Consider the following 62,938-nt stretch of genomic DNA (forward strand, 5'->3'; position numbering starts at 1 on the left):
TTATTTGACTTTATTTTATCCCTTTTATTTTATTCTATTTTACTTATTTTATATTTATCTTAAATGTGTATTTTGGTCTTTTCAATGTTTTCTTGCTTGTATTGTTGTCTTTTGGGTATTGTATTGTTGTCTTTGCACTTGTTGAAGCACTTTGTAACTTGTTTTTGAAAGGTGCTCTACAAATAAAGATTATTATTATTATTATTATTATTATTATTATTATTATTATTATTATTACTTACAAGTAGATACCAAATGACCAGGCTGTTGATCAAATGAAAGGGTCAAGACATGTTTTAGTTTTGGTGATACCTATTGCATGAGACACTAAATGTTGCTTTGTGGAAGTTGTTTTCAGTGATGAACTGTTGTGGATCTAATTCTTAGAATACTGAGAAATGGTAAACACAACAAAGTCCCCACAGTTGGAGATTTTAATCAAAGGGTTCTGCATTGAGTTCCCAGAACTGAAAACTGCCAGGAGAGCTAGTTATGCTGCCTTCACGTGCTCCTCCTAAACACAGACATCTGAGATTTGGTAAAGTTGCCTGTTTAGGCCATAAGGCTGGTTGGAAACCTTAAACGTGGGGCTTCTTGATGCAAGCTATTAGACATGCAGAAAAATAATGCATCTAAAATAAATCATACACTATGCACAGTATTATCTAAAGAATTTCTACATTTGACAACAACAATCCTTACTTTAACAGTGTGATGGAACCAGTGATGGAAAATAAAAAATTAAAATGAAAGTACATTTACTGAAGTACTGTGCTGTGTAAGTACAGTTTTGAGGTGCTTTACTTTAGTATTTTCATTTTATAATATTTTATACCTCTACTGCACTACATATCAGAGAGATATCTATCCAACAGCAGTTACTACTCAACACAAACTATGACAAATAAATGACAATGCATTAGAGCTACAGTAGCCTATATAAAGTAGCTAAAATTAGCTTCACCTTTACAAGCAACAGCAGTAAAATGCTGCTTACTTGCTTGATTCATCAGATTCACAGTACTCATGTAATGTATAATAATATCAGTTAGAGTACATCAATTAATTCAGGGGTCATTTCTATCAAGATCAAGTATTATTTTACATGTAGGACTTTGATTTGGGGTATTTTATTTTTACATGTATTGGTACTGTTGCTTAAACAAAGTTCAATGCATTGTAATTTGTACCACCAAATGACAACATCACCTTTATTGTCTAATATTGTGCCCATGTCTTTTAGAGAGGCCCGAGTTTTAAGTAGTTTAGTTTACATTGTGCTCACATGTTACATAGTCCTAAATAATCAAATTACAACAAACTAAGTGACACACAGAAAACCTGGAGCCAGGGTATAGCCTACTGTTCCAGCATAAGAATACAGGTTGGTCTGGTCTGGGTTTCTGGGTTTAGTAGCTACACAGAGGGTGGTAGGTGGACAGCGCCAGCACTGTGAGGTCAGTTCATTACATTTAAGTGGTAGTGATTATTAATTACTGGAATCCACTGGTGGATTGAGGTTCTTGTACTTTACTTGAGTATTTTTATTTTATGTTACTTTATAACATAAAATTACTTTATATGAACACATACAGGTAAATATTGTACTTTTTACTCCACAACATTTATTTGACAACATTTGTTACTAGTTACTTTGCAGATTCAGATTATTGAAACAAAATACAACTAATAACTGATGATTTATTGTTATGAATTAAGATCCCAGACAGTATATAAAGTAGTTAAAATTAAGTACACCTTATCAGCCGCAACACAAGCAAAGCTTAATGCATGAATGCATTTAAAACCCAGTGATAGACTGTATACATATAAATATATTATTCTGAAATGGGCCATTCAGCATAGTGAGTACTTTTACTTTTTTGCTATTTTATGTAGGCTACATTACACTAAATACATCTATATATTATTTATATTATATAGCTACTGTTTATATTGTAAGATGTTACTTTTACTGGTAAGCCAGTATATTTACACTGTGGTAAAAGACCTAAGATCTTCTTCTTTCACCACTGCTGGGATCTGACAGAAAATATCTTGGGGCTGGCAGTTTTGATGTAGAAACAAAGTGACACTGATGGCAAAATTAGGAGGATAAGGTTGCATCAAACCTCAGTGCATATAAATGTCACATTTTAGGCCTCAGAAAACACAGGCTTTAATGACAACCTAAACGCAAATTTAGGCTATTGATATTTTTAATGTGTCTTTGCCAAGAGGGCAAACGTTAGATTAGGCGAGGGTAACTGCTAACAGGCGCTGAAATTGTCGGATTGTCATGAAAGCATCATTCTGCATTGTGTGTGTGTGTGTGCGTGTGTGTGTGTGTCCAGTTACAAGAATACTTGGTATTGCTTTAGACACTCAGTTTTGTGGTAAGTCAGGCGTTGTCATGTTTTTCATTAGCCTCACAAGGAAACCAGGTGCTAGTTAGCGATGTTAAGTCTTAACAAGCGGAAGAGGTAACAAACAGCAGCCACCACTTGGTGTCCAGAAAGAAGTTAGGAGGAAGAGGCAAATCCCGGAACTTGAAACGGTTGCAAACGAGCTAAGTTAACATTAGCTAGCTTTTTGTTGACAGTGAGTGTGCTTGCTGTCAACTCAGAACCAGACCCCTTTAACAGTAGCTGTAGTTAACTTGCTAACTAATTACGGACGTGTACCGGTGACTTCATTTAGCCGCTTGCCAGACTTGTATTTGGACGGAAATTTGATAGAAGTTTCCGTCACTTTGAACCACTTGTGGATCTAGAAGATGGCATCAAGAGGAGTCTTCACGTCTTCTTCGATGAATCCGAATATGCACCCCATGAATATTGGGCATGCTGCGGGCATGAGGATCCCAGGCATGCCCCAACCGTCGGCGGGATACCCCCGCAACATGAACAGCTCCCCCCAGTACCCCCAGGTTGGTTTACTGCTTAATTTCACCTTATTAAATAGGAAAGCTTAGGGCTGAACGGAAGGTGAGGGTAACGTGATCTGACTGGTGTAACTTCTAAATGTTACTGTGGCTTCTTAAAGTGTGTGCGAGCTACTTTTGAGAGTAAACACAGTCCTAGATGTGTGTTTAAACAAAAGTATCTAGTTGAAGACAGTCACCTCACAGATGTGAAGGTAAGAATAACATTAAAGCCCATTATTCTTAAATCAAGGTGTGGACACCACTTCCGTGTTTGAAAAGGGGTATGTAATTGCTTACTGCCGCGCCAATAAATTGAGTGTAACATTTCTAATATGCGTTTATGGTGTAATATCATTGTGTACCTTAATAATATGTTGATGTTTAATTAAAATTATAATCCAAGAACAATGTTTAGTGCATGTGTGAAAGAGAACATCACGTGGTTGCCCTTCACCCCCTGTCAGTAAACCTGAAAACAAAAGTACGTTTATTAACACCATCTGTCAGAGCTAAGCCCGCATATGTTATTCCAGTTTTGCCACCATCTGCAGCTTCATGTGGTCTTTAGTTAACATCATGCACTATCACAGTTGTCTTGTGTTTGTCAGGTAGAGACATATAGGTTCAGATATTTGCTTTTAAGAGACCAAACAAAAGTAAGTAGTAGTGTTAAGGTGGACAGTGTACATACATTGTTGATGAATCCATTCAGTGTGTTATTTCAGACTATAACTGCTTTATAAAACAAGATAAAGATTGAAACATGTGTATTTGATCATTCAACACCTGGTAGAACTCAGGGCTTTAAATCTGATCTCTGAAATTCAGCATCACATTGGGAGCATTAATCCATCTTTTGTGAAGCAGTACTGCAGGAAGTAAATATTACCAAAGCATTATTTTTTTAATAGCCACAATTTTATTTAAAAGGAAAAACTGCCCAGGTTTGGAGAAAGAAACTTGTTTAGTGCACAACAATGTTATTCTTATGAACCAGAAATCATAGCTGCAGCTTCCCTCCTTTTCTCTAGCGCTCAGGGATGCCACCCAACAGAGTGGGGGGCCCAATGGGGTCAATGGGGGGTCAGCTGCCTGGTCCTTCCTATGGTGGTGGGAACATGTCCATGCGGCCAGGCATGGGGCCTCCAAGCATGGACGCCTCGAGGAAGCGGTTCCTTCAGCAGCATCAACAACAGCAGCAGCAGCAACAGCAAGATGCACTGGGAGGCCTCAGACGAGGGTAAACTGTGGAGAAGGGAGAGTGTTTGTGGGAGGGGAGGAGAAGAGAGGGAGAGGAATTGTGCTAAGGCTGATTGACCAAGACCGCCCGGGGCCAAATTAGGGAAAGGCACTTTGACAAGAATCCAAAGCCAGTACATTCAATTTACAAAAGAAATGTACAGCATTTGATTTAATATTCAATTATTAAGGTTGTTACAGTGAGAGTCCAATTGAAATGACTCTTTACTCTTATGCACATCATATTCCCTGAAAAATTTGCTCCTTTTTTTCAAAACCTCATTTTCTGCCTTTGACTGACTAAAACAAGCTTTTTTATGATATGGTGTTGCCAGAAAAGGATGATGACATTTTTAAAATGACTACTGTTTATAAAAGGAATGTCTCTGAAAGTGGGTGATGGAAGTGGGTGTATTTCCTCCTTATTTGCTACACCGGTTTACAGCAAACATTTTTATTTTAAGGACCTTGCTAGTAACGTTTTCCTCAGCCAAGTCAAAATTAAATTGACTTTTTTTTTTAAGTTTATGTACTGTGTAAAGCAAAATGAACATAATTACATTCAGTGGGAAATGTAACACCATAACAACACCATATTAGTCATATAGTCATAAAAACGCAGGAGCTGATTAACACTACAACAACACCACTCTTCATCCAGGATGTGTTTTTCGCTCTGCTGGCCTGTTTGTAAAGTTACTGTACTTTTAAAAGCACAGCTCAGATCACACGGACACGAGGATAGGAGTATCCCATGACTGGCCTTTGCTTACACCAGTGGGTATTTTTGTCTTCAGACTGGTTGTTGATGCCACGCTCATAAATGCACAGTTTCTTCCTCAATGAACCTCTTGTCTTTAAAGGTTTGTCTCATAACAAAATTCTCAGTATGGGATGATTAGTGAGCCACAGGGCTGGGGGCAACATTCTAAATTCCCATTAAAGAGCTTGGGAGTTAAATTTAGTCATAATGAGTGAGAACTGTGTAATCTAATTAAAGACACAAAGTGTCTTTCATGAATTCAGTTGCAATGATAAGTGGGAGCCTGAGGTGCTCCTTCGGGGGAGTTAATGAAGAGATTGCACTGGCCATGATTTTGTTATCTCATTATCAAGTTTTCACACATACTTAATAATCAAAGGAAATGAGTTGGAAATGAGGCAACATACTGCAGTGTGTCCTTGTTTAAGTAATATTTTTAGCCAACTGGATCCTTTTATTTTTTTCAACAAAGCATATGGTTAACATGATGTTACTTTTTTGTTTTGTTTTTTGTCAAAATAAACACAAATACTTTGGAAATCATCTTAATAATCATCAGATATTATATTTTCTGTGTGATTTAGGGCAAAAAGACGTAAGATGGCCGACAAGGTTCTCCCACAGAGGGTAAGAACATTTTGACCACCTGAATAATAGTTCAGAAGGATCCAATTTGATTACAGTTGGCCATATTCCCTTAATGTTCATGTCCTGCTGTTGGGTCTTTAGATCCGAGACCTGGTCCCAGAGTCCCAGGCCTACATGGATCTCTTGGCCTTTGAGAGGAAACTGGATCAGACCATCGCCCGAAAGCGCATGGAGATTCAGGAAGCCATCAAGAAGCCCATTATGGTACCTCTTCATTATAGTGCAGAATTTTAGATAATGAAAGGATATTTTGAGATAACTCTCTGGCTGTATGAAGTGCTGCCTCATCACGAGTTTGACGTTATAATCCTTAAGATTTCAGTCCTGGTTGATTTGGCGATACCTGTGGAGGTTAACAGAAAAGTGCTACAAAATACTACAGCAAACACTCATTGAGCGACTGCTTGTGACTGTTTTTTTTGACGTATTTTTCACTTTTACTGTGAATACAACCCTTGATAAGGCAGGTCGGCTGACATGATATTAAAACAGTGTGCTGGACTCCATACATGCATCACTTCCTGTGAATTTCTCGTGCTTATGTAGGCAATCTGAAAACAGTGCGGAAATGGCGGACTCCGCCACTAACAATGATATCTAATATATAGAGAGGAAATTACAGAATATAAATACGCTGAATGGCTTTGGATAAAATAAAAACAAATATATACAATAAATAAATAAATAGTACAGAAAAGGAGAGACTGAGTTCATGAATATCTTGAGAATTATAACTTTAAATTGTCTTTATTTGCTGATTAATGTCTTCCATGTTTTGTCAAAGCTGTCTCCACCACTCACCAAATGCAGTTTAAAAAAAGTCTACTACTTTTTACTGGAATTCCTGATATACCAGCTTGTTCATCTCTGTGACGCAGCAAAAACGCAAGCTCAGGATCTACATTTCTAACACGTACACACCCAGCAAGCCTGAGGGTGAGGAGGCAGAGAAGGTGTCCTCGTGGGAACTGAGAGTGGAGGGCAAACTTCTGGAGGAAGTAAGTGAATAACACTCTCGTTGCTCTATTTCACCATCGTCCCAGTGTGGTCTGACTCCTGGTATTTCAGCCTCTGTTATTGTGTTTCTGAAAACTTCAGCCACTCTGCTCTGGTTGGCCTGTGTCCTTGGCTCAGACCACGCAACCAGATGTGTGTTTACAGCTCTCCCCACTCCACCCCACAATCCTAACACACACACACACACACACACACACACACACACACACACACACACAAGCTCATGTTCTCTTTTGAAAGGAGGAATTGAAACCACTGGCCGTTACATACCATGAGCTGACATGCTTCCCCTCCCTCCATCACTTCCAGCTCCACTCATTGTGTCATCTGGGGCCACATGAAGGAGCTGATTTTTCTTCCCCAGGCTCACTGATTTAGGCATGCGTAGGAGTTTTGCATGGAGTAACGGAAACAGAAAAGCGATGTGAGTGAAGGAATGAAATGGGTCATGTTGTGCAAACCGACTTTGTCAGGGCTTGGGAGAGGGAGGGGGTGCAGCAAGAGCTTTTTGTTGTAGACTACAGTTTCGTTCCTCACCACCCCCGATGTGGTCAGAGCTGAACAATGCAGCTGCACCGACTGACACAGCACAATAAGAAGACATAGATAGATAGCAATCATGTTGCTGTCTTTTCACACTCCTTTATGCACTCTTTCATTCATAGCCTGGCAAGCAGAAGAAGAAGTTCTCATCTTTCTTCAAAAGCCTGGTGATCGAGCTTGATAAGGAGCTCTATGGACCTGACAACCACTTAGTAGAGGTATGATGTCATTTTAAAGGCATTTGATGCAACCACCTCAGAACATTTTAGGCACACGAAAATGTCCTGAGACAGCTATTGGTTCACCAGCCCCGGTCATAAAGTGGAGTTTAGCTGGAATGATTAAATCTTTTGGAACCAATCCTGTCTGAGCTTGTCTGACAGTTAAGGGGGGGATTGTTAAGAGCTCTTGAATCTGGAAGTCATGCCCCCATGTTTAGTTTAACTATGTTTGACTTATCACCCCAAACATAGGGTTAAACCAGCCCTGTAATAAATATCAGTTTGATTGACATATTTTAAATTAACATCAGAAAACATGCTTTGGCACGGTAAAGAGTCCAATTTACATAACTGAGTGTCTCGCACACAAAAACAACAGTGCTGAAAGTTAGCATTTATTCTAATAGATACCTAATTATTGCACCATGCAAACTGGCACCGAACCAATATCGTCTTGGAGCATTTGCTTGTACGTATCTGATAGTAAGTCCGCTATCACAGATGCAAGCCACAAGCAAGGGGAGTAAACAAGGAGTAAATGGAGGGAGAGGGGGTTATTTGAATGTATGTATAACATACACATTTTTTATTATTATTTAGTTTTATCTCTAATTGGACTTGAGAGAAATCTGATCTTTTTACTTAATTTGATCTTTCAGTGGCATAGAATGCCCACCACTCAGGAGACCGACGGTTTCCAGGTCAAAAGGCCTGGCGATGTGAATGTTAAATGCACCCTTCTGCTCATGCTCGACCACCAGGTACCACCCATTTGCTGAGTTACCGCCTTGCAACTGTTTGCAAGATGGCTGCTGTTTCAGCCTACACTTTCTTTTTTTCCCAGCCCCCTCAGTACAAACTGGACCCGCGGTTGGCTCGTCTGCTGGGTGTGCACACACAGACGCGGGCCAGCATCATGCAAGCTCTTTGGCTCTACATCAAGAACAACAAGCTGCAGGATAGTCATGAGAAGGAGTACATCAACTGCAACCGCTATTTCAGACAGGTAATTGAATTGTTGCAACAAGCGTCAAAATGCTAGCTCACCACCTAACCATGCATTTCAAAGTCCTGCTTTGAGAAAATCATTTTGTATCGATATTTTATTAAATGTGCAGAGATTTATTTATTTTTGTATAATTCGTTCCCTCAAACTTGTTATTCATATGCCTGATAGAGAGAGAAGTGCCATAATTTGTGCCATTCATAGGACCTACCATGATTTGTGATTTTACGGCATGTATTATTATAACATATATTATATATGTATGCATACGATTACCTAATTTGTTCCTTAAATTTTAAAATTATGTAGTCAAATTAGTCATTAAGATATGTATTGACTGTGTGGGACTTCAGATGTGCAGCTAACATGTATTTTTCAGCTTTTTGATGTTTTAACGCTTGTGGGGAGATCAAGTGTTTTTTCTTTTTTAAACTTCTTCTGTTTTCTAACCAAATGTTGTTCAGATCTTTGCCTGTCCTCGCATGAGGTTCTCTGAGATTCCCGTGAAACTGGCCAGCCTGCTGCAACACCCTGACCCCATCATTATCAATCACATGATTAGGTAGGGGAGTGTGGATAATTCTTTCTCTGTGTTTGTTGCATCTGTTATGTGTGGGCTCTGAATGAATCATGCACTCATTTATCATTGTTGTTGATTTTTGCTTATATAATCCTTTATTTGCTTATATAATCCTTTATTTGCTCTTACATGTTTGCAGCTCTCTTCCTCCCTTATTACAATCCAACTTGAATTCTGTGTTGTTTTGTCTTCTCTGAGCAGTGTAGACCCCACAGATCAGAAGAAGACAGCATGCTATGACATTGATGTGGAGGTGGATGATCCACTGAAAGGCCAAATGAACAGTTTCCTCTCCTCTACAACCAACCAACAGGAAATTGCTGCACTGGAGATGAAGGTGAGGCCTGCCAGTCAATCAAAAAGCACCTCACTTACATCTAGGATACTGTAAATAAAAGGAAAAAACTGTCCTGTCAATTACTGTATTCACTGCAGATTCATGAGACAATTGAGTACATCAACCAGCTGAAGACTGAGAGAGACTTTATGCTGAGCTTCAGCAACAATCCACAGGACTTCATTCAAGACTGGCTCAAGTCTCAAAGCAGAGATCTGAAGGTAAACATTTGCCACTAACTTACTGTAACTGTTTCTCTCACTGTATAAAACATGGACGTATTGTCCGTAGGTTTCTTAAGAACCTTTTTGAATCTCAATGTGGGTGTCACACACATGCCGTCACCATCTGGGCAGTGCTTGACCCTGGCTAATCCAAAAATGAGCTAAGAGGAAGAGCTGAGGCGTGCCCATTGTGCGGGCCAAATGAAGCCTGGTTGCTGAAACCACCTAGCCAGGCTAGCCACCTGAGAGGGCACCCACCTATCACTCAAAACGGCCATATCCTTAATTATGCATAACTTTAAGCTTCAATATAATTTAAATGGGTAAGATACATTAAAATTCACCCTCCACACAGAAGGGGGAAATTAGCAATAGAGACCAAAAGTTCTTTTGTACCAGGCATGTAAACATCTTTATTTCTGCTGTAAAGTTGGGCATTTTAACATGGTGGTCTATGGAGGCCGACACGCTTTTGGAGCCGGGCTCAAGTGGACATTCTTTGAACTGCAGTTATCAGCACTTAATTTTACAACCCTGAGGGTTGCCGCTTGGTTTCTCCACAGGAGTCTTCATAGCATGTCATAATCTGCTCTGTCTTTTACACAGTGTAAAGAAGAGACTTGTCAAAGTATTCCAAAATATGTGTTATGTGTCACTGTGGTTGAACTGTAGAAATCTCACTTAAATATTACGTAAACTTTTTTCACTTCCTCTTCTTTAAATGTATGTGTTTGTAAATTGACAATGTAAGAGTCTCTCATTAAAACATTATTTTTTTCATTTGGCAATGGAATTGTTTTCTGTATTCATGAAATTGTGGTTCCTCATGTTCAACGATAATTTTCTTTTGCACCAGTTGATGACAGATGTGACAGGAAACCCAGAGGAGGAGAGGAGGACTGAGTTCTACCAGGCGCCCTGGGTACCGGAGGCAGTAGGAAGATATGTTTACTACAGAGTAAGGAATTACAGTCTAATGCACTGCTTAACAATGCACATGTTCGATAGATATTTTATTGTGAGGTTTCAGTATATTTTAGTTTTATTTTGCACTGACACCATCCACTTTTTTGTTTCAGGTGCAGCAGAGGAGACAAGAGTTGGAGCAGGTGTTGGGTATCCGACTCACCTAAAGACATATTATGAGGAGTCAGAGCCAACTTACTCATCAAATGTTAACATTTAACTCAATAGAAATTGGAATTTGCTTGGAAAGAAATAAGCTAAATGTTCACAAAGCCATCGTCTCTGACATGGTATGATAAACCAGCAGTGCGATACATATCGTTTCTGTCATATAGATAATAATTCTAAAGTTAACAAAGTAAATGGGACCAAAGTGATGATTAACATGTCCTTAATAATATGTTTGCCTTGCATCTTTCATTTTGAGCCTGTTCAAATAATCTTGCCTTTTTTTGCAATATGTTTTGTTTATGGTACAATATGCTTAAAATGTTTTAAGCATTGGTGCTGTTTGGGTGTTTTTCACCATCACGTTGTGTGCTATTTTGAAAAAGCGTGTGTGTTTACCTTCATATTTAAAAGCCATAACCTTTAAAAAGGAACAATACCTGATGTCTGGTAACATCTAAAAAAAAAAAAGAAATTGAGAAGGTGGAATGGTAGAATTAAAATATATATCCATATTATTTCAAACATATGTTCAGAAAATATGGATTATGTTCTACAAGAACATAGGAATACTTAATTTGTCTTATGACTTAGGAAGTAATAAGAAGCCAACAATAATTTTGAGGTGCTGTTTTTTTATATTGGGGAATATGTCATTTGAAATGAAACCTTTCTTTATTTTGTAAGAAAGCAGGATTTCCAGAAAAAATCTATTTTCGGGAAGGTTTGAGCTCCTTATCTGTACAAGGACAAGAGTTCACTGTGTCCATCTGTATTTTAGCAGCTTTTTTTGTACTTCTTGAATGTTTACATGCTGTTTTCATTTGTTATTGGGGGCTTTTCATTGTTTTAATGCCAGGAAGAGGAACAGCGGCAAGCTCTTTGGATTGAAGGGTTCTTCCTGTAAGATCCATACCTCCCAAGAAGGTTAACTGGTATTAATAAAATAGGAATGTAGTTGTAGTGTGCCAATAAAGCAGTACACCAAATGGTTGTGTACTGTTTAGTTTCAAAATGCTATTTTGTTTTTAGGTTTTGTATGAGGGTTTCTCCTGAATTTCTTTAAACATTCCATGTTAACCAATATCTTCGTGCTAAAATTAGTTTTGTGAAGAAGGCACTTGTAGGCCCTGTACAATTATTTTTGTACAGCCTCTTTGTAAAATGTTTGCATGTTGTGTACCAATCAAATGCCTTTTACCTTTTATACATTTGAGGATTTTTTTTACAATAAATGTACTTACAAATATTTTCTATACAGTATTTTCATAATCTAGAACCTGCTCCAGTACAAATATTGCACATGGTGTTATTATCATTTTTAATGGTGGAGGCTTATAATCATATCCTTTACTGTACACGCTCAGCTGTAAGAGCTGTAAGAAGCTGGGGTCATGGTATAAGTGAGCATGTTAGGGCTGGTTGATGAGCTCAGGAGCTGCTGAGAGCAGCAGTATCAACCGGTATGGCTGGTCTTCCACAGTTAACACGTGTTTACCTCTCCTCAAATAACAGCCAACCCAAATACTTCCTACACTCTTCACAGACCTGAGACTCAGCCAGTTAGGTGACATGCAGTTTTTACAGTTTTGTCTACAGTAATTTACTTGTTGAAACAAAAAACTAATGCCTAAAATTTCAGTTCTACAGTTTTTCTCAATTGTTTACACAGTAACACTGAAACTTGACCCACAATGACCACAACCTGTAATTCATGTCCGGAAAACCTGAAATAATTCTGCTGAAATATAAGCACATAGACGCAAACGTAAGATTTTTAAAAAATATATTTCAGTCTGGTTGCTGCAGGAATGCAGGGTATTTGTCATCTTTCTGTTTTGAATGTGACATGTAACAGTTTTTGACACAGGATGTTAGCATTTGAAAAACGTGCTGCAAATACACAGTGTTTTGGAGGTGGTGGAGTAGTAATTTGACCAATTCATGTTAGCAATTGAAAAAAAACTAATACAAAGCAAGGATATGACCAAAGACTTAAATGATAAATGTCAGATTTGTTTGAGTGAGTAAATTAACCTTTAAAACTTTAACCTTTAAAAAATATTTCAAGGTGTTATGATAACATTTAAGCCATTTTCAGAGCTAAAGAAGTTTGAGGCATAGACTGTATGGTTTGAGGTTGGGACTGAAAAGTAAAGTGTATTTATTTAAAGAAATGTAGGTGGCGATGTGCATATTTATCTTTGATAAAAAGTACCCTGCAGAAGAAGTCTTCCGGAAATACGCCTCTCCTCTAGCGGAAGCACAAAATTTCAACATGGAGGTCGACGGGATTGATCATGTAGGTGTATTTTTCTGCCGTTTTGTTGGTTTTATTTGTGTATTGTCAAAGAAACGTTTCTGTTATGCTTTAGTCGGATCATTTTCTTGAATCAGTTGTGGGAATGAATTGTTGTGCGACTGTGCTGTAAATACTGAAATGTTACTTCATTCAAAACAATGTGAAGATTAGTATGCTGCCGGTTTGCTGTCTCATTGTAGCTAACCTAGCTAAAGAACTGGCTAGCTAAGGCTCTCTGTCAATTGCATGGATAGCTAACGTTAGCTTGAGATGGCTACTCTGAATGACTGGCAGTGATATGTCGGCAACAGTTTTATATATATTTTTTTACAATTAGAATAAACAGCAGCTGCTAAATACAACGTGAAATGACTAATAGTTTGAGGATCAACAAGCAACATCTCCATATCTGTTTCAATTAGAGTCGGCTAACAATAGCTAACTTCACGTTAATTTTAGTCACTTAAACTTGCTAACGTTAAGTTATTATGGAGACGTAGTTAACGTTAACTTTTAGCCCACTTTATTATTGTATTGTTGCACAAACTTGTTCTGGATAACTGTGGTTTTCCGATGTCAAATAGCTCAACACTTAAGCACTAATTTAACGTTATCAGACTCGATGAGTTAACGTAACGTTAGTCAGTTTTCATAGATGTTAAATTAGATTTTAATGTAATTTGGCATTTCTTTGAAATTACTTGGTTAGTCTATTTATTAGGTTAACAGTCGACCAACTGGAAATTAATCAACAGCAATTGAGTACTAGTTTAAATGGCCTTTTTTATAGCAAAAACCAAAAAAATATTCACTGGTTGTAGCTTCCCAGATTTGAGGATTTGCTGCCTTTTTTTTTTTTTTTTTTTTTTTTATACATTTTTAAATTGGAAATCTCTTGGTTATACAATTGTCCTACGTTTTCAGGCCAAACAATATTCAGCAAATAAATTGATAATGAAATCTTAAGTCATTACCTGCACCCTTACTCTAAGTTAATGGTCTAAATAGATTCAGAACCATGAAGAGCACTTGATGCCTGTGTTTTAAAGGTTGATATATATTTTTTTTCCTTTGACAGATGGAGATGGGGGAGAGTAAAGGTGGCTCAGGTCTCCGGCAGTACTACTTGTCTAAGATAGAAGAGTTGCAGGTTAGAAAATAATAAACATGCAGACTTTCAGCCCATAATGTGATTGCACAGTTTCTGCTTGGCTGTCAATCCTGAAGTGCTGGGGTTTTGTTTTCAACAGTTGACAGTGAATGATAAGAGCCAGAATCTCAGACGACTGCAGGCACAGAGGAATGAGCTCAATGCCAAAGGTACACGGTTCTTTATTACTGCAACATCAGCGTATTTTGCAATATTATCTCCTTAGATCCTATATAAAGCTGCACAGAGATGTTCCCCATGGATGAAACTATTAAAGTTCTACTTTTTGTCTTTCAGTGCGCCTCCTTCGTGAGGAGCTACAGTTACTACAGGAGCAGGGGTCGTACGTAGGAGAAGTGGTTAGGGTCATGGACAAAAAGAAAGTGCTGGTCAAGGTATGCTGTGTTCTTGTTCTTTGTAGCTCACTATATTTTGATAACCAGTTGACAGTTTAAATGAATATGTGTCCTCCCTTTCAGGTGCACCCAGAAGGAAAATTTGTCGTGGATGTGGACAAGAACATTGACATCAATGATGTTAGTATTATAGTTGTTCTTATGTTAATAATGGTTGCATGGCAGAGTACTTAAATCGACACTTGCAAAACAAATATTATGCCTTTCAATAGTTACCACCGTAGCACAAGACTGAAATCAAACAAGCCATATTTGCTTCCCTGTACGGTCAGTCTCTAAGAAACCTGAAGTATTCTAACACCCCTTTGTTACTTCTGCACCAGGTGACTCCAAATTGCCGCGTGGCTCTGCGTAACGACAGCTACACCCTGCACAAGATCCTGCCCAACAAGGTGGACCCTCTGGTATCCCTTATGATGGTGGAGAAGGTGCCAGACTCCACCTATGAAATGATTGGTGGCCTGGATAAGCAGATCAAGGAGATCAAGGAAGTGATTGAGCTGCCTGTCAAGCACCCAGAGCTGTTTGAGGCTTTAGGCATTGCACAGCCCAAGGTGGGTGATTGATTGACAAGAGAGCTGAGTGTACACTCTTTTAAAATTCTTAAAGGAGACATTCCTCTTTACTTGCCTCCTTTGTAAGGGGTCAGATAAAAGGTTTAGGTTCAAATTCAAAAGTGTGTCCCTGAAGCTGAGACATTTCAGCAAGGCAGATACGGTGGTGTCACTGTGACACAAACCATGGCCTCTCAGATAAAGGAATGTCTCTAGCCTCTCTGTATATGGTTGCCTTGTATGAGACAGTTTTTGGTTTATTCACATTTTCAGATTATTTTCGAGATTTCAGGTTTCTGTTAGGGTTGAGAATATTTTCTAGCAAAACCCTATGGAAATGTCCAAACTGCATCATCTAGCAAAAAAAAAATAAAAGAGACTGCTTAGGTTTCTTTGCGATACAAAGATCTTACTTGACAACTGTGATATGTTGGGCTGCAACAATCAGTTATTTTCATTATCGATTAATCTACAGATTGTCTTCCCAGTTAATTATTTGGTCCATAAGACAAAACGCAACTGTGGGGAAATGCACATTATCCTAGAGCCTGAGGTGACATTTTCAAATGTCTTGTCTTGCCTGTGCAACAGTCCAGAACCCCAAAATATTCAGTTTACAATTATATAAAACAGACAAAAAGCAGCAATTCAACACATTCGAAATACTGCAACCAGAGAAGTTTTGAGATTGTTCCTTGAAAAGTTATTGAAACGATTGATAGATCAGATTGTTGCCAATATATTTTCTGGAAATTTGCTAATTGTTAGTTGCAGATCTAGTCACGTTGTCAGTGTACAGATGGTTCTGATGTCTGTTTTGCTTTGAACGTTTGCAGGGTGTGCTGCTGTACGGGCCCCCAGGAACAGGGAAAACCCTTCTGGCCAGAGCTGTGGCTCACCACACCGACTGTACCTTCATCAGGGTGTCTGGCTCTGAGCTGGTCCAGAAGTTCATTGGAGAGGGTGAGCTCCTGTGTCCTTAATAATGCAATCAAAGAAATTTCCGGAAACTATTTTTGTAGTTTGTATAACCTTGATCCCCTCCCTGTTGTGCCAGGTGCCCGTATGGTGCGTGAGCTGTTCGTCATGGCTAGAGAACACGCTCCCTCCATCATCTTTATGGACGAGATCGACTCAATCGGGTCTTCTCGCCTGGAGGGCGGCTCAGGTGGTGACAGTGAGGTGCAGAGGACAATGCTGGAGCTGCTCAATCAGCTGGACGGCTTCGAGGCCACCAAGAACATCAAGGTATCACACACCATCAAATAATTGTATCTTTTTGTTTTGAACTTTTTACGTTATTTACTAAGATAAGAGTACTCTGGTATATGTTTTATTATATAGCTTTTTATTTATTATGTATACTTAAATGTGTTTTTAAACTGTGCATAGGGCAGCCCCTTCCTCAGTTAAGAGTATGTTTCTGTAACCCCACATGTATCAGCTGGAGCATTAATAAAATATAAGGAATTAACACCTAATACAGTTATAAGATGACAGGACATTTTATCTGTATTATTTACAGTATTTTCAACAAGTATAACTTCTTCTGTGAACACATAATTAACATTATTACAACTGTTACATTCATATTTACCAGCATCCTTATGGGTGCTTTTCAGTAGTAGGAGTGACATTTGTTGACAAACACTTTTAACCATATATCTTTAGTAGTATTAGTATTCAGTAGTATATTAGTGTTAATGAGATATTTCAGTCTGGACTATATTAGTTAAACAATTTATTGAATTTTATATACAAATTATAAATGCCAGATATGTAAAATTGTTGCTCTTTCTTGTAACCATTGACCTCCTGAAAGGGAGTCTTTCCTTGCCTGTGTCGCAAAATGCTTTCTCGTGGTGGGAACTGCTCTCAACACAGTACAAAAGCATTATCATATATCTTAATAATTCAAGTACACTAATTAATAACAATGTCAGTTTGCTTTGTTTTAATGTGACTAAAACTGACTCTCTCTCTCAGGTCATCATGGCCACCAACCGTATTGACATCCTGGATTCGGCTCTGCTCAGGCCAGGCAGGATCGACAGGAAGATCGAGTTCCCCCCTCCAAATGAAGAGGTAGTCACCTGTGCAGTAAATACACACACTTGTACATGCTGTGCTTTTTTTGTTTGTTTGAGCTTATCTTTATTTTGTACCAATAGGCCCGTCTGGACATCCTGAAGATCCACTCCAGGAAGATGAACCTAACGCGTGGCATTAATTTGAGGAAGATTGCAGAGCTGATGCCTGGAGCCTCTGGTGCTGAAGTTAAGGTGAGAATTGGTCCGCTAAATGGTGGAAGCTGGGTGAATGAAGGTAATATACAGCAGGTCTGTTTTTAATTGTCTTGTGTCTTTGTTTTTCAGGGTGTTTGCACAGAGGCAGGGATGTATGCTCTGAGAGAAAGGAGAGTTCATGTCAACCAGGAGGACTTTGAGATGGCTGTGGCGAAGGTTTGTATAACCATTCACTCGCACTGTGTCTTGGCTCAGTATCTGTTGTATTTTCAGAGCCTTTTTCAAACCACTGCTTACAATAAAGATGACCATTTAGGACTCCGCTGAAAATGAGATGCCAAATGTCAAGGGCTATCCTTCCAATTATTTCAAATTCATTAATCCCTCACCTCATTATCGTCAAGTTTCATTCTTATACTCGAATGATGAGTATGAGTACCAGTACCAGCCTATTAAGACTGTTCCCTGTTCTCTTCATCAGGTGATGCAGAAAGACAACGAGAAGAACATGTCGATCAAGAAGCTGTGGAAGTAAAAAGGCCTTGTGTATTCTTGCACACAGTGCAAACACATATGTATATTTCCTTTCTTTTGTTTATGGTTTGGTTTATAATTGTTACATAACTCATTCTAAAGTAAATGGTTTCAACCAAATAATACTGGATGGCTTGTGAGCTTTATTTCTGAGTAATTAAATGTCTTCAAATAGCAGCGCCAACAGACAAATTCAACACATTTCTCTTTTTTAATTCAGACTTTTTATCAAGTCAGGTAACACGAGGACAGCCTCCAGCATGAGCAGATGGTCAGCAGATTTATTTGCTCATTTTAAAATTATATTGTTTAACTGCACGATATGGCACTATTACAGTAGACGTCTCATAATTAATCATACTGGCTGCAGATCTTTGTACTACATGCCAGCCAGAGCTGTTATACTGCCGCCGTGAAGTTGAAATATAGTGCCATTTTACACTGAAGAATCTAAAACAAAGGCTTTATGTTCTGAGTTATGGAAAAAGCAGCTTTCAGTCTTTGCAGATGTTCATTTATGATTCTGACTCAACTTGGCCATCTATCACAGACCTGTATTTGTGGAATGGTTAGTATGGCAGTAAACACTGGATCAATCCATCAATCAGAAGCTGTCCTCTACATGCAGGGGTCAGCTGATCCAATCTGAACCAATGAAGTCCGAGCAGGCTAGCTCCTCACCCAGGACACAGGCACCCACTGAGGCTCCATCTGCACCCTCTCCAGTACGACCTGGAGCTCAGCTAAGGCACTGACTGGGTCCTCCTTTACCAACATATAGTCCACCCAACAGCCGTAGCACTCGTCCATCCGCTTGGCTGATTGTTTCATTTCCTGTAAGTCTTCCTCCTTGTCAGCACAAGGGAGGAGAGATGCTGATTCAGAGCCGTGTTTTAATACGTACACAGGTTATTCGAGGTATTCAAGTTTCTTGTGGGCAGTGTGTTCATGTAACTCACCGTGATGGCTAAGCTGAGGGAGGAAGAGGAGCCAAGCGGTTTCTTCTGACTATCACAGATGCGAGGCCTTACAAAGATGACATACGGTTTGAACTCAGCGGTACGTAGAGTCTTCAGTGCCTGAATGCGTGTGTGTGGGGGGGAAACAGTAAGATTGAATAGGATTTCATATACAGCACAAACTACCAAATGTAAGTTATTAGTGACGATATTCTTTATATGACACCCTAAATTCCTCATAAAAGCAGTTTACAAGATCTAAAAATGTTAGTCCAAGTGTGGAAGAAAAATCATAAAAACCAATAAAACTCGAGTTAGTTGAAAGCACCCTTCAGTTCACAGTGAACTGCTCCACTTTCTAGACTGAATGCAGACTTAGTCATGCTTTAAATGTGACAAGTAAAATATTAGCAACTCTAATTTAACTGTCAGATTAGTGATGCTAATTTGAAAAGTACGACTTCTGCACTAATTGAAATCCTTTCTGCTGCATTCTGCACGAACTGTCAGGGACTTTGAGACTGAATGTAAGTTGCAGCCATCCAAGTTTCATAAAATAAAATGGAGGTGACCATTTAGACAAAACATATTTGATATTTTTGGTCCTGATTAGTGATTTAATGTTGACAGATAGATCTAAGAAATGTAACAGAAAATGTGTTTGGTTGCTGCGTGTCAGTTTAGATACTTACCTCTGGTTGCACATCCACCAGACAGACCTTGTTTTGATCCAATACTTTTTGAATAGACACCAAACTGGTTCCATACAGATTGTCTTTATACTCCCCATATTCAATAAATCTGCAGAAATACAGCACCATCGTGAATCATTCAGGCACTGAACTGTAATGTATTAGGCACTGGCTGAACAGATCGGTAACAACAAGTAACAACACACTTCGGAAGGCTTCAGTTAATCCATTTCTTATTAAATATAGAGTAAACCATTTGTAGCACATCATTTTTTGGTTGACAAGATTTTGTACTCAGTATCCAATACTCACTTGCCATTCTGGATGTCTGCCTCGAAAGCAGCTTTAGTGATGAAGTGGTACTCCACTCCCTCTCTCTCATGACTCTTCCTGGCTCGAGTAGTGTCTTCGGGCCACATGTTCAAACACAGCCAGCAGGAAGACAGGGTGAGGGTGATAATTACTGAGTGTTTATATGTATAAGGTTACAAAACATGCATAACTAATGCACAAGTCAACGATTTCAGACCCATGCATTTAATCAGTCTCTCTGTAAGCAGAGCGGTACAGATTCTCACAGATATGAAGCTGTTTTCATCAAACTCGGCCTGAAATGATCTTTTCTATGTAACTGGACTCCAGCTAATTTATTAGCATCTAAATTGATGAAGGAAGTAACTGTAAGCAACTCTAGGTTAACAGTCATTAATTGATGATCCTTTAACTAAATAATATAAACTCATAGTGACTTGATCTTTTTTTATGCTACATGCTGCACTGATTCATGCACAAGTTATACAATTCTTGAGTTTGTGTTTTGTACCCTTATTATATGGATATGTGAGTGAGAGCCTGTGTATGGTATGTAAACATGTGCATCAAACACATCTCAGACACAGAAAAATAAAAAGCAAAAAAGACTTACGAGGCACAGCCAAAACATAACGTCGAGGATTTTCAGCGATCACCTTCTGTTTGAGCTCAGTGATCCGAGCTCCCAGGGAACCTGTGATCGTATAATATATAACAGAATAATAACTGAACAGACAGTTATACAAAAGATGATCATGTGCTGAGGAAAGATATCTGCATGCAGAAGGACCACTCTCAGAAAACACCTGATTCCACTTCTTTTAATGCGACAGAACCAGGTCTTATTTAAAGGAAATACTCTTTACATTTATGGTGGTAAGAGATGTCAATACATAAATGTCTTGCCTTGTGTAACTAAGAGAAACCACTTTTCTAAAATGACCAGTATATTCAATAGTTTCTTCAGTTAACCTACCTATCAGTACTATAAGACGAGGCCTTTCACCAGGGCGGGGCAGATATTGTGTTACTTCTTCATAAATCAGGAACTCTGTGTTATTGGCATCAGGAGTGCAAGGTTCTCCTGGTGAACACTGGCGATCTTTCCTGAGGCGGAAACTTCTGCGCAGTCCGGCTGTGGTAAAAGACATGCAAATGTAAGATAGGCTGAGATCCACACAATAAACCCTCTCAAAGCCTATAGAGTATTTCACACTCTGCCTGATTACATGTAAAATCCTGTGCCATACATCACACAACACAGACACGCTGAACAACACCATTAGAAATCATTAAGAGTACCTGAGTAAAAATCCCATGAGAAAGCATGGCCACAGAAGGCAAGGGCTGCCTTACTCTTGGGAGAAACTACAGCTCATATTAGACCAGTTATTCAATCAGCTTAAATCTCATCAACAGAACAGAAGCTTGGAAGCCATGCATGCTGTGTGTACCTCTTCACCAAACACTAACAAAGCACTTTAAGCATGTAGCGTGAGGAGAGGCCATGAAGACACTGCGAGCAGCTCGTAGCTGTAGCGTACTGCACAAAAAGCCCGCTAGACTAACAAGTCCACACACACACACACACACACACACACACACGGTGAGCTTTTTTTAATACAAAGCAAGGGAATGAAAATCCACCCACAAACACACTAATCAAACCAGATGTGTTTAAGAATAAAGAAAAATCAGTGACTGTTAAAGCAGAAGTCCACATCTTTGTCCATCTAACAGATCAAATTCAAATCAAATTCATCACAATTGTGTCACTGTAGAGGCACTTGTTGTTTACTTGCCTGTTGATGCTGCTAATGAAGCAAATGCTTAAACAGGGCTATGCAGCTCTGTGAGGCTTTCATTAGACACAGTTGTGCTTTCACATAGCATGCTCAGATGGATGTTTACCAGGTAAGTTTTACCACGTTCATCGTCTTAGTTTAGCGTGTTAGCATGCTAACAAGTATGACATTTTGAGCTGATGGTGGCGCTTCAGGAAAAGTCACGGGATCACCAAAGTTATTAGGTTGTTTCCTCTGGGGAACATGATTGTCTAAAGTAAATTTCATGGTAATCCCTGGTGTAGTGGTTGAGATATTTCAGTCTGGACTAAAGTGTTGGACCGACCGACAGAGCCATCCCTAGAGCTATGCTGCTAGCATGGCTAAAAATAAATCAATCGGTCTATATATTATTATCAAACTTTTGTAACACTTAATAAAAGTGCATTATAAATGCTGTATGAATGCTATACCGCATATTATGTAATGAGTCATTCTTACATTCATTCATGACCTCCTTTATTTTTCACTAAGCATGCTGAAAAGAATGAAGCAACCACTTAAATGTTTACGAGTGTGTGTCTGAGACTTTGACAGGAGTCAATCTGTTTGATGGAATAAGACGTGAAAATAAGGCCCAGCCAGGTCAAAACCGCTGTGATAATGCTTTTAGGCCCAAAGAACCCATAGAAGCACAGTCACATTAAACCAATAAGAGCAGCCGGGAAGCCTGGTGAACAAAGTGTTAAGATTGCTAACTGAGCTGTGAAGCAGCAGTAGATCAGGTCAAGCGTGAAGAAACAAGTCTTTGGTAGTGAATGGTTTTCTGTATTTAAGGCTGAGGTGAGGGGTTAAATCTGGCAAGGAGTTCAAATAATGAACCAGTTAATCCAGATTTTAAGCTTACACCTGTCCTAACCATTCAATCAAAACAATAACACAACAAGTAGTTTGTAAGAGAAGGGATGGATTAGCACACAGATTGAGCAGAAATGTGATGTTGCAGTGGTTAGTATAAACTTATTGATTGTGCCTCCTCACCTATGTCCTTTCCATTCAGAGCACCCTCACTGTCACAGTCTTCTGTAGGATGGTGTGCAGGAAGAGAAGACAGGGTAAGAGGGGGGAGGTTGATGTGAGGGGTACTTTATATAACACAGCAGGTTCATTGCAACACATTACTAAGATTTTAAAGGGTATAAAGGTATTTGTAGTGGATAAAAAAGGAGAGGGATACATTGTGGAGAAGTGTAGCATTATTTAGGGTTAGGCTAACCCTATTCTGACATGAGGGTTTGTCCACGTACCTCTTTCAGCACGATCATCTGAGGTTAGCAATGCAAGGAATAACACAAAGTATCACTATACAGAGTTATAGAATAAGACAACTGCTGTACTGTAATGTTCTGCCCCTTTCTCAAATTCACTAGAAAACTTAAAATGGCATTTATAAATTGCATCTGTGCCAGTCTATCTGCTTTATTTTATTATAAATATTTGCATTTAATAAAGAAAGTCTTTAGAAGATGGGGCTTTTACATAAATCAGTATTCTTCATAAACAAAAAGTATTCAACATGTTTTACATTCAGTCCAAAGAGCAAAACCTTTCCAAACAATCCTATTTCAGCATTTCTACTACATATTTTTTAAAAGCTTAGTGAGAGTTAGGGGGTTTAGCTATAATGCAGATAGAGTAGATACAAGAAAATAACTGACTTAACTACCACCTGTAGGTTTTCAAACCACTTTGTTTCATTTTACTTTTAAATTGGATTAAGAAATGAAACGATGGATGGATTGTTTTAGGGGTTTTTTACATTTTTTTTTTAGAGAGATTAACCTCAGATCCCCTGTTCTCTTTTCATAATCTCTCTTTGTGTACCTCCATGGCTGGATTACATTTAGTCAAAACAAGCTTTGTCTGTATATCTAAGCTTCTTCTATATTAGTTACATTGAAGGTTATGGGAAACAATTTTTGATTGCAGCAGTGAAATAGCCTTACATGTAGGAGCTTTGGGGGGCACAGGGGCAGGGAAAGAGCCCATTTTCATCCTGTATCTCAGGCGCCTGGGAAGAAAAATAAAAACAATAGAGGAAAGATTTCTTTCTGATCTGAAAAAGGCGGCCTAATCAGACATTTTCAAATTCTATTCGACACCAGAGTTGATGATCACTACCTCTCTTGGAACTGTGTAGAGGGGATGAGGGCAGCACGCAAGTTACAGTCGCCCATCCTCTTGGCCTGCCACCAGGTAGCGTCCTCCTGGCTAACAACTTGAAGAATGTCCCCCCTCTTAAAAGGAAGTCCCGCCTCTTGGCATGGCGTAGCCTTGTCTTCATACGGTGTGTAGTCAAACAAAGCACGAAGGTAGACCTTTAGGGAGCAGGAATATTCTGTTAGTGATGGTAATTTTAAAAAGAAAAGTTTGATAGAAAATATGCAAGTATTTGCTTTGTTGCAGAGTTAGATGATAAGATCCATACCACTGTCATTTCTGTCCATTAAATATAAAGCAAGTCACTACTCCCAGTCACATAACCCCATAACCCCCCATAAAACCATATCTTGTTGAATTTCCTCTTTGGTTTTTGTACCAACTAAACAAACATGACAATAGGTGAACTTGAAGCCTCCAGTATGCTTCTCAGATGGATAAATAACAACTAGAAACAGTTGATTTCCTACTTGATCTGACAAAACATCTTACGAGTAAGTTCTGATCGAGTATAATCCGGCCCTTAGACATGCTGGTAGGTGGATTGTGCTAGCTTCAGACCATAGACTATATGAAAGAAGTGGACGTAGCCACTGTGACGTCACGGTTTGTGGACTACCGTTTTAAACTTGAGGCTGGCATTTTGGCCATCACCATCTTGGTTTTTTGGAACCAGAAATAGCCATATTTGGATGAGAAAGTGGAGCAGGGAAGGGATATGCATTGCTACACCTAACAGGTCACTGTGGTAGCAACTTGTCAATCACAAGGTAGACACGCCCTAAAGCATACCCTATAATCTATTTTCCTCTAAATGGGACCATGAACTTCATGCGCTATTGAAGGAGACTTCAAAGTAGTGATTAAAACCATAAACTCATTAGGAAAGTGTTTACTGTGGTAATAAATCAGTGGAGGTGCCCCCTGCTGGCTACTAGACAGCATGCAGATTTAAGGCACTGTCTTCATTTTACAGAACCTGAGGTTCATGCTTGTTTCAGACAACGGCCCAGCCAAGCGGTTCTCTCCTGTTTTTATGCTAAGAAATTTTTATTAATTCAATCAATTAAAATTGTCAAAATAAAATAAAATCGGCTGAATAAAACAGAGACTGAACTTTGTATAAAAAGAAAAGAAAGAATTCTGGAGGTTTGCTGAGGCCCCTCTTAACTCTTGTAAAAGGCACAAAATAGTTTAGTCTGCCCGAGCATGTCTGTTGACAGCGAGGAACAAATTACATGTGCAGACTTCATAATTTGGGCACTATTATTACTATATGACAACATAAAATACAGCAGGTTAGTGCTTAATGCAGTGGATGCTCTTAATATTATAGCCTAATAATTTGACGTCAGAAGCTGTTTGTACCGTTTTGTCAGGATTATAGGAGCTACATTGGTGTGATGCGCGAATTGTCTTACAATATCTGAATCATGTACGCACAAATCATCCACCTGTCCCAATCCAACTAATTATTTTCTCAGATTTATCCCACCTCTACCGGTACTTTTAACGTTCCAGGTGATTTCTTTATTGTGTTGATATATGAGTTTTCTTCTTTTCTTGAACGGTTTACTTTCATGATTAGAGAGGCTGATGTCAGTCATTTTAAACATTTACATGGGCACAGAAATGTCAGAGCACCGTAGAACATTTATGCAGCAAAACTAAAAACTGTAGTTATAAACTTGACAGGACAGGACAGAGGAAACTCTGCAGAAGAAACAGAATTCAACATTTAGCATCTAAAAATTTAGATGCACTAATAGAGCTCAGAACTGAGCAGGAGGACGGCTGATTTACTCCTTCATTTAAGTTGATTGTGTTATCACTGGTTTTTATTCGAATGATTTTATTTATACACACATAAATATAATTATGGAGGTCCGGACATTGGTGACCTCATACGACCATGCTTGTAACCACTCTGTGTTGAAGGAAAGTGTGCAAGTGCGTGCACACACAGTCGTGTCATGCTTGCACTTCTACTGTGCAGAACACCTAAGCCAACTTGTTTTCCCGCGCGCCTGAGTCTGCCCCAGCACCAGGATTCATCTCTAAATGCAGCTAATCAAGATGATCGCTGATGCTGTAGCACCAATGTTCACTGTATGTCTTTCCCCAAGAAAGGGAAATCAGGTTAGCAAAAAAGAATAGGAAAGAGAAAGAAAGCTAACTGAGGGAAAACTGCTTTTGACTAATGTGTTTCAAAAGAACAGGAAGCATAACCAAGACAGCAGTTATTTAGATTGTAGGCACTCATGCAGGAATCTAGCTTGAAGCATACAGTATTTGCATTGTATAACATAAATTAATCCAATTCATAAATAAATCAGCATCAATGTCATGACATTATATCTATCAACATCATGAACCACATGAACCCTCAGTTTGTAAAAGTTATTGCAAGCAATCGTTTGACATTGAGGTGTCGCAGAAAATCATTTTCTCCAAACAAACCAAACATATCACACAGTACTTGAAGGCTACAGTATGTTGAGAAAAGAGGGTTGAATTGTGGCAAGATTTTCAACTACTATTTCAAGTAGTAGTAGTACTGTATATTAACTAATTGGGAGAAAACTGGTAGTTCTATGTAAAATCAGACTTTGAGCACCCCCATATCGCCAAAATGGCATGATCCTTGTTTTGCTGCGAAGCTTCGACTGTGAGATTGGCAGTCGAATTAGGCTCCTCCCATCAAAGCATCGAATCTTCGACTATTCAGGGTCAGCCCTGCATTAGTGACTACCATAATAACCACTGCAGCTTCATGTCTAAAGCTGTTGGATCAATTATTTGTAAATATTTCAAAAGAGGAGTGAGAGACATGGATCAAGAGAGGAAGGGGGCCCACAGAGACAGCTTATGTATAAGGCCCAGGTACAGCTGGCTTGTACCAAATGAATGGCTAGTGAGATTAATTAATCGATCAATGTGACATCCTTTAATACATTTATCAAGCGATCAATTTTGCTTCTTCTAATGAGATTATCAACGTGAGTGGGTGCAAATCATCAGTAAGAACAGGCAACACAATGTTTTCATTTGGAAAATGAATAAATCTGTTAGACATGTATTATACATCTTTAGGAGTCCTCACCCTGCTTTCCTTCAGCTTGTCTTCTTCTGCAACAGCTGGAATGATTTTCAGTGTGATGGAGCCTTGTGACTGGGACTGATCAAAAACAACAGAGCAGCAACATCATGCACTGCATCCACAGTGATCATACAGTATCTGAACAAGTATGATGCTATGTGGAAAAGCTTGTTTACTTTACCAGGATCTGACTAATTTCATCTGGCCTTTTATGGGTTATCAGGTTTCCATTGACCTCTCGAAGCTCATCCCCTACATGCACCAGACCTGGAAACACATGACACAACACACACCCTCAAAACAAGGCAACTGAAAATGACCCTTCAAAAACAAAGAAAATAAAGAAAAATTCCAGTACATGAAGTAGCACTAAGTAGTAGCAGCAAGAGTATTTTTAGTGATGCGCAGATATGAACCAAAGAAAAAGACAATTTTCTGTTGGCTTTAAGTCAATAACATCTCCATGGCAACAGCCAGAAGCAACCCTGGTTTGTAATCTCAAAATATGCAATCTCGTGGCACTAATCTCAAGGATTTGATCTCTGTTGACAGTTCATGGGGTTACACAACATAATCTCCTCACTTCTCGTTTGCATATCAGCAGACACAAGAGAATCCGGTTGGTTCCACATAAGGAAAAAATATGATTACACTTCAGATTATTTTCTCCATTCATTTTTTTCAGAGAAATAGAAGAATACAACTGACATTTGCATTATGATGTATGTGTGAATGCTGTTTGTCTCACCGCTGCGGTCAGCTGCTCCTCCCCTCATGATTCTGGCCACAATTACAGCTCCCGTCGCCTCGTCTCTCCGGATTGTCGCTCCCTGGTGGAAAAGGCGCAATAACAATAGATTAGATTTCCACATCTAATCTTCAGTCACTGAACTGAAACAATCTTCTGCTAGACTGGTAAAAAGCTGCTCCGTGTGTGCAGTACGGTGGCTTTTGCATGAAATTATGTGTCAAGTGTGAGCTTTAGGAGGTGCTTGTACGGTTAGTTGGTACAGATTCTATTCACGTTTGCAACGTCTGCAGCGTACAGTAATAAGGTGGTATTGATGTGACAGAAGAAAAGCAGCAGGTAGAATCACTGGCATTAAACTTCCAAATTTTTGTCACCTTTGGATCTAACTTGACTCAGAATATATTAAGTTGTGCAGTTTATGTCACTTCAACAAGTGTCTCTGACAAGTTAACACAAAATCAATGTTTTGTCCTTTCATTGAAGGATTTCCTTGAGAATGGAGTTTTTTATAGCATCACAGAGAGGAACAGACATTCACAACCTGGAGCTCTCTAAAGCCTCAAAGCTGCACCATTAAAGTAAATGGAGTCATAAAGCCTCACTTGAGGGCATAGGAATCAGCTGTTGAGGGAAGGGAGAGCTTTCATTTTGTTATGTGTTCAGGTGGGATGAGGCACTCACTAGGGGCTCCTTGTTCTTCACCAGGCGGACAATCTTGACAGACTCTTCCTCCAGGTCGTCATCCAGATCCTCCAGCACTGGCGGCAACACGGGGTCAAAGTTTTTTTGGGCCACTGTGTCGTGGGCCGACAGCACCGCCTTTATGAAAACATACACAGACAAATGCACAGGAGGGTAAGATTAAAGAGCTTGAACAATGACCACCATAAAGACAGCAGGAAAGAAAACAATACACCAGAGACAAGCAGTGGATTATGTAGAAAAGCAAAGTCACGGAGAAAAGAAACAAAGAAAAAAGGAGGAATAGCATCTCCTTCAGTGACTGCCTGTACATATGAGCGTTCCGGTTTCACAGCCGTCATCTCTTGCCTGCTCCCCAGAAAGCCAATAATTCGAACATAATCACTTGATAAGAGTAATTACGCAGTCTTGTCTTGTGTCTAGGGGATGGGGGAAGGGGTTCAGACAGCTCTGACGCTGGTGTTGTGTAACAGATGATCAACTTAGAGGATAAATGGGAAAGGAAAGAGACGCTGTCAATCATTCATTAGTTTGTGCATGTTTGAGTAAAGAGAGAATGTATGTGTGAGTGTGCACCTTGAGGTGAGGAGTGCTCAACAGGAGAAGCAGTTCTCTCTCATCGTCCTCCATCGCTCCACTCTGAAGCTCTTCGGCCAACTAATGATTTGAATCAGAAAATCTAATATTTTGACATGTCCTTATAAAATAAATTGCCTTTGCTTGATTACAATAAATGTTTACTTAAACATGTTTTTTTTTACTATTTAATATTCAGCTTCAGTTTGGCTTTGAAATATTGAGGAAAGATTGCACCTACATCCTCTGCCAGACAGGAGGCGCTGTGTAGAACTGGAGTCGGGCTGTGTTTCTCATACTGCCTCAATTTGTCATGGATCTGGGATGTACAACAAATGACAAGACGTGTATGCATGCACATACATACACACACAGAGGGGGACTTATTTACATGACATTTGGTGGTAAGCTGATTAAATGTAGTTTTAAAGATTATATCTCTAGAGAGACAAAAGTATCAGTAAGTTCTGATACCCTTCTTTGTTTTTAACACAGTGTGTGACCAATTAATGTCCCACAGCCAGACCAGAAATCCTGATTTCAAGTAGTCACATCTTCTCAGACATATCCTCAGTACCTTCATGAGGTAACCAAGGCTTTTCTCACTGAAGACGTCTTTGAGGAAGACCAGGTCCTCTTTATGGTTGGCATCAGGGTGGAGCTGAGAGGTGAGCAGGGCCAGAGTCTCATGCAGCCCTATAGATCATAAAACCCAGGAGCAGCAGAGTTATGTATCACCCATCCACCAATTTTCTATCATGAACTATAAAAAAATAATAATCTGGCCACTGTTGAAACTTAAAATAGAAGCTTTTCCATCATTATCATTACAGTAATAAAAGCATTGCATAAAAAGCTAGATATCGCAAAACTTTTTAAAAATACATTGACGATAAATCTGAGATCATGGCTATTGGTCCAGAAAATTCTACCAGCCTGGTTCACAGCAAACTCGGCTCCCTTTCGTTAAAAATAGAAAGCAAGCTGCAATAATCCTAGAAATATTTGATTCAGATATCTGTTTCAAGTGAAATGCTCAAGTGAAGAATGTTCATCAGTCGTGGTTCTTGCAGCTCAATTAGATATTAGATTTCAGATTTTTGTTTCCAACTGATTTACATAAGGTTATACAGGCTTTTTCCCCCCTTGCCTGGACTACTGTAATGCACTTTTTGGTGGCATCAGTCAGAGCTCGCTTCACCGACTGGTGCAGAATGCTGCTGCCCGAATATAAACACATGACTGCCTGTGTTTTTTATGTGTTGGTTTTAAAATTTTATTGATCACTTTTAAGCGTTAAATGGCTTTGCTACAAATTCTATAAAAGGAATTATTGACTCCCTCTGTGGCTGGGCATCATAGAGATCAGCTCTCTGGTTGTTCCTAGATCCTGGCTTGTGACTAAAGGTGACCAGACCTATTTTTGTGCGAGTCTATCTTATTAGGTGTTATTAGATTTCAAATCCCTTCTTAAAACTTTTCCTTTATAGGGAAGTTTTTATGAATATTTAATATGTTGGCTAGATTGTATTGTCCCCACTCTTGTTGTTTTACAGTTTTAACCTTATTTTATTCTTGTGTTTATGTTGTTTGATGTTCAGAAAAGTGATTTACAAATAACATTTATTACAGAATATAGAATTACTATATATTATACAACATGCTCCAGTAATATCTGCCTGATATATTAGCACTTGCATTATTTATAATCATATATATACAGTATAACACATCAGAGAGAATGAAGAAGTAGCTTGAGCATATGTTTGATTGTACCTGTGCTTGCAGAAACGAGGGGCATGGCTTCAATCATTCAGAGGAGCCGGGAGGGTGCAGAGAAGGGGAGAACAGGGAGGGAGGGAAAACCAAGCTAGTGAAATCTCTCCACTGGACTCCTTCTGTTCCTCTCGTATGGCCAAGGTGAAAAATCACAGCTGGGAATGGAAAATAAAACACATTGTGACTCGTAGAAGAATCCCCTTTTTAAAAATGCAGATATAAGATTTCTCATAAAATAGGGTTTTCCTCACAATTTTGATTTTTTCCTCAGAATTCTGAATTGTTTTGCTCCACAGAGATACATCTAAATGACACAGGCTTGCACATAAGAATTACATTTGAGACACATATTGTGACAGCTGCTGGCAGAAGCTACAGAAAAAGGGATGTTGATACATCCACAAGACTTTAAAAGCAAAAACCTGACCTCTTGTGATGCCATTAGAAAGCAGAGTGAGGTTACATACACACTTCAGTGCCTTGGAGCTCACTTAGTAAAGCGTATAATTTCTCATTTAAAATGACTTCTGAGTGTAAACACATTTTGAAAAGGGCAACCGGCCATCCAGGCTTTGACAGTGATGAATCAACCCATTACTGAGCTGAAGTTTCAATACAATTAATAGCTGCTCATTACTGAGGCATAAAGCATTCATTTAAAACTGAGATTGCACTGACCACATCTGTCCAATAGGATCCATCACCTTGTTTGTCACAATGGCAACCCTACAGCACCAATGTCTCTCCCAGTGTGTTTACGTTTGACGTGTCTGGCAGATTAGATTAACTGGTATTTGAGTTGTGCCACATTATTCACTTGGACTGGATCTTATTGCTGCTGTTTAAAATGCACTGCAGAATTATTTCCTGGGTGTATACCTGTATGTATACATGTATACAAATGTAAATACTGTTTTTTAAATTTATTTGACCCTATTCTAACGTACATGTAATTATCTGTTATATGTGTGTAGAATGAAGCCTCAACAAACTTTCTTTTTGTTGTACAACCTTGTGTGTTGTATAATGATAAATAAACGACCTAGATAACATGATGTATCAAGCAAAAATGCCAAAGATTCTCTGATTTTAGCTTCTACATTTCGAGGATTTACTGCTTTTGTTGATCATTGTAAATTATATAACAAAAAAAAGTGTGAAGGTGTCAGCTTGGGCTCTGGGAAACTGTGATGGTTGTTTTTCACTATTTTGTGACAATTTATATAAAAACCTGGTGACCCTGAATACCAAAACTATACAGTGAATGCTTTAGTTCACTGGCAGATGAAAATATTTCATAAAACATCAGACGAAAACATGACTTTGCCAGCGACTTCTGACAAAATGAAACACTGCCCTTGATTTCAATTGAATCATGAACAGTTTTTTTAGCATCACCTTACTTTTAAGCATAATTTCCCAAGAGGAAAACAAACTCACATTCACCAATAAAAAGGGAGCTGATATTATGTTATTACGTTTTATACATTAAAGTGAGGATCTCACCTAACACAGTACTGCATTGGTTAGATTATTGCCTGATTCTTCCAGCACACCTGCTGTATCCCTGCTCTAACCTTGTAACTGCTCCTGGAACTGCTGGCTGTGTAGGTGGGAGGATTCGAGCACACATCTGTGGGTGGGATAGGCATATGCATATGCATATACATACACAGAGTATACATCCTCTAACTCCCCCTTGTGGATAGACACTAGACGCTAGTACTCCCACCTATAATCCTTTCAATACAACATTGTTGTATCAGCACAGGGCCGTTTTAGAGAGTCTTATGATTCCTGAAATCCTCTGCTCCAATGTCAATGCCAGCCACGACCCTGCACAAACGACTAAAGATGGCCCTTATAAATGTACGTTCCCTCTCGAACAAAACCTTTATTCTGAATGATCTTATCACTTCAACTGATTTAGACTTTATGTTTATAACTGGTTATGCCCTGGGGATCACAGCCTGCTTGTCGAACTGTGCTCTCCAGAGTATGATTGTTTCAGTCATCCAAGGGAGAGTGGTCGTGGTGGCGGTCTGATAAGTGTCTTTAAGAAGCATCTCTAGTGTAACCACATTCTCTGTAATGATTTCTCTACTTTTGAAGTGCAAATGCTGAAACTAAGTTATGGACTTGCCTGTCTCTGATCACAAACTTATGTTCTTCTGTGAAATGCTGACACCTAACACTGTCAAACCCCAGCCAAAGTGCACACGAATTTTAAATCAACATCAAATCGTTCCCAATTGACTGTGTTACAATTAACGTAGTTAATTCATTTAATTCTTCATGCTCATCCACCTTAGATTTTATAGCCCCCCTGAAAGCTAAACCTAACACAAAATCTGCTCACCGGCCTTGGCTAAATGACACTATTAGAAATTGTAAACGGGAATGTAGAAAAGCCGAGCGCAGATGGAAGAAATCTGGTCTCCAAGTACACTTCATAGCTATGAAAGAACTTTTAATCTGCTATAATACCATGGTGAAAAAACACTAGACACACTTTTTATCTACTCTTATCACTACCAACAAGCACAATCCTAGATTTCTCTTTAACACTGTTGATCTCTTAGTAAATCCTACTCCTCCCTCAGCTTTGGCTGACAGCGACGAATATTGTCAAAAGTTCCTTGCTCACTTTATACAACACAATTTATATATATAAATAAAATTATATAACTTATAGGACTACAGGGTACTCCATTATTGGTAAAGGATAATTTACTGGTTTAAAAACACAAATATTAAGTTAGAGACACAAAGAAATTCATTTCAACACGTTACACTTGGCTGGACGCCACATAAGAAATATGTGTGGAGCAGACTATGAAAAACAGACTGAAAGTCTGGAAGCAACATCTCTTTTGAGATGGAAATTATAAAACAATCTTGCAGCATTTTCTGGCTCATTCTTAGACATCCACAATTACCACAAACACACGCTTGACGTCCATAAACAAAAGCTAGAAGCACCTGATCCGCAAGTTGGCATTGTAGCAAGCTGTCAAGCCCTTGTCACATTTATTTACTGTTGTGACAGATGAATGGATATGCCAGCGTCGTGTTATTGCTGATTATATTCACATAAATCACCTATGACCAAGAGAGTTTGTCTATGAATACAAGATGGGAACATCTCTACCTTGGTAGAAACTACATTTTCCTTGTTCTCTTCTGTCATCTTCTGTCAAATATTCTGACAATTTGATCAAAACAGTGATTTTACAATTGTGTTGTGGTAATTCTTTGTCATGTTCTGTCACTTCGTGGTCACATTTTCCCCTGTTGGGCTGGTGAAAACATACCAGCTGCCAAGGAAAAAAAAACTTATTGAAGGCAGGATGGCATCATGCCAAGGAGGCAATTAGAATAAACAGCCCCAACACAAACAGACCTTCATTTAGCTGGGAACAACTGTTCATAAAGCCCTGGTTGGAGCCATGTTTAAAATGTTTAAAATGCAATACAATCAGTTGTGCCCTACACTGCTTAGTGGTGATGAAAAATAAGCTTTTAAGCTGCTCTGAAAAGAGCTATTACACATTATAATTGAGTGTTGCATGTTGCTGGTGTAGTCCATCCATCCAAGGATGAAGATGGCATCATTACAAACGTGAGAATTAAATTACTTTCCATACAACTTACTGACAGAGAAACAGACCATAAATCATCTATTTGCATCTCTTGATTCAGCCTTTTGCTTAAAGGAAGTTTGACATTTTAGTAACTACACATATTTGCTTTCCTGCTTAAGAGTTAAATGAGAAGATTGATACCACTCTGTCAAATATGAAGCTCGAGCCAGTAGCCGGATCACTTAGCTTTGCATAAAGGGGAAACAGCTAGCGTGGCTAGGTCCAAAAGTAACAAAATCCACCTACCAGCACCTCAAAAGCTCACTAATGAACACATATCTTAATTTTTGTACAAATGCCTAAAATGTAAGGTCTACATTGTGTCATTGGTATTATTTGGTCATGTAATTACATGTTGTGCATGCAGGGTCACTGCTGGAGCATGACACAAGCCATCAATCAGGCATCAATAATAATATAATAATACCCCCAGATTGATTCAGTCTAATGCCGCACCACCAGCAGTGTCCCTTCATTCACCCACTCGGCAGAGCAAAGCAGCACATTTTTAATAAAATCTGTATACAAAAGAAAAGAATAGGCCACCACATTGTCAGCTAAGTAAATAAGCCAAGGTGGTAATATTTGTTCATGTTTGTTTATTGTTTTATATCGGATATGGGGGCCGGATCTGTAGCAGAACATCCACAAAATATGGTGGGTTAGGGTTAACCACAGTACAGAAATGTACATATAGAAAAAGTGAGGGGATCAAAAATGTGTAATGTATAAGTATACAAAATAATAATACTATAATACTAATTCAAAAAATGCAAAAATATGTAAAGGACAACTAACAAGAAATGTGAAAAATTTCACAATGAGCTATCTCACAATAGAATAAACTAAATAAACTAAATGTACTAAGTGGTTTCTCTACAGCTGTTATCAGTAAATAATACACATCCATTCTGATTAACACTTTGGTAATGAAGTTCATTATTCCACATAACTAAACGAGTCATGATGAAGAAAAATATCCCTGCCTGAGCTTATGCTAATGCTGCCTAGCTTCACAGAGTAGCAGTAACTGGCATCTCAGCTTTCAACTGTACTGGAAAGAGTACAGGACTTTTACATATCAACGAACTGCCCTTACATTCAAGCCCGGGCCACAAAAGTTCACACAACACTGATTACGCCTATTACTGGCAGGTAAATCTCTCCGTATTTGCAGTATAACAGATGTTTTAAATCTGGTGTCTCTGACGACATTCCTGCGCTGGTGAACCGGTAGTGATCTGTTTTTACTTCAACAAGCAACGATTGGTTTGCCAGAGCTGAAGCACCAATGAGCCTATATGTCAAAAGCATCTGTCAAAGGTGTTATGTAATTACTTTCACTGTCAGAACTGCATAAAATTACATATGTAAGTTATTAAATTGTGAAATAATTTATATAAAGATTTCAATATAAATATTAACACCACAGATATGAACTATGAACTGTGAATAGTTGAAATAAAGTCAAACAAGTTAAAATGGTCAAGAAAGCTGAAAGGACATTATAATTATGTAAGCTCTATCTTTCTGGGGAAATAAAATAATTAATCGAAATATGCGTAAAATTAAGGCATTCCAAGAAATTACAATACAAAATTTTTTAATGCTGATTTGTCCCTGATTCAAAGGAATTAAATCAAGTATTTATTGACGATATATTGAACATTTGCTGATGTAAACAAATGTGCATACACTGATGCACAATTGTTTACTAAACCCTCTGTTAGATTCACTGACTCTGGCTCTCCTGCTTCTCCTGAAAGCCAATGAAGCCATAAAACCCTGTCCTGCCCTGCAGCAAAGCGTGACCAGCTCACACCTAAAGGCCTGTCCTGTCAACCACCTCTCACTGAGGTCCCCATGAGCTGTGTTCAGCTGCCCCCTTTTAATTTAACCGAAGGAGAAAAGAGGCATCTTTAGTTATTGAATTAGCTATGTAGTTTATGAGAGATGCAATATTTATAGTTGTCAATCAATCAATCACAGGCCACAAATCCCTCATTAAGATGCAGCACACTCAGGCATCCACATGCTTATTTCTGTAGAGCACAAAACAGAAGAATGGTTTGTATTTGCTTAGTGCAACGTTATTTGTGTAAATTAAAACCAGCTGACAGTGTCCCTGAAGCTTTTTATCTGTTACACAGTTTGACTGCCAGACTGAAAACTCCACTGCTTCTGTAATTACTCCTCCCTGCCTTTGTAGTGTCCTCTAGACATTATTATTTCTAAATTTAGAGGGGAATAACCTTAATGTCTGGATTACAAACTCAAAATCCAGCACTTTCCTTGCCTTAAAATGAAAGGTGTTTATCCTGTCTGTTGTGCTATCACACAACCACACTCCATTGAGAAAACTTGGTTCGAGCAACAAAGCTCACATTTCTCGGGGTAAATCCTCTCACCCTTTTCCCTGCTTTCATTCAGCCCTCCTCCCTGCACACTTGGCCAACGTTCCTGACCTTCTTTCTCTCCACCTCTTCCTCCCTCCATCCAACTCGCTCTAATTACAAGAGGCTAAGAAGAGCTTAAAGCAAACATCTTTCTGTTTTTTTCTGAGTCTATCGTCTAAATACTTAAGGTTCCCTCCGGCCATATGGTGGTGTTTTATCTTTGGGGGTCTTAGCCACGTTAGCGGAGTGATGCAATCAGTTTGTCAGTTTGTCAGTTTTGCCCAGACTGAAATCTCTCTACAAATATTGTGTGGATTGCCATAATATTTGGTTCACACATCCATGTCCCCCTCATGATAAATCGTAGCAACTTTCCAGACACTTTGGTTTCTGACCAAATACCAGTAAAACTAATGCCACTCCCATCAGCCTCAGCTGGTTGGCTACTTTGTGTTTAGTGTTAATTAGCAAATGTTAGCACACTAACACTAAACTAAGATGGTTAACATGGTAAACATTACACCTAAACATCAGCATGTTAGCATTGTCATTGTGAGCATGTTAGCATGTTGACCCTGCTGTCTTGTTACCTGTTCAGACAAAACACGCAAGTGGAAGACGCCATCTTGGTCTTTGGGAACTTGCGATTGACATTTTTATAGACAGAATCTCAAGGACTCTAATAAAAAATATTTGACCTTGTTTGCCACAAAACTCCTAAAGGCTCACTAGTATTGTGATATTGTGATGCAGGACGGCTGGCAGGGTCTTCATGGCAGCACAGTAGAACTGTCAGCTGTGTGTTCTTTATTGTTTTGCTATTGGTTTTTAACATTATTTCATGTTTCTACTCATGGTTTCCCCCCTGGCTGTTGGTGCTCACATGAGTGTGCTGGATCATGACAACATTTCACAGTCACGTCCTCTTCTTTATGCCTCATGCTGTGTATCCCAGAGCTTTAAGGTTTATGGCCGACAGTAAAATCCTCACTGATGGTCCTTTTTATGCGTCGACTGAGTTTTCCAGCTGGTTAACTTTGCCCCTGGTGTCTCTGCCTCTCTGTCGTTTTGCTTCACAAATCTTGAGGATTGTGACAAGAATATTCATCCTACTACTAAACAAGGCACTGGCACAATCTACAGTCAAGTCAGTGTAGTACTTTATTATAGTGACATTGTGTTCGGAGAGCTTAACCTCATGTCACTGTTCTCTCCACACACGCACAAACGCCACCTGTTTGCCAGACTCATTTTGGTCCCGAGAGGGAGACGGAGAGGGGCGAGGTCGCCGACACACTGCTGATGCCATCTGCCCGCCACTCTGTGTGTGTGTGTGTGTATGTGTGTAGTGCACCACCACCTACGATGCCACCCACATGGCTGATCTGACATATTTGGATGATTTCATTCCAATGTCCGTTTGGGGAAAAAAAAGTTGCCTGCTGTACATTTCGCAGAGGTATTAGGATAATCTATAGCAATTCCACAAAAGCTTTACAGTGTGTTTCTATTCTCTTTACATCTGCATCCCACAAAGCATAATTTACAAATTGTGGACAAGATGCCCATCATTCTTCAACCAATAGTCCAAAACTCAAATAGGCTATATTTATTTTAAAATGATATGGCCTATGATGAAGAAAAGCAGCAAATCGTCCCAGTTGAGAAGCTTGAATCAGAGAATGCTGCCAAGGGAAAAAAAATTGTGCTTTAAAAGAAAGAAACAAAATACTCAATTGTTGGCAGTTCTTTGAGATTTAGTATACATTTTAAAAACTGTGCTAGGATAAAAAAATGTTTAAAACACACGCTGGAAATAAAATAAAACAAAAACTGTAGTGCAGAGGAGGTCAGGAGCCAGACAGCTTTTAAGAGGCTTATGAGAATAACACTTCAGAACACCTCCAACACGCCCACTCTGAGACCCAGCAGGATGAAGAATCACTTCTAGTTTTGGGAGATTGAATTTGGCTCTGTGTCTCTGAGGTGAAGGAAACCCGCCGTGTGTGTGTGTGTGTGTGTGTGTGTGCGCGTCTTCTTTCTCTCTCTCTCAAGGCAATCTCAGGTTTTTTTCACAGCCGAATAGGTTTTAGGGGCAGAGGCGAAGGGCCTTGACATGTTGGTAGAGGCTTTTGACTAGTGGCTAGTGTTAAACTTTAAACAATGTCTCTCCCAAACCAATGAATCTAGTTCATTTACATTAAAAAAAACAAGAAAACATTTTTACTAGGTATGGGTGATGGCAAAAAATTTTATCACAATAAAAATTTTCATACATTCGATGACGATAATTATCACGATAATTGTCAAATCATTATTTCTTTCTAGTTTAAAGGCTGATTTTTGCTCCTATAAGTGGAAGTTGAAGAAACCAGATGGTCATTGGTTTTTCAGTCCCTTTTCCTCAACAAAATAAATATCTTAATAGAAAAATTTTAATGCTGATTTGTCCCTGATTCAAAGGAATTAAATCAAGTATTTATTGACGATATACTGAACATTTGCTGATGTAAACAAATGTGCATACACTGATGCACAATTGTTTACTAAACCCTCTGTTAGATTCACTGACTGTCTCTGGCTCTCCTGCTTCTCCTGAAAGCCAATGAAGCCATAAAACCCTGTCCTGCCCTGCAGCAAAGCGTGACCAGCTCACACCTAAAGGCCTGTCCTGTCAACCACCTCTCACTGAGGTCCCCATGAGCTGTGTTCAGCTGTCCCCTTTTAATTTAACCGAAGGAGAAAAGAGGAATCTTTAGTTATTGAATTAGCTATGTAGTTTATGAGAGATGCAATATTTATAGTTGTCAATCAATCAATCACAGGCCACAAATCCCTCATTAAGATGCAGCACACTCAGGCATCCACATGCTTGAACTCAAACCCAAATAATAAAAATGTATTTCTGTAGAGCACAAAACAGATGAATGATTTATACTTGCTTAGTGCAACCTTATTTGTGTAAATTAAGACCAGCTGACAGTGGCCCTGAAAATATAGACTTCTCTTTGTCAGACACACAAACAGTGGTACAGAGGTGCACAGAGTTAAGTCAGTGCACGTTACAAAGCGCCCTTACCTTGTTGACGCTCCTTTCAGCCTCCGCGTGCGTTTCTCTCTCTGTTGTCTGTCCCTCTCTCAACCCCGACACCGCTTCGGTTATGACACGAGACTGCTCTCCTTTTGTGCCTCTCTCTTTCTTCTTTCTCTGTGTTGCACTGTCCACTGTCTTCAGCTGACGGACAAACGTATGGTTTTCTTTTTCTTCTCCATCCAATCTGTCGCTTAATGTGCCTCCCCTTCCCCCCTCTGTCAGTCAGGTTGCTCTCGCCCTCGCGCTCTCTCCCTCGCTCTCTCTGCCTGCGCTGCCTTCAGGTCCTCCTCGTAATCGACAACATCCAACAGTGACAGAGGAAATAAATAGGCTAATGTTGCTGTTTTGTTTGAGTGCCATTAACTGGGCAGAAAATGAGAAAAAGGGAAATGTGCATTAGCTAAGGGTGGACCACCTATTTAGCAAGGCACCCAGGTTTATTGCATTGTTTAGCTTTTGGTAAATAAATGTAATTACTTAAGTACAACATGAAATAATAATAAGGCGTGTCCTGCATTATTACAGCATCTTGAGGCCCTTGTCTTGCAGAGCGGTGTCATGTCAAAATCTACAGTGTTATGCAGTGTTTACTTGGTATATATTCTGACAGGTTATTCCACCCCTGACATATAATCATTGTTGACTATAAATTTAAAGTAGTTTTATGGTGTGTAGTAAATTATTTTGTTAAGTAAAAAATTTTTAAAAAGATATTTGGAATTACAAAAAACCCCCTGTTATTTCCAATTGTTCGTATAACTGCGTGGCTAATATAAATGAGGAAGGCAGCCAGGCGGAGCCGGCCCTAGACCTTCGTGGGGCCCTAATCAAAATTTTGTTGGAGGCCCCTCTGACTGTCAGGCGTTGTCACTATACATGACACAAAAACAACATCTCTTGTTTTTAAATAAGACCCGACAAATCTTTCTTATATTCTTTAAACCTGCCATGTTTGTTTAGCACAAAAACACCAAAGCAAATGTCTTAAACCTATTTGGCAGTAACGCTGATTATAATTAAAATAAATAACCAGACTATATTCTATATTATTATATCTACTGTTTTTGATGTCAAACAGGAAACATATGATACCACCAGTGCTACTGAGCTTAATGGCAGTGCGAGACCCAGTAGACACTGATGAATGTAGTTCTGAATAAAAAGACTGATAAACTGATTATGACTGAACAAAGCTTAAATCTTTAATAACAGCCAAACAAGAGTTTAAGAGACAAAAACTACAAAACAGTTGATAGCGTCATTTTTCTCAACCAGCTTCTTTATGAGTGATCTAAACATGTAATGATAAAAAAGCATTTTACTGTATGAGTGTCTTTTTGGAAAAGTCAAAATGTCTCTGTCAACCTGTGCTGGTTTACTGCTCACCACATAAACGTGTAATTGGTCCCTAAGGACTAATGGCCAGTGAGCTGGATCCGCTGGAGGAGTAGAAACTGGGGAGCCAGGTGTGGTAGTAAGCATGATGGTACTGCTCTCCACTTCAGTTGGCACAGGTAGACCTATGAGTGTTGTGGTGGCAGCCCGGCTGACGGTGAGTGTCCTGTTTTTTTTTCTCCTTTTTATCAGTTATTCTGCTTTTTCCTTGGTTTTCTGTTCTCTGCCTGCCTCCCTGTGTTTTCTCCCCTGTGTGCTCTCTCTCTCTCTCTCTCCCTCTGCTCCTGAGCCCAGCCAACCTGCACCTGCACCTCATCAGCCACCTCGTCAGCCTGCCACACCTGCCAGTAATCAACCTCATCCCAGCCTGTATTTCAACCCCAGTTCTCCACACCACTCTTGCTTGATCGTCGTTGCTCTATACCCGGTGCCACCTCTACATTCAGGCTCTCATGTTTCTTGTTTGTCTCTCATTTTCCCTGTACTTTGTCGCTCCAGTCACTAACCCTGTCTTTCTGTCTGTTTTCCCTCCCAGGTTCCCTCATCCTCGTCATCCGTTCTGTCAGCTGGGCTCATCCTCCGGACCTCTCCTCTTCGTGCTTCCCCCACGGCATCCTCCCAGTTCTCCCCTGCATCCTCCCTTCCTCGGTCCCAGTGTTCCCCGGCTCCCTGGTCCCAGCCCCGTCAGTTTCTCTGTGCCAGTGTTTCCCCGGCATCCTCCTCTCCCTCACTCTAGTCCCTCAACCCCCTTTTTCCCTAAATAAACCTTCGCTCAGAGCGCTGCGTGTGGGTCCTCTCTGTCCCCACACCACACCACACCACACCACCCTCGTAACAATGAGGAAGATTAACACAGAAATAAGTTGACATGTTTATACACTGGATGTTCCTAGAGGTGAATAGTTGTTCATTTATTGTTGATGTAGGCCTAAATGTACCAGCATTGTCAACTTCTTGGATGATAGCAATGATGGAGGTAGAGGTGGAGGTTAATGGACCTGCTATGAAATAGATCGGCGATCTGGAGGATGTTATAATGCAAGACAATCTGCAAGAGTTTGATGCTCTCCTTTTAAAAATTGACTTTAGATGTCTTTTTAACACTGGCAGCATTGGAGGAGGCTCCATGATGTTGCTCAATAATCAGTCCTTTAAAACAGCTACTACAGACTCCCTATCTGACAGAATTGATTTATAATCAAAGAACAGGGCATCTCTATAGGTTTAACTAAAACGCATAACTTACCAGCAGTGTCAGCTTCTTGGGTGACATGACCGTGTTGAAACCTGCCCTATCTGGTATGGTATAATACTAATACTATACCAATTTTATGCAGTTTTTAAAAGTTGTGATGCTAATCGCAGTTAGTATGTTAGCAAGTATAGTGTTAGCATTGTTAATACCAGCTAACTAAGGCTGATGTAAGACCTTTAGTGCAGATTATCTAAAAATACAGGCATAGGAAAATGGAGCCTGTGGGCTTATGTACCTTTGTCTTCATGCCTCCTCTCTTCTTCAAGGCTTTTTTTCTGTTTACACAAGCTTACGCTTGTACCGAGAGCCCATACCATGAGTATTTTTATTTTTGACATAATGTTTGAACATAATGTTCATCTGATTTTTTCTTTTCTTGGCAGAAATGGGCTTCCATACAAACAATAATCTAATGTAAACCCAATAATGCTATCTCTATTGGGCTGCGGATCTGGCTTTACAGTTCTTGTGTATAAACATTTAGATATGTGTCATAAATGTGATAAATTAAGTTTAATGAAAATGTTCATACTTTAATTACAACAAATATTAAAATAAAACTATTTGCCTCAGCACACATAGCCCAACTTGCTAAAAAAAAAAAAATCACTTCTTGGCAACTCACGAACTGTGAAATTGTCATTGTTGGATCATTCATGAGAACTAAGGGATGGTACAATTTCTGACAGCTCTTGAAGGCAGCACAGTGTGCACACATGCTGCAAGCTGCATGCCTCTTTGGTCCGCCCCTCTCAAATCCATCTATTCCTTTTCATCCTTTCATCCCCTCCATCCATGTCGCTTGTCTCTCAGTGAGCGGTACGGTTCATGTTTTGACAGTTAGAGATGCCTTTCAGGGGACCAGTGGTAAGAAAACACGAACTATGAATCATCATGGACCACAACATAGGAACGCACCAGTCACAGCTCCCTTTACATTCCTACCTATTATGATTCCACGTTTCCCCAGCCTCTCTATTGTTTTTTCCCACTTTTCTTTTGTCCCTTTGCTCCTCTGGTTGGCCTGGTTGTTGTAAAAAGACCTTGATGTACTCAGACATTTATGAGGAGCAGAGTCAGTGCTGCTGCTCTGTGATCACAATCTCAAATTGTGGCTCTCTGCGTGATTAAATAGATGATGACAAAAGCATTTCATCTCAGCTCAGTGGGTCAGATACAGTAGCTGTGGGATCAGTGTCCTATCTGTGATGAGCAGAGTGGATAACACCAGTGGGAGCCTCAGTCTTGTCAGAATAGATAAGAATAAGAATAAGAAAAAGTTTATTGCACAGGAACATTGAAGTACAGGTACATTGGAATTCTTGTGTGTATCTCAGAGTCATCTATAAATAAGGTATAGTATATATCTATAAATTAAAAAATATAAAACATAAAAGGTATTTACATGTAAACACATACTTATAAATACTTGTAAATACTTATTGCATGTTATTTATTGCACATGTTAGAGGTGAGTTCTTAGTATTGTGGGATCAGATAGTGGTCAGTAAGGAGTGAGGTATTTTTTTCCCTCCTGAATGTCCTGTGCCACAAGCCAGTGGCTGGAAAGAAGTTTTTGTGGAAGCGGACTTTGTGAGTGCTGATACTCACAGGCCTGCGCTGTCTCATCTTGTAGCCTGATTTCCCCCACTTAAACAGAGTGTGAGCTGGGTGATGTTTGTCCCTGAGGATGCCCTGTGCTCTTCTCCTGCAACGCCAGGTTTTCCAGACAATTCATGGCAACTGGTGTGAGGGCCACGGGTCTGAAGTCATTCATTGTGGTTGTGTTGGGTTTTTTGGGGACCGGTACAATAACAGAGGACTTAAAGGTGCGCGGAACTGTTTCTTGTGAGAGAGAGGAGTTAAAGATGTCTGTATACACTTCCGATAGTTGTTCTGTGCAGGCCTTCAGGACTCTTGTTGCCACACGGTCAGGTCCTACTGTCATGCAGGGGTTCACCTGCCTCAGAACCCGGAGGACCTGTGTGTGTGTCAGCTGGAGTGCATTCTCTTCTGGGTCACAGGGGGCCTTTTGGGGAGTATCTCTGTTGTGCTGGTCAAATGTGGTGTAAAAGCTGTTGTCTGGTAGAGCAGCATCCTGGGTCACAGTTCTGTTTGGCTCCGTTCTGCAGTTGGTAATTGATTGGATTCCCTGCCACATGCTGCTATTGTTGTTTTCCCTGTAGCAAGTCCTTCAGTGTATGTTCTCTTGGCAGCCCGGATGGATTTTTGGAGCTTGTATCGGGCATGCCTTTTATCCATGATGTTCCCTGACTTGAAAGCTGTGCACTGGTTTCTGATTTTATTGTGTACTTCCGCATTGAACCAGGGCTTCTGATTGGGAAACAACCGGAGACTCCGGGTAGGGATGCAAACTGAAGTGCACCAGTCAATGTAGCTACTGACAGTATCTGTGCAATCGTATATGTTATCTGTTGCTGGCTTAAAAATGTTCATATCTGTGGCCTCCAAACAGCCCTGCAATTCTGCCAGTGCATCCTCCGTCCACATCTTCACAGTCCTCACTGTGACTGGGTTGGCTTTGAGCCTCTTGGTGTAGGTGGGCTGTAGCAGGATTGCAAGGTGTTCACATTTTCTAAAATGTGACTTGGCGACAGCAATATAGGCATTTGTGATGTACTGTAGCATTTGTCCAAGGAGCTGTCTCCCCTGGTGGGGAAGTTGGCAAACTGGTGGACACATGTATTAAAATCTCCCAGGATAAGAACAGCAGCATCTGGGTATGCTTTCGCACATCTGCTAATCATATTGTGCCGTTCTCTGAGTGCATTGTCCTCCTTAGCTGAGGGGGGTACATACATTAGACATTACATTGCAGTTCTCTGGGCAGATAAAATGGTCTGCGCCTCAGAGAATGACAAATGTGCACTGTCGCACAAAGAAGTACAAGCAAGAGAGAGATTGTAATAGCAGTAGTATCAGGAGCTTACTCTAAAGGGCTTAAAGTAAAAAAAAAGTAATTAATGTGACTTTTCATACTTTTTGCAGTCCAATCATTACACTTTTACTGATATGCATTGATGATAATAGCAGTTTTAATAACTTTTTCACATAAAAATTTTGATAAAATATAAAACAAACTAATCAGAAACACAGAATTTACAAGATGCTTTTTATTAAACAGTTTTGTTTTACACAAATATTGAAATTAAAATAAGGCATGTAGCTGACACAAAATATATTTTTCTTTTACAAACTTGGTTGATTTGATCCAGGTCTGTCAAGTGTTCGAAATGCTCTGCTTGTTGAGCTGTGCAGTTGATTCAGTAATGCTACGTCTTGCGCTGAGAGTGAATGAGGTCAGTCCTGAAACGTGGCCCAGTCCAACCTCTGAGGTGCAATAAAGGGTCGCATCAAACGTCAGAGTCTGAAGCGGCTTTGAGCATGTTCTCCTTTTGGAAGATCACAACTATTAACAAAAACTGAAACAATGAGACATACATAAAGACTTTATGGTCACCATGACCAGAAGTTCCCAAAAGCCTCCTAAAACAAGGCAGACACATTGAAAATAAGCTAAATGGTACTAAATACTAAATACTAAACTAGTATCAACTAGGATCATCACACAACAAAACAATTAAAAACGTCTGTGCAGTTAGTAACACCGGGAGAGCTGTTTTGACATCTACTCTTAGATAATGATTAAAAGACAATGAGATTTACTAGTAGTAGTAGTAGTATTACCATTATCAATATATTATTATTTATGTATTTTAAATCTTCATTTGCATCAGTGTGCTATGATACTTTCATACCTTCAGATATTAGATACGGACAAATGTGAAACCGACCTTGTTGGCAGTGGCAGGTTTGGTTACACTTCTTGTGGGCTCGTTCACAACTTGAATTTCTTCCACATATATTAGGGATTATTAATGTACCCCTGAGGAAGGAAACACAGGAACTCAAGACTCTGCTAATGAAAATATATCAAAATATAAAACTTCTATAAAAGTGATGTGTTGCATTGGATCGCCATGTCATTTAGCATTACGTTTTTATATTTCTCAGTACAAAATTAAGGAATTATAGGCATCTCATTTGACTCATGACAAAATAAACAAAATAAAAACAGAAACAAGTATTACAGCAAATTCATATCAAACATATTTAAATGAATTTGGATATTGCAGCAGGGGAAGTTACATTGGATAGTCAATAGACATGTTAATCAGAGCATCCCCATTGGTTATTCAGTAGAACCTGTGAAATATGGGACAAAAGTAGCCTACTTGTAACTGTAGGTTTGTTTTGTACCTGTAGAATCGATGGGTACCTTTCAGATAGGCCTACGCATTCAACATTTCCACACAGCTACAAAACATTTTCACAAGTATAAAACTTTTCCACACAGCAGTACATTTGGGACAGTAGGCCTATTTATTCCATAGGCCTACTGCTCTGGTTGCCAAAAGAAGTCCGGCTCCATTAGAAATAATGGTAAAATGACCCTACTTCTCACCTCATTCGTTACTAGGGCTGGCCCGGATGTCATTTTTTGAGCTTTGACTTTAACAGTAATTAAGAGCGAATAATCGAAGCTTCGCCCCCCGCGGGGTGATTGTTTAAACGTGTTTTTTCACGAGCTACAGCTATGAGCAGAAGAAGGATAAATGCACACTAAGTTCTGCTGAGTGAGGGAGGATCGGATGGGGGAGAGATAGCAGCGGTATGGGTGCGCAAATCTGTCTGTGTGTGCGTGTGTGAGAGAAAAAGAAAAAAAGAGAGACCGCTCCGTTTATTTATACTCATAGCTAGGTAACTGAATGATTATTACCAAATCTTTGTTTTTAACTTTGTTATAGCACGGCTAGCAAACCCAAGTGCAGGACAAAGAAAGGGAGAAATATTTATTGCGGGGTTAAAAGGATCGTGGGCCTATATTGAGCAGGTGAAGAGCAGGCAGAGTGAAAATCGATGCGTGCCGAACCGCGTTGATGGCTGCTGTACAGAGCAGGGGGGACCGTGGCTGAGAGTCCATATGAGAGTCTGAACCGAGCAGGTCTAGAGCCGAATCCGGGAATAGTTTAGCCGGGCAGGGGTCCAGGTGGAGAGCGCACGGGATAGCGGTGTTTCCGGTAGCGGAACTAAATCTAACACGTTATTATGCAAAATTCAATTTTAATTTTAATTATAGCGACAAAATGGTCTTCTTCTACAATCGGCCTAATATAATTAGGCTTAGGCCTATTTAAATGCTTCATTTTGTTGCTGTTTGTTTACAGTTTGATACTGATTTTTGAAATTTGACTGTTTTGATCTGTAATGAAATTAAGCAACTGTAAAATGTACAATGTAAATTTCGTTTTCCCTTTGAGTGTTAAGTTCGCTGCTGTCGGCGGAGGTCAGGCGCGCGAAAAAAACCTCAATAATCTCATAATTGAAAATCGAATGTGGTCGAACAGTCGAATATTCGGGTCCCGCCCTATTTATTACTACCTCAGTAAACACTTTCCTAATGAGTTTATGGTCTCAGTCACTAGTTGCATGTCTTCTTCAATACAACATGATGTTCATTTAGTAAATTATGGTCCCATTTCGAGCAGAGAATGCTTTATGGTTGATTGACAAGTCATTACCATGACGACCTGTCAATCAGGCGAGAGTGAGTCATACCCAGGGCACTGTGTAAATTTAACCAGCGCCATTGAAAAAGCATATTAGGAGCTGGCTGTTCACTTTCTCTGGTGAGTACATTTAGTTTAGTTTTAAGACTGTTGATCGCTAGACAAAGTTGTCAGCCCTGTTAAAATTACAGTTAGGCCTACCGTGACTTACAGATGCACCTTGTTAAGCAAGCTAGCTAGCTCCACACGGCTGACAGCTCCACCGTCTCGTCCAAATATGGTCACGTCCGGTACCGCTGGTTGCAAAATAACATGGCGGCGCCCTATCGGCCAAACTCAAGGCTTCAAAACGACGGTCCACAAACCAACGGGTGACGTCGCGATAACTATGTCCATTTCTTATATAGGCCTACAGTCTATGTTCACCACCCTCTGTTTTCAACGCATTTGGTTAGTCTCTGAAAACTATTAAGACACATATAGGAGTCACCTGATTTTGTTTTCAGTTCCTGGTTGTCATTAAAGTAGCAGGTACCTCCATTTTGACACCGACATTGTGGGGGCATGGTGGGCGGTGGATCAAACCCTGATTTACTATTCTTATGATACTTAGCTTCATGTTACTTCCTACTAGGAATTTCTTTCTGTTGAATCTCTGCTCTCATTAGTTTCACTGACTTCTTCAGTGTCAGTGTGAATTTATTGATGTGTTGAGGTGGGAGAAAATTATGTAAGTTGTATCAGTATTGCTATGATTAGGGTCACAGATTCATTTCTCCTACATCAATACATGTGTTATTATACCCTGTGTTTTTACAAGACGTAATGAGGAAAATAAATCGGTCTGCATCTCCACGGTCTACACAACATCCTGCAGAAACAGAGCAAGGATTAGAGGTCTGGGTTCAAGAGTGGGTTAAAGCGCCTTCCTTTCAGTTTTTTCTTGACATAAGAGCTAGATTGTCTGTCATTTCTGCTGTAGCATGAATGTGAATTTCCACAGGAGAAAAATCCAAAAAATGTCAGCCACATGCCACCAGTGTTTCAATCCTCCTATTAGCAAATGAAATTAAACCAGGTATACAATTTACAGCACAGAGTGAAAAGAGATCCAACTACCAACTACATCTACCATCATGTCATTAATAACAACTCAGAAATAAGTTGTGCTGTATGTGCGGCCTCTTTATTATATGTATCTAAGTGAAGTCAAGAAAATCAATTTCAATAAGCCATCGAGTCACTTGATCTGTATTGTTTTAGTTACATTTTTGCTGCACTGAGAGATCATAAACACTGTTCTCAGCCTCGAACATGTTGCCGTTGCCCACTTTCCGGTAGCCGGTGGGCATACTTACAGTCGTAGCTCTCCTTGGTGTTCTTACAGACCTGAGGACATGTGTCATGGCCAAAATCTAGAGCCAGACAGCACAGAGCGCATGTTCCAACACATTTAAAACAGCTTCTGTTTCTTATTTAAGACCTGCTTACTTTTGATGAAACCTAATGTCATTTTAAGTCGACACTGATGCGTAGCCATGCCAACATACTGGTGTTGCCAGGGTTTTAAGAGTGGGGCAGAGCAAAGTACAAACAAACTACTTACTTTAAATTGATTTAGTGGGTGGATTCAAAGATCTGGACGCACTCTGACCATAATCCAGGTATTTGATGGATGATTCTGCTACGTAATGACTGAACCTTCATGTATCCATTAACAAATCACCCAACAGGATATTTCTGTCCACCTGTGGTGTTATGGTCACGGACAGAGCAGTTCTCTGTCTCATTATCAGACTTAACTGGGATATTATACTAAATAAAAAAGCAAGAGCTACCAGGTTAGAGAAAAGAAAAATAAATGCCATAATAATGACATCAATTCCAATAGAAATGAGTAGACTGCCCTTGTTGTCCAGCTCTTGCCTGTTTATAATGTTCAAGTTTGCTTATTTGTTTAGCTTTAATATCTTTGTGTAGCTGTATGTCAGTATCTATACATATGTCCTATGGCTTTAAGTTTATTAAGAGCTAATGAGTCAAACTGTATGTGTCAACATGCTTGGCCTATGAAGCTCATTCTGATAGGTCCCTCAGTAAACAGCATGTATGATGTACAGGTGTACTCATGGCCGGTCCGTGGCATAGGCGACACAGGGGGTTGCCTAGGGCGGCAATATCAGGGGTCGCCGCAAGAGAAAGTTTTTGACTCGCTACAAATCAACTCCACCCATCTGATATGACACAAGCGTATGATAGTAACCAAGTGCACCTACCTCGTGCTGTGAGCCATATTGTGACTATTAGTAACATAGCTCGTTGTTTTGCAATATAATAATTAATGTAATAACTGAGGCGCAACCTTGCTGTGTTTGGGACTGTGAGCTGCACTTTGAGATTTCTGCCTGATCACAAGTGTTTTCGAGTTAGTTTTTGTCTCATCCAGTTCTGTGTCTGTCAGACAGTCTGACTGTATAAGCCGAGCAATAAAAAATCTCCAACACCGTCAGGGTGTACTGTCAAATTGCAAAATGTCACAGAAACTTCTCTTTGGTGAATGAATCACTACTGCCATCCTCGACACCTGCTGTAACTTTTTTTGAAACATTTCAAGGCCTCATTGATGCAGTATTTGGTATTTGCTTTGATACAGTAAAACACTGCTTCAAAATGCTTTCATTAAATTTGACATCTGCCACACTTCAGGATTTAAAAAGTGATTTGGTGAGTGACAATGTTAACACACAGTGCCTGTTATACAATGGATAAGGAGTAATGTTTCTATCCAAAATAGCCCCGATGAACTATATAGGTTGTGGTGCATGCGTGGAAGTCATACTGAGTTCTTCCTTCTTTGTCACTACCGTCTCCACAGTCTGCCTTCTGGTTGCACAGCCTGAACCTGGATGGCATCTCACAGGTGATGTTCACTGCTCAGACACACATAAATCTGAGATCAGACTAACCTCTGATAGTGTAAATGATTAAGAACACACTGCTACTATCAATCATGACAGCTTAGGAAGTCAACTGTCTTCTCTCTACGTCTTTGTTCACCTACTTATGAGATTACTCCAGATTCTTTGTTCACTTTATGGTATTTCCTGAAAAACAAAAAGAAAATGTGTTTGCATTCACCTGTCTACCTATGAGACAAATTACTAACAAGATTCTATTTCTCAATCCTCAGATTAAACTCATTAGTTAGGATTATGGTAAGAATTGATTGTAATGTGCTTTAAGGGATGAAAGATTATGTGGATCACACAGATAGAAATACAGACAAAATACTTTTCACTGGACTTTGCCATGAACAATCACCAAAATGTTTCTCACAGCATAAACTGAGCTGGTGGGGATAGTTAATCACTGATGTCAAATGTTTGTACAGTTTTACTTCTGTTGAATTTCAGGTTCAGGTTCTGCCCAGTACAACCACAATCTACTGTTGAAGACTCAATAAGCTCTACTGGAGTAGTTTGAAAAACACTTGTTTTATTTCTGTGGTTTTGGCCACCATTCCTACTGGCTATGACAACATTTTACTCACCAAATTGTGGGATCTGGGGTGCACAGGACAACCATATCAACAGACAGGTTTTAAAAGTCCACAGTCTTTTTTGGGGACCTTGCTGTTGATGGTGGACAGCTTAAACCCCACAGTCCAACCGTACCATATCTAGGCCAAATGTTTGGATGTGAAAACAAAAGCAACCGTTTAAGATTTAACCCAAACTGTCAGCGGGCGGGCGGACACACACACACACACACACACACACACACACACACACACACACACACACACACACAGTCATGTAGTTTACAAACGACAGCTGGTCTCATCTGAGAGGTCCTGACAATCAGGCTGGCCATCACACTGCAGAGGTACAGTGACCTGAGTCACACTGGAAAGAAACCTGGACGACACGTCTGAAACTCTGGAAGACAGCCAGGATGGTGACACATTGTGTGTGTGTGTTGTTCATGACAGAATATGTCAAGCAAGTCAGTTTGTGTGCAGCACTTGCTTACCACAGACCAGTTCATTTGAGTTGTCCCCACAGTCGTTATCATGGTCACACAACCAGTTTCCAGGGATGCACTGTGCCTAGTCACATCGAAACTCACTTTCATTCCGAGATTGTATCCTGACCCAATATACAGGGCAAAACTGAAGAAAAAAAGAAGAATAAACTTACCAGGTGGACACACGACTCTTTGTGATCTGTAATGGACTGGGCTGAAAAATATGAAGTCGAACACTCACGGAAGTTCCTTTCACCTAAGCTGTCACAACAGTCCCTGGTGCCATCAAATTACCAGCGGATTGGGACACAGTGGTGGTTGTCATATGGGAAATCTCCCCAAGGATCACAGGTCACCTCCTATTTTGATTCAACATGTGGTCAATGAGAAAAAATTAAAGAGCTCAGTGACTCCACGTTTAAAACCGCAGATATGCTCAGATACAACTTGCTGTGCATTGTGCAAAGCAGTATGTTCAGACAAACAAGGGTCTTAAGCAAAAATCACTGTTTTACAGAATCAAACCCATTATTCCCACCTATAAAATCTGAAACAAGTTTAACTTTTCAGTTAACCCCTTGACGCCGAATGGCGCATCACACCTCTTCCTTTCAGACTGCAGCCAAGATAACGCTTGTATTCCCCCGATGCCTGTTTGTGCATATTCGGTACGTACCTAGGAACCTTTTGCAAGCCCTGGTTTCTTGTTTATGCCTGTTGTCGCTAATTTGCATCATCATACCTGAATTTTTATCTGTTCTATAGACAAATTAACAATCTTCACTTAATTTAACATCAGCTTGAAAGCAAATGAAAACACAAATCCATCACACTCTTGTTTTGACTTTAACAGCATGTAGCTATAACTGTCATTTCCAGTTTTCTGTTTCCAAATGTACAGGACAGAGCCCTAGCAGAAAGATCTACATCTCTGTTCATCCTTAAGAAACTCCTTAAGCATTTTAAAAGACATATACACTGATTCTGCTTAACAAGCGCAGTCGTTGTTACAGCCCTGCCTTCACATAATATCACATCCGCTGACACACAAACACTGACCGTAGCTTTGCTCGGTCATTGGTGCAGTCGCAACAGGGCCCACTGAGGCATACATCGGTAGTTTGTCTTGCAGGAGAACTCAGTGTCCTCATCACACTTGTAGTCTGGACCCACTGGACAGACAAAGAGAGACATGGGAAAGAGGTCAGCAAGAGTGAGACACAGACACAAAAAAGGAAAAAACTAAATGTTATGAGATAACAGGAAGACAGAAACAAGACTGGGCAAAACAGACAGTGAGTAAGAGCAGGAGGAAGAGGATGAGATGGGAAAGATAAATAGTTTGTGCAAATACATCATCAATTCCCTCCGATTCTTCTTGGGACATGGCTGAGTCTACACTGATTATGTTTAATTGAAAAACATCTATGCTTGATTAAACTGTCAGCTCTGGTCTGCCACAGTGCACTAGCATCAACTACAGCAGGGCCTTTTGTTGGGACCATGAGGACTTCCCAGATGAACTTTGTGTGACCTAAACTCAACTTTTGTTATGAAACCGAGCCACTGAACTCAGTTTCCCACAATCCTCTAGGAAGTCACACCTAAGTGTGAACCCAGCTTTCAGCTGCAATTGTTCAGTGTGACCTATGATGTCACCTGATAAAAAAAACCCCAACAAAAAACGCTCCAGACTCTATCACTGAAGCTGCCGACAGCAGCTGCTGTCTTTCACGGTGTCCTGCTCAAAGCGGGCACACAGCAGAATTCTCTGATCTTACGACAGCAACATGAGGTCCTGTCTCAACTCCTACAGCCAAGCTTTGTCAGGTTACAGGTTAAACTCCTGCCACAGCAACTGAACAAGACTTCATACAGCTCTCCTGGCTCACCAATGTTGATAAGGTGATCAATTTAAGTAGTTTATTGAATAAAGTTCCTGATTCACTAAAACTGCTATCTCATGACTTAATGCAGGTTTCATACGGCATACTGATGATCCCCACAGTCGGCCTGAGCGTCAAACACATAGCTCGATGGCAGACAATGCCCATTGGTACAACTGAACTGTGCCAGCCGGCAGGTCCTCTGGGAACATGTCTCTACCTCCTCGTCGCTGCAGTCCGAACAGTAATTTACTCCGTTGCAGTGCCAGGATACAGGGATTCACTTCTTGTTTACACTGGAACTCACTTTCCTGGCATCAGTGGTCACCTACGGGGACAGGCTGCATCTTGAATACCCCCCTTGAGGTGAGTCCAACTGAACCATCTGCCTGAACTAGTGTGAGATCATCTCATGTGATTAAGTCTGGCAAAGGTTTGACGTTTTCACCAGTATACTGTATGTAGTATTCTTCTTCATTAATGAGCAAAATCTAAAGAACTACTTTAATTTGAGCTTCCTATATGCATTTCTACTATACTGTCATACTGCAGAGAGCGATCTGAGTGGCCGTCTGTAGGTACAGCTCCCATCTTGACATTGGAACTGGCACTTTGTAACTTGTTTTTGAAAAGTGGTCTACAAATAAGGATTATTATTATTATTATTATTATTATAAGGTTCATCTGAGCCATCATCGCTATCTGATTATAGGACGTTATCACGTTAGCTTTCAGAATATAATGTTAAATCTATCTGCAAGATATCTCTTTAAATTTATTCTCCTTTATCAATATTTGCATCTTAAACTTGTTTCACAGCTGTTGTCTTTAATGATTTTTTTGGTGCTTGATTAATCTACATTCTCTGCTTTTTTAAATTTTTTCATATTATTCTAGTCCTTTGTCTCCAATTTTCTAAAATATCCGTCTGTCTTGACAAGAAATGGCGGACTGCATGAACACCAGGGAAAATTATGGTAATAAGTCCAGGACTTTGTCTCTTTTATCCCTGACATGGTGTCTGATATCATGTGTTTTTATCAATATATAATATCATGGCCGGCCCGTGGCATATAATATAATAAATGTCTCTTTGATAATTTCCACAGAAGCATACACAAGAAATGATCTGGAAAATACAATAACACACGTGTGTGTGTGTCTCTCTCAAAACAACCAAAAACCTGTTTTCTTACAAATGTACCAAGACTGACCCGTAAATCTAGATAAACTACAATATTCACATCCTGTCTCCCTAAAACAGAAACCCAGTTAAGGTTTAGTAATTACTGAGTCACTTATGAGTACAGCTGGCCTTGCTTTTATCCATAGTATCACAGGCTTTTATGGGCAATTTCCCAACATTTTTTTAAAGTCTTGGATAGTGTTTACAGTAAGACTGGCTTTATGAATGGAACTGTGACACGAGAATCCAAGTGATTTTATATTTGACTGATTTCTCATTGTCCCTACAGCAAAACTGGATGCTGGAGCATTCAATGACACGCTGGATCTTGAAGCCCAGAGTGAGGAAGTAATCTGGACACTGGCAGGAAGCCTGCTGCCCACCAGGAGCAATCAGACAGAAATTACTGTAGGTCAGGTGATGGGAGGCGCAGGTGTTTTCACCTGGGAAACAAGTTGATTAAAAAAAAAAAAACATTGGTCAGAGCTGCAGTCCATTCAGACAAGAATCTACAGTTTATGTGTATGTACTGCGAGGCTACGGCAACCCAGTCCTCAAAAAGGGAAACAGCAAAGACATGGGGAAGTGTACCAGCAATGGCCCAGTGTTAGTTCTGGCCATTGCATCCATGTCTGCAAAGATGGAGGGTTAATAGCTGTACATACAGGGTTAATACATGTTGTGTTTATGGAATTCAGAGCCCCGTTGAAGCATATTTGATGGCAACTCAAGATGGACTCATGTCTGAATCTCTACACTCAATCCAAAAAGTTGAGGGTGGAATCAGAAATGAAGATCTTGTTGGCGGAGTAGTCTGCAGTCAGCCGCTTCAGCTTGGTTTTGATGACGGCAATGACATTGCGTCCGTTCATGCCAACTCTGCCAATACATGCTGTGTCACCCCAGTCAGTCCAGTACAGCCATCTGGGGGGGTAATAAAAAGACAGGAAGGAAGAAAACAGGAGGGATGGGAAAGTCAATTGCAGTGGATTTTTACCAACATAAATGGCAGCAAATAGCAAACCGCTAGTATTACTTAATTTTGTATTTCTGGACATATTTTATTACCTTTCCAATTCCTGTGCCTACCTGGACCAGTGTTTACAGAACATTGCAGCTACATTAAACCTTGACAGCAGAAACTATATTAAATATCTGGTTCTAGTGTCAGCCACAGAGTGTTGGTGTGAGTGTGTACTGTATGTGTCAGTACCCATATTTAGGATTAACAGCCACAGCATGAGGTCAGGTGGTAATATATGTGGCATTTCCATCTGTGAAGTGTCCTGACAGCAGTCTCTTCTGGTAGTGCCCATCCAGCTCCATCACATGAATTGAGCCGTAATAACCGTCCACCCAGTACAACTTCCTGCAGCAGACACAAAGTTTTCACTGACACCCCTACAGCCCAGTCTTGGTCATGTCATGAGTTGTGGTGGTTGAGCAGGTTGAGAACCCAAACGCAGGACTCCAGAGCAGAGCAGATATTGTCCAATGATTTATTAACAAAAAGAGAGCACACTTAAAAATTGTGACTAAGTCCAAATAGAATCCAAAGGGGTATAGATGAAACAGAGGTCCAAAAACAGCAGGCACAAACTCAGGCAACAAACCAACACAGGATACACTCAACAATGAACCAACAAGGAATGAACAGAACACAGGCATTGAAATACTAAGGCAAACGAGCAGGGTGGGAACACAAAAGAGGTGTGAGGTAATCAAGGTAATGAAACAGAATGGGGAAGCAAAACTAGACAATGACAGCAAAGGCAGACAACTTCAGACTAAAACAGGAAACAGAAACACAGGCTGAACAGCACTAAGACAAAAATGTAACTTGACACAAAACCTCCATCTCAAAATACAGAAGCAAATAACATGGACAAGTCAGACCGACAAAACCCAGAACAATCAACAGACCATTATGAATAAAAAACACAGAATACATACATCCAAATGGGACAGAAACTAGTAAGCAGATCTAAGAACTTAAGTACCGAAGTAAGACTACACACTAAGACACTGAACTAAGACGCTGGAGTGGTAAAAGTAAACTTAAACATGCCGTGAACAAAAGTCTAAACTTAGCTACAAAACCCTAAACATGATCAAATAATGAACCACAGAAATACAGAACCCAAAACCATGAAACCAGATACTACGTAAACTATAACATGTGACTGAATAAAAATAATAAACAAGGCTACAGAGAGAAACACAGAACCAAAAACGGACTTAAACAGGAAAGACATGAACACAAAACCACACTCCTAACAGGTCAGACTTATTCAACACTCATGACAACAGTGTTTAAAAGAAATTGTGAAAGTAGAGCTTCACGGATGTACCCCTGGGCACATCTGCAGTGGTCAGAGCCAACAGTAACCTCGCAGATCTGGCAGCAGACAGCGGTTGTGCTGAAACAGTCGTTGAGGTCCTCGCAGGCTTTGCATTTGGCATGAGTTGATAGCCAGAGTGGCAGGAGCAGTAGTAGCAAATGTATTAATAAGCTATTCATCAAACAAACAAGCAAAACATTTGCTGGTTCCAACTTCTCAAAAACTGAGCTTTTCTCTATTTTGTCAATGTATCATTAACAATGAATGTATTCAGGTTTTGAACTGACAAAAGTTTTAAGACGTTGCAAAGTTTTTAGGATAAGTGATAGTTTAGCAAATAAACAATTTAATTAATTAATTAATAATTTAATCAATCATTTTGATGTATTGTATGGTGAAAATAATCACTAGTTGCTGCACTTTAGTACCGAAAAATGCATATATTAATATATTCTAATGTACATAAACTATTAACAGGATCAAAAACAAGCAAAAGCACACAATTTCCATAAAATTTGGTAATTGTTTGAAAACACTGTGGGTAATATTTTTACTTTTCACAAAAGGTCCCCAACTGAAATTTAAGGATAATTAATAATCTTTTCAAAATGTGTACTGGTTTGGAAAGACACCACTGATTTAATACAAAAAAAATGTATGCTTGAGATGGCGTTTGAAACCAAATATCCTGCCTGATCGTGTGATTGTCAATCATGTAAATAGTCAGATACCCCACCACAGGAGGGAGGTTCATCAGTCCCATCACTGCAGTTTTGAATGTAGTTATACACCCAGGAGTCAGGGATACATTTCTTTCCATCACAGTGAAATTGGTCGAAAGAGCATGTAAGACCCATAAAAATCAAAACATCATACCACAGGATCAAAAACACATGGCCAATGGCGATCCTGTGGGTCTGGAAACATGCCACACAACACAGAATCACATCTGGAAGGTAGATATTCCAATTGTGATGTTCTCATTTAGTGGCAGTAATGCATAGCTCAAAGGAACCGGTGGTTACTCATGCAGTGGAACCAATTATTTTAAATCTGCTTTCTTATTTTTGCTTTTGTGCCTCTGTCTACTCAAGATAGTAACTATCCACTGTTTAAAGTCAGATTAGACCTCATCTCTCACCACACACTCTCTCCAGCTCATCCGAGTTATCCTGGCAGCCACTGTAGCCGTCACACTTCCAGCGTGCTCAGATGCAGTTACCACTGAGACAGGTAAACTGCTCCGGCTGACAGCGTTTCCCTGTATCTTGGATACAGTCTATGCCGTTTTTAGCCAGGTACCACTTCCCCTGATGAGGACACTGGCACTCTGGGCCCAATGGACCCAATATGGGATGTAAGGGAATTTAAGAATGGAAAGGAACTGAAGGGGACACAGAGATAATCTGTCTTTTTAATAAGTATTGTATGTCTCTTTGTGTTGTTCATGATGTTCATAACTTTCTTTATTTGCTCTGAAGTCTTACTGAGCAAATTCTAACTTCAAGTTAGTTACTTGCTTGGAAAACAAAAGACTTCCTCTTACCCTGCCTCAAACAAATTATGTCTTATAAGCCTGAATCATATAAATGAAGCCTTCATTACAGCTGAGAGGCCACAGACACAATTTCAGGCACAAATAATTATGAATAAAATGCAAAAAATAACTGTCCCATGAGCAGCAGCAGGTTAGGTGATCTGTCCAGGGAAAACTGTAGGTCACCTTTATAATATCTCCTGTCTTTTTCTGTTGGTTGCTGTGTAACTTGAATGGAGTATTTGAAGGGATTCAGGGGCTTGTATAGTAGCACCCACTAGAAAGAGTACTCTAAGCTCTCCTGCTTAGATGCGTCATTACCATATATGTCATGTATGAAAAAATCTGAACATAAAATAACGCATCAGCCCATTAGAGCATCATTTCCTCATAATCAAGAGACAGGCGTTGTCAAGCTGCTGCTGCTGCTGATGGTCTGGAAGTTTCCACCCAGTGTGGCCCTCTCAATCTTTCTGCAGTTCCCCAGTCAGTCCAGTACAGGTAACTGGACGGAGAGAGTGGAGTGAGAAGGCAGGAGAGAGGCTCGTGGATATATCTTGATGATCACACCACAGTGAGCACAGCAATCATTACATCTATGTCCAATCTGCAGACATTTGGTAGTAAAGTACTGGTCTGATGCTTAGACCCATAGCAGTGGTCAACAATGATGCCTCTGGGAAGGTTGGCATGGGCAAAGATTGAGTGGTTCATCCTGGACATTGTGGCTATAGTAGTCAGTGAAGTAGAGATGCTCGTTGACCCAATCATACGCTAATCCCTCTGGGTCATCCAAAACTGAACAGTGAGAGAGGAGAGGATATTGAATGGCGAGAGACAAAAACAATGATAAGATCATGAAGGAAATGAGAAAACAACAGGGTGAGAGAGGAGAGTGAGGAAAAAAGAAGAACTAAATATTAGAGAGCGGATGCTAAACTCACTTGCAGCTATAATGACAGGTGGACTGATGTAACCAGTTCTGCTCCAACCACATCCTGGGTGAAGAAAATCTGTTGGATAGGACGAACTCTGATCTATTCAGCAGGTTGTCTGTGGTGAAAACTATAAACTCATCTTGTCGGTAACCACAACTCTATTACTAAGGAGTGACTAATGTGCGCAGCCACATTTTAGTTTCTCCTGTCCTGGTAAGGCAAAGCACAGCTGCTGGCAGCAATCATTATATTCTTGACATTTGTTAAATCCCACCTGGTCAGCTCATCAAGACTGTCTCAAATTAACTGGTGCAACTGAAAAAGCGAGTTTTGTTATTTAGTGGCATGGGCTGTTACATTCGCTCAAGGACTTTTAATGAGCGAATCTCTTACAAGATCATTCTATGGACATTAGAAATTTAGGTTGCTACTTGACCATCATTGACGCTAACTGCTATTCACTGACCAGTGGTTCATGGATTTCAAGCTGAAATGCAACACCCACTAGGGCTGCAATTAAAGATTATTTTAATAATCAATTACGTTTTTGATTAATCTTTGGTTTATAAATGTCAAAAAATTTCATTATTCAGAACCCTTGGTGATCTGTCATTCGACTAACAGTCCAAAACCTAAAGATAGTTATGTATGACAAATCCTTACATTTGAGAAGATTGAGAAGATTGCAAGAAGGCATTTTTACGTGAAAATGTATTTTAGACAATAAATCGATTATCAAATTAGTTGCCAATTAAATTTTTGTCGATCGAAACATCTTTTCAACTCTGCGGAAACCATCCCAAACTTCACCGATTCTTCACTAATGGTGCCATCCAGCAGGGCATGTTCAATCCTGGGTATTGTTCAAAAAATAGTTTTATCTCGCTCCCTGAGATCCTCAAAAGCTTTTCTTCTGCATGTTCCAAGATCTAGACTGAAACACAAAAGGTGTAACAGCCTTTGCTGTCAGAGCTCCTCAATAACTTGTCTGAAGGCTCAGGGCCACAAACTTTGTATCTTTTTTTCAATTCATTATGTTTTTTGGAGGCATTTTCCGCCTTGATAAGTTAGCGATAGTGGAGAAAGGACAGGACGTGAGGGAGCGCGAGATGAAATGACGGCGCTGTGGTTCATGGATCACGATGCAGCGCTTTAACCTCGAAGTGATTGAGCGCCCCCTTTTTTAAAATCACTTTTAAAAATGTTAAATACTTTCATAGAATTCATTTAACTATACTTTTTACTGTTTTAACTTGTTTTTGTTTTTTGATTTGTCTCATTGTAATGTGCATTGTAACTGTGTTTTACAAAATCTAAGTTGTGAAAATGTTTGCTGCACTCTGCTGTACTGAATATGACTTGTTACTATGCACTATTGGGCACAGTTCACACAACACTTATAACACAGAAATCTTCTTCCAATCTTCCAAAAAGGTAGATTATTTTCTTATTTTGATAACAAGAACTATGAGGATTGTGATGGTAAAATGCCTTATCAATACAAAAAGATGAAATACACGTGGTGCCTGGTCCTGCTGTGTGCTGTCCTTGAGGAGGACACTACACTCCCACATCCTCACTCATGGGCAGTAATTACCTGCTGCATAACAGACACTCTGTCCTTGAGCTCTTTTTCATCCAGACATCTCTGAATTCAATTAAAAACCTGTGAATCCACGCACTGTCTCTGGCGTGCATTTTAAGGGCACGTCCGCCAGACATGACGCTCCTTATCACCACCATATTTGCGCCACTCACCACCGTCACCCTGGTTACCCTGTCCATGGAGCCACTCCCTATCTGGGCAAACAAGGAAGGAGAGCAAAGAGGATAATGTTACTGAAAGTAGTTGAATCAGGACTATGATGAAATTATAAAGAAAAAAATAGCACAAGAGATGACATAACGACAAGTAAAACATCAATTAAAGGGAAAAAGCACATTTCATTAGGAAATTTACATAAAAGTTTGCTAAGCTATAGCAGAGAGCAAGTCTGTATGTCGAGCATGTATACTGTACATAACACCCCTGAGCCAGACACACCCAGTACAGTTTCCTGGTAGAGATTTCAGCAGCAATGAATCCTGTGTTAACCAGGTTCCTTATATATAGGTTACTGAAGTTGTACTCCTTTCTGTCCAAAACAATTTCATGTGAAGGGAAGGTAAATTAACTTTTTTTTTAAAAATCCTCTCTTGGTAAAACAACATTCAGAGTAGTTTTACCCACTGTGCATAAATGCTAAGAGGCATGACTGTGTTACCTTTTACTGTTTCTAGTTTTGGGTGGGTTATTTATCAAAAGAAACATGACTGAGATGTACATACTGCTGTTGGAGAAATAAATCTTAATTTCCAAATATGTGGTGGTCTTTCAAACAATTAGACCACTTTGCCTTTGTCAGCTTGCTATTGGTCAATCTGCTCAAATGATGCAAACAATGAATTAATTAGGTTTCTTTTCTCAATGAACTGATGCTTTACCCTCAAGCTGTATCCAAGGCTATTACAATGGTCTATCCTGTTACATCCGGTTTACCTGTGGAGGTGATGAGGGTCCTTGTTAAAACACTGAGAAAATGGCAAAACACAGCAGATTAGGGTGAAAAACATACTTTGTAAAATATGAAATTGCACATGAAAGGAAACAAAATAAATTTATACAAAATAAATTAAATACACAAATTATACATATTGATTTGACTTTGATCAGAAATTGATTGTCAATTGCCAACATCACACACCCACATTATAGATAATTGTTATCACAGTTAAAGGCGGTGGCGGCACACACAGTAGGGAGAGGAGTTGGAAAGTTAATTTCATTAGAACCATCGCCACGGTCATCCCTGCCATCAGAGCACCAGCTGGACATGACACTCATGGAGATCGGGTCACTCCTGGTACATATGAGGTTAGGCAGTTGGATTAAT

At 39.7% G+C, this 62,938-nt stretch overlaps 3 protein-coding genes across 8 annotated transcripts; 2 read left to right on the top strand and 1 right to left on the bottom strand.

Annotated features, from left to right (window-relative positions):
* The first annotated feature begins 2,342 nt into the window (after nt 1-2,342).
* smarcd2 (SWI/SNF related, matrix associated, actin dependent regulator of chromatin, subfamily d, member 2) lies at nt 2,343-11,887 on the top strand. The gene is made up of 13 exons (XM_038735326.1): nt 2,343-2,929; nt 3,958-4,166; nt 5,513-5,555; nt 5,658-5,780; nt 6,455-6,574; nt 7,259-7,354; nt 8,017-8,118; nt 8,202-8,363; nt 8,828-8,925; nt 9,145-9,280; nt 9,379-9,501; nt 10,361-10,462; nt 10,584-11,887. Exons 1-13 carry the CDS (start codon nt 2,777-2,779, stop codon nt 10,635-10,637), a joined length of 1,521 nt encoding a protein of 506 aa, XP_038591254.1. The 5' UTR covers nt 2,343-2,776; the 3' UTR covers nt 10,638-11,887.
* Nucleotides 11,888-12,863: 976 nt separating this feature from the next.
* On the top strand, nt 12,864-17,965 carry psmc5 (proteasome 26S subunit, ATPase 5). The gene is made up of 12 exons (XM_038735327.1): nt 12,864-12,940; nt 14,019-14,090; nt 14,191-14,260; nt 14,388-14,485; nt 14,570-14,626; nt 14,830-15,060; nt 15,897-16,023; nt 16,118-16,308; nt 17,047-17,145; nt 17,232-17,342; nt 17,436-17,522; nt 17,788-17,965. The coding sequence occupies exons 1-12, from the start codon at nt 12,917-12,919 to the stop codon at nt 17,839-17,841; spliced, it is 1,221 nt and encodes a 406-aa protein (XP_038591255.1). The 5' UTR covers nt 12,864-12,916; the 3' UTR covers nt 17,842-17,965.
* Nucleotides 17,966-18,032: 67 nt separating this feature from the next.
* On the bottom strand, nt 18,033-40,096 carry LOC119915669 (MAGUK p55 subfamily member 3-like). Of its 6 annotated transcripts, XM_038735320.1 has the most exons (20): nt 39,835-40,096; nt 30,713-30,870; nt 29,514-29,632; nt 29,178-29,255; nt 28,937-29,017; nt 28,340-28,477; nt 27,656-27,737; nt 27,089-27,174; nt 26,911-26,985; nt 23,769-23,965; nt 23,594-23,658; nt 22,895-22,912; nt 22,629-22,670; nt 21,106-21,171; nt 20,780-20,938; nt 20,417-20,497; nt 19,804-19,897; nt 19,492-19,600; nt 18,800-18,919; nt 18,033-18,689 (listed from the first exon to the last, which is right to left on the bottom strand). In XM_038735320.1, the coding sequence occupies exons 2-20, from the start codon at nt 30,747-30,749 to the stop codon at nt 18,510-18,512; spliced, it is 1,827 nt and encodes a 608-aa protein (XP_038591248.1). In that variant the 5' UTR covers nt 30,750-30,870; nt 39,835-40,096; the 3' UTR covers nt 18,033-18,509. The 6 variants fall into 6 exon arrangements, with proteins under 6 accessions (XP_038591248.1, XP_038591249.1, XP_038591251.1 ...); XM_038735321.1 differs by lacking the exon at nt 22,895-22,912 and having other exon boundaries at nt 22,629-22,667; XM_038735322.1 differs by lacking the exon at nt 21,106-21,171 and having other exon boundaries at nt 18,510-18,689; nt 39,835-40,095.
* Between the last annotated feature and the right edge of the window lie 22,842 nt (nt 40,097-62,938).

The sequence above is a fragment of the Micropterus salmoides genome, unplaced genomic scaffold, assembly GCF_014851395.1.
Source record: "Micropterus salmoides isolate LMB-PRFRI ecotype aquatic unplaced genomic scaffold, ASM1485139v1 Ms_hic_scaffold_21, whole genome shotgun sequence".
Classification (NCBI taxonomy): Eukaryota; Metazoa; Chordata; class Actinopteri; order Centrarchiformes; family Centrarchidae; genus Micropterus; species Micropterus salmoides.

Coding starts and splice junctions, on each gene's coding strand:
- smarcd2 (XM_038735326.1), top strand. CDS start 2,777: ATGGCATCAAGAGGAGTCTTCACGTCTTCTTCGATGAATCCGAATATG. Junction 6,575..7,258: donor AGGGCAAACTTCTGGAGGAA/GTAAGTGAATAA, acceptor TTTCATTCATAG/CCTGGCAAGCAGAAGAAGAA. Junction 8,119..8,201: donor TGCTCATGCTCGACCACCAG/GTACCACCCATT, acceptor TTTTTTTCCCAG/CCCCCTCAGTACAAACTGGA.
- psmc5 (XM_038735327.1), top strand. CDS start 12,917: ATGGAGGTCGACGGGATTGATCAT. Junction 12,941..14,018: donor AGGTCGACGGGATTGATCAT/GTAGGTGTATTT, acceptor TTCCTTTGACAG/ATGGAGATGGGGGAGAGTAA. Junction 16,309..17,046: donor AGGCCACCAAGAACATCAAG/GTATCACACACC, acceptor TCTCTCTCTCAG/GTCATCATGGCCACCAACCG.
- LOC119915669 (XM_038735320.1), bottom strand. CDS start 30,749: ATGATTGAAGCCATGCCCCTCGTTTCTGCAAGCACAG. Junction 27,738..28,339: donor TGAAGAACAAGGAGCCCCTA/GTGAGTGCCTCA, acceptor CTTTTCCACCAG/GGAGCGACAATCCGGAGAGA. Junction 20,498..20,779: donor TCGTCTTATAGTACTGATAG/GTAGGTTAACTG, acceptor ATACGATCACAG/GTTCCCTGGGAGCTCGGATC.